Source organism: Rissa tridactyla, chromosome 1 (genome assembly GCF_028500815.1).
Source record: "Rissa tridactyla isolate bRisTri1 chromosome 1, bRisTri1.patW.cur.20221130, whole genome shotgun sequence".
Classification (NCBI taxonomy): domain Eukaryota; kingdom Metazoa; phylum Chordata; class Aves; order Charadriiformes; family Laridae; genus Rissa; species Rissa tridactyla.
In genome coordinates, this window is record NC_071466.1 from 130,532,309 (window position 1) to 130,595,904 (window position 63,596).

General features: G+C 48.5%; 1 protein-coding gene across 1 annotated transcript; it reads left to right on the top strand.

Annotated features, from left to right (window-relative positions):
* Positions 1-33,503: 33,503 nt before the first annotated feature.
* Positions 33,504-60,471, top strand: ATP1A1 (ATPase Na+/K+ transporting subunit alpha 1). Its single transcript, XM_054218313.1, has 23 exons — positions 33,504-33,752; positions 40,174-40,281; positions 41,416-41,475; positions 42,506-42,709; positions 43,068-43,181; positions 43,771-43,905; positions 44,101-44,218; positions 45,930-46,198; positions 47,240-47,438; positions 48,914-49,023; positions 50,449-50,583; positions 51,107-51,299; positions 51,800-51,975; positions 52,528-52,664; positions 54,536-54,686; positions 55,222-55,390; positions 56,002-56,156; positions 56,507-56,630; positions 57,413-57,558; positions 57,648-57,778; positions 58,363-58,464; positions 59,591-59,682; positions 60,130-60,471. Exons 1-23 carry the CDS (start codon positions 33,741-33,743, stop codon positions 60,156-60,158), a joined length of 3,069 nt encoding a protein of 1,022 aa, XP_054074288.1. The 5' UTR covers positions 33,504-33,740; the 3' UTR covers positions 60,159-60,471.
* The last annotated feature ends 3,125 nt before the right edge of the window (positions 60,472-63,596 follow it).

Here is a 63,596-nt window from a genome sequence, read left to right on the forward strand (position 1 = left end):
CGTAAAATTTGGAAATCAGACGGTTTGGCTGCGCTGCGTGTTCACTTGCTTTTTAGAGCATCTAACTCTTTGCTTGGACCTTTATGTCCAGAGAGAGCGAAGCACAAAGAGTTTCCCAGCCAAGCTTTGCGGTACCAAAAAAGGTGTGTGCTCCTGTTCCTTCTCTGCCTCCCGCCTGTTGTAGAGCCCTGGCCAAACACGGTTCGTGTTAAAAGTTTGTGACCCTTGCACAGTATTTTTTTGAGCCTTTCCAAGCCAAACCCCGAGACTTGTTTCCAAACAAAATCGAATTTTCCACTGGGGGCCGGATAATCGCAGTGCAGAGGAGGACACTAAAACCAGAGCTTGTGCCTCGGGATTGCGTATGTCTGTAGCATCCCTCATCCAGGAAAATCCCAAAAGCCTGACGAAGGGCGCATTGCCGGCCACCAGAGGCAAGCAGTCAAGTAACCCACTTGCCTTGAAGACTTGGTATTTGAGCAGCTGTTTTGGGAGGGAGGAGGGGGCTGCCCAGGGCAGCCAGGAGAGGAGAGCTGACCTGGGGAGGGGGCTCTGGTGTGGCCATGCAGCCACAATGGTGGGCACGAAGCATCGCCGGGCACCTTGTCCCGGCGCTGGAGAGCAAAGCCCCCTGCACCTCGGAGGAAATCTCTGCTGGTACCACCAGCAACTGCCCTCGGCGCTGTTGGCCCCCTCAGGGTGTGAGGGGAAGAGGGTCTGTGCGGAGGGGCAGGGAGCAGGGGGCATGTTTCTGTACCAGCCCCTGCCTGAGCCTGCGTCCCCGGCAGAAGGAGACTTCCCAGCCCCGGCAGACACACTGTCTCCTCTCTCTAATTGCAGCCTTGCGCAGGGCTCATGTGTCCCGGAGCGGGAGACAGCTCCTTCCCCTCCATCGCATTGTCTCTTCCCACAGCCCGGCTCCCGCGGGGCTCACAGCTTTTCCTCTCTGACTCCCAGCCCGGCTCTGTGTCGCCCCTCGCTTCTCAGCGTCGTCTCCTCACCTTTCCCCTTCCTCTTCATTCGGATTTTCCTTTATTTACCTCCTACCCTAGTGTCCTCCCTTACACCGCCTTTTGCATCAAAGTCTAAAAAGCAGTGGGGCTGCGTCAGGGAGAGGCAAAGGTGGGCTGCCCGCTCTGGAGGCTTTCCTCCATCGCCTTCACCATGTTGGCTGTGCTGCTGGGCCAACGAGGTCCCAACCGTGCCTGCCTGGTGGGGATGAGAGGCGCCTTGTGCGGCCCCAGAGCCCGGTCAGACAATAGCGGCACTGTGCTGGAGAAAGCAGCTCTGTCTGGCTGCCACCGCACTCCACATCCACCAAGCACGTGGGAGGGGAATGGCGTCCCTCTGCTCCCCTGCGCGCTGCTCACTGGGCAAAATCATGGAGAAGAGGGAGGGATCAAAGCCCATGACCAGCATCAACCCGCTCCTCCGTACGCTGCGAAGGTGCTTTGCAGGGGAGTAGGGGGGCTCTGCGTTTGCTGGGCACTGGCTGGGTCAGAGCTTGGACCTTGCTACAGGCTCCCCGGGGAACCTCGGGCAGGTTCCTTGTGCCACGCTGGTGCTTCATGATCCCTGCAAGATGTTGAGGCTGCCTGGGCCAGCTGCACAGCTGGGTCCCTGCAGCTCTGCACCCGAGGTACGGGCAAGGGAGCCCCAGCACAGAGCCATGCCTGTGTGCCACAGCCCTGGACTGTCACCGCACACAAGGCCATGAGATACACCAGCTTAGGGGTCTCTGAGGTAGCCCCATGCTGTGCAGGGCTGGGGGACCCACAGACTCTCCCTGTGTCCTTTGCCTGGGTGGCAGTGGAGGGGACAGCAGCACAGCCCCACTTCACGGGGGCCATCAGACAGACCTTCTCCAAATCCCGGCCGCGCTTCTGAGATGGTATAATGGGTAGCTTTCTTAGCCCTCTCCACATCCATTAGCACCTCACAAAGCAATGAGTTACCATAAAGGAGTGATTGCAGCCTCAAAATAACATTGCTGCCACTTGCAAAGCTGCAGTTGCACCCAGAGCCCCTGAAGAGGGCAGGAGGAGGGAGGCTCCTGCTGCAAGCCCAGGAGGAGAGCTGCCGGTGGAGACATGATGGCTGAGCTGGGTGGGCAGTAGGGGCTGGCTGCTTTGCTCCATGGCCTTTCAGCAGCTCTGGGGAGGGACAGAAATCAGGAGTGATGTGGGGGCTTCCCCCCACACGTAGGCATTCCCAGCTGCGTACCTCACCTGGAGAAAGAAAAGGCAGCTTTTTCCAGGCTTGCTGGTGCTTTGCCTGCCATCGTCACGCAGAAGAAATCACAACTTGCTTCCTTCTGAGCTGTCCCTAAGATGTAGTTTGTGCTGAGGCAGAGGCAACCCTGAAAGGAGACTTTCCCATCAGAGCTATAAACTCCCTTTGAACCTTGACTCAGAAAACACTCAGATTTCTTTTCTTTCCCCTAAGGTTCCGACCGTAAAAAACGTTTGCAGAGCTCACTGCTTCACAGCTCAGGGCTGTAACACAGTACAGACGTTTTAGACCCGCGAGGGTTGGTGCCACGCTTTGCTAAGCTGGGGCCCTTCCTAAGTGCTGGCCCTCTCCTTTGGGTTGGCCAGGGAAGCAGTGGGCTGCTCTGGTGGTGCCTGGGAGAAGATATGCTGCTTGGTTATTGTAGGGCAGCTCGAGATCCTGCAGATGGCTAACCTGTAGGTGCAGGTTTATTATTGCAGGCTTGCTCTCGAGCATCACTCTGTGCCCACTTGTTTAGTGCATGACGGTGATGGTCTGATGACGGCTGAATCACTGATGCTGATCTCCCACATCTTCCTCTTTTCTTCCCACCTCCTGAAGGCCACTGCGAGTGTCTTCTGGAGAAGGAGGAAACACAAGGGGCCCCGCAAGCCCACAGCAAGGAACAAAGGGTGTGTTTGGGTTTTCCTGCATGCCCCGACTTCTTCCATGCACATGTGTGCACATACATGCCAAGGGCACCATCCCTATTAAAAAGTCTCCTCTGCAAGCTTCCTTTTAGTTCTTAGAGAAAGAGAACATCTCCTGTGCTTCAATTCGTGCGCTGAACTGAAACTGGGTCTTCCTGCTTCTCCCCTGCGGGGACTAGAAGACCAGGCTGGGAGTTAGGGACCAGGAGGAAGGGTGAGTCCCGGGTGTCCTGTCCCATCCCCAGGGCTGTGATGGAGCCACCCCCTTGCCACAGCAGGCATGCAGGGAAGCTCTCTCACATGGGGCCAGCACGGCTCATACTGGGACATCCCGGAGCCAGTCCTTCCTACATCCTCATCAGACAGATCCAAGTCCAGTTGTCTTCCCGGCAGCAGAGCTAGGAAGGGCCTGAGCAACCGTCAGGCTGCAAGCCAGTCACTTTGTGACAATGTGATGCCTGCAAAGCCAGGTTCCTCAGCTCCAGCAAACCCTCCGTCTGGGACAAAAGCCCCAAAACAATGGCCCAGCTTCCCAGCGGCCAGAGTCCTGAAGGATGCCGCGTGCTGGGGCAGTCAAGCACGCAAGGATTAATGACAGCTAGAGGAAGCCGCTCTCCAGCCGCACCGCCGTGGGATTCAGCAATACAATAGCCAGAAGGAGTGCACGGGCTCCTCGGCGTTTTCTCAGAGCCTAGGTAAATAATCCCCTTCCACGGGAGCCGTATGGATTGCCATAAAGCTGAGTAGCAAAAGCAGTTCCCAGGCTTATGGGTAGTTATCATTGTTTCGCAGGCCACGTAATTATTATTTTGACTGTCAGGAACCCGAGAGAGAGCGGGAGACACAATATTTTCCCAATCAGCTCAGGGAGCGCAATTTAATTCCACTTAAAAGGAGCCAGCTGTGGAACAATAAGCACCCCTCGACCTTCGAGAGAGGAGAAGGGCCGGTGCCCGTGCCCAGTGCAGCCCCCACAGACCCCCTGCCCCCCGCGCCAGCGAGGACTCGGGGTTAATGGCACGTGAGGGAAAACCACATCTCCACATCTCATGAATTTGTCTCCGGGTCTGGGATGCCACAAAAATGCTTTGGAAATCACTGCAGGGCAGAGCGAAGTGAGGAAGGAGGGAGGGAGGAAGGAATGTGCTCAACCCGGCAGCTTCTGTGCAAGGGTAAGGAAGGAGCAGGGTGCAGGGCTTTCTGCAGCCACGGCCCAAATATTTTGCATGGCTCCCGCAGCAGAAAGCAGCTGATGGGCGTTTATTTGTGGGCGAGCTGGCAGCATGGGAAGCCAGGTGTCTCCTGGCAGCTATGTGGATCTGGCAGCTCGGGGCTTTGAGCAGGAAGAAGAGGAGGACAGGAATCCCCATGTGTAGAAGGTGCAGAACACTGGTTAGATCACGCTTCTTGGTTACCGGCAAATTAATTTGCATGGCTGGAGAAAAAATGATGCTGTGGGCAAAATCCTGCCTCTACAGGTCATAGCAATTCCCCTGGCAGCAGGGGTGGGACCAGCCTCGAGGAGATTCCAGCCAGTACTGTCCCACCGCACAGCGATGCACATGCTGGCGAGCCCGTGCAAAGAAAGCGGATACATGCCCTGCTGCTCACGTGTGCCAGAGCCGGCCTGCCGCAGCCAAACCCTGCCCTTGGGAGCAGCAGGGATCCGGCTGGTGGAGGAGCCAGCTCTGCAGCACGGCATGGCAAAGCATGGCACAGGACACTTGCCGGAGCAGTGAGGTTTGCAGGCTGCCCATCTGCCCCGCACCTTCCTCCTCTGCATCTGCTCACTCCCCACAGCTGGGGTAGCATCAAAAGAGGGAAGACACGATACAATTTGGGGAACACAGGGCTGACTTGACAACTTTGGACACCAAAAAGGCGATGCTTGAAACATTTGCAGGGTGAACGGCGTCTGTGCAGGTCTCCGGTCCGGTGGCTTTTCAGACTGGCTTGCCCCATTTACGGGCTGTGCCATCACCCGGTTGTCCAGATCTGTCCACGCTTCGTGGCAGAGATGGTTCTGGAAACCAACAGCCAGGAGGGAGACAGTCACTGGAGTGCATTCGTCCATCCCCTCTCTCCAGAGCTCCTCGGGGGGATGTGTGGGTGTTGGTCCCAGGGTTGGGAGCCTCCTGCCTGAATCTCCTTTCCAAAAGGCTTTCACCTCCCGGGTATTGTGTAACTGCTTTCCAGTGCCAGCACCAATTTTGGCTGCTCAGGTTACAGGAGGATTGCAAGAGCCATTTGAAATAAAGGAGCAGCATTTAAAGGGGCACGGCCACAGCCCCAGAGGGTCTGTCTGCTTGTAGCAGCACAGCTGCAAAATCTGCCGTGCTGGGCTGGCAGGGGAATCCACGTTCTTGGACAGTTAAAGCAAGACCAGGGAAGGCTGCTTTTAGCAGGTTTGAGGCGTGGGCAACCCAGACAGTAATTTGCCTGAGGTTACAGGCAGCAGCAAGGTGCAAACACGGCCTCCTCCCCGGCGTTAGGACCAGTGTGCTTTTGGCTGCAGCCGGGTTTCAAGGCAGTTCGTGGTTACTGATGTTCTCAGAGCCATGCTACGGAGGGAAGAAATGTTGGCTTGTCTGCTTCCAGGTCTGGGTAAAGGGTTCTCAAGCTTCAAGACTTGTCTTGCAAGCAGGCACACGATTGCTCTGAGGCTTGTGGAAGCTGCGATTCCCTCAGCCTCTGCAGCTCTGCCAGCGAAGGGGGAGCCAAGTTCAGGGGTCCGCCTTGTGCCCGTTGCCCAGGCAGTAACACTGCCAGCCAAATGGAGAAAAATAAATGCCTTTTCCCTGAATCCAGTTCTAGGGCAGATGGGTCGTCATGGGGCCCGTGGGTGAGATTCTGGCACAAAATGGGCAGTTGAAGTTGATGGACTGTTGGAGTGGAGCACAGATAACCCATGTGCTGTAGCTCTCCTGATGCATGGGGATGGAGGGGGGCAGGGGGGCAGGGAAGGGCAAAGCAGGTTGCCTGATGGACCTATCATGTCCCTGTGCCCCACACTGCATGTGTAGCCCTCATGAAGGTAGGGCACAGTCTAGGTGGTGGCAAAGCAACCCTCCCCCATGCGTGCTCCTTTGCAAGACTGGACCTGTCCGGACCAATCGCTCTTTGGCCACTTAGCTGAGCGAGCCATAAGCGTCACGTTGGACCAGTTGGCAAGGGCTGGGTTTCTTTTGGGGAGGTGGATGCTGATGACATTCGGCTTCTGCCAAGGATGGTTTGGAGGTAGGTGCCACAGGAGACGGGCACCTTCTATATGGTTTGATCTTTGAGCAATGGGCTTGTCGATGCTCCACAAAGATGCCCACCCCCTCAGAGCAGCCAGAAGCTGCTCCCAGTAACACAGACGACAATAAAATTCCTGTTGCCTTCAATTGCTGTCATATTTGAGCCATTGTATCTGTTGACAATACACTGTGGTGAGAGCTGAGACACTTCCAAAAATGTCTCTTCAGAGTCAGCTTGTGAGTGATATAATTCTTTGGTACCCTGTTGAGGCACCAGTGCAAACATCAGCTCAGCACCTGAGTGGCAGCAGCGGTGGGATGCTGGAGAGAAAGCGAGTCCAGGGGGGATGAAAGACAGAAGAGGGGGTGAGTGGAAGGATGGAGACTATAATCCAGACCTCTTGCTTTCTTCTCTCTGACAGTGCTCCCCTCCTGTAGTACTTACGGTGAGACAACCTGTTTACATTTTGTTTCTGTTCTGTTTCTCTCTTTGGGCTTGATAGAAAAAAAAAAAAGCGGCGGATGCAATGGAAAAATGAAGTGAGAACAGCAATGCTCCTAGGTCACCCTCTTTTTCCTTTCCACTACGCTTGCCAAGCACAACCCATTTTGGTCTCCGCTAACAATGCTCCGTGCTGCATTACAGCCTGCTCCAGCCCCATGGGGCATGAGCTGAAGCAGAAACTCCTGGCAGCCCCCGGGGGAAATGCAGCAGTGAGGAACTCACCATGAGGCTTTTACCCTAGATTCAAAGCCGTGGGGTGTCGCCGCCATGAGATATGTGTGTCAGGGTACTCTGCGAGGGTTGCAAATGGCCCAGGAAGACACCACGTCCAGCATCTGAGCGAAGGGCCAGCTCCATCTCTGAGTGCGTGAGAAAAGGCATGGAAGTTATGATGAGGCTGTTGATGAGCCCCGGGGGGTTTATAGACCAGTCTGTTGTTGTTAATCAAAAAGATATTTTTTTTTTCCCCTCTGCCTGTCCACAGTCCTCTCGACTCTGAACAGCTTGGGTTTTGGTCTGTCCTGAAGAAGAGCTTCAAAATACAAATTGCTTCCTAGGAGAGTAATCCAAGGTAGAGCCCAGGCAATATCACATTCAGATGTCTGATCCCTTGCACTCGGTTTTAAAGAGCTTAAATCTTAACTTTCTTCACCAAAGCGACCTTTGGCCTGTGGTCTGCAGACCCCTTGTTTCTGAAAGGTCCATGAAAGGTAATTAAGGAGAGCAAGCCTTTTGCTGCCAGTCTAAGTTCACTGTATGGGCCCTGTGTCTTTAAAGTGAGAAAATACTGTGAAGACCTACAATCAGAAAGATTCAAAGCCACCGGTCCAAGAAACTGGAGGCACTTACGGGAGAGACGGCTGTGCTGGCTGTGATGTATCTTTTTGTTCCTGAAGAAGTTTTGCCTGCTTTTAGAAAGCACTGCAGGACCTGGTTCCTCTCACAGTCGTCCCTTAAACATTGGCTGCAGAGTAAATGGAGGATGTTTTCCTTCCCTGAATATCTATTTCCTTCCTAAATAAACCATGGGTGAGTCTGTTGGGTTTTTTTTTTATGGAAGGAACACAAACCAGTAGGGATCTTACAAAGCTTTTATTAGCTGCATTTGGTCCCTGGGTACTATGAGGACTGGTGAAATCACTGAACACAACAGGAAAGGGCCTTGGGATCAGCTAACTCATTCTCCTCTCCAAGGCAGGCTTAACTAAACCTAGCCCATGCCTGACAGATGTTTTTTTGACATGCCTTTAACAGCCCTCCAGCCTACTCAGGAAGTGATTCACTCACCTTATTATTTAGAGATGGTTCATGGTATTGACCTGGATTTTCTCACTGCGTTTTAGGCACGTGAGTTTGACTTTTCCCCTGTGGGCAAAGAGAACGGGTTATTCCCTTCCCTTCTGCAGTGACCTTTCACATGTTTGAAGCCTATTAGTGTGGCTCCTCTCAGTCTCCCTGAAGATTGGATGAAAACACAAGCCATGCTTTCTAGACCTCCCATCGCAGTTTGGGGGGGGTGCGATGGGAAAGCAGCTGGGCAACCCTTTGTGCAATTCTGCCACCGTCCGTGATGGTGATGATACAGAGGGAGTGGATAAAACTAGGATAGGTCGAATGCCACCCCTGCTCTGTGCTCCCGGAGCTCAGCTGAGAGCAATTCACGTGCATCAGCACCAAGGCGCCTTTTCGCAAACCATCCAAAGGCCTGGAGCTGTGATTCTGCAAAACTCCCCTTGTCCTCATGAGTCACAGAATAAAAGAGCTGCTGGATTTGGACTCTGTTACCTGGCCTGTACCCTCTACTGATATGAACCCTGTGATCTCTTCTGCTCTGACTCTTACCTCTTACACCACTAAGCTTCCAGGAGGGCTTGGACTGAGACTCAAACACCCGCTCTGCGTGGGCAAGTTCAGACACAGGTTTTTGCAAGCAGGTCTTTGCTTCACCTGTGGACATTTTTCATCAGGATGGTCTGTCTCCAGCCCCATCTGTTGTTGTGGGCTCACACACACAGCTCATGGCTTGTTCTTGCCTCTTACTCCTTGGCCTGCTGAAGTCCCATCCTTGTTGCAAATACCATAGCCCTGAAGCAGCCAGGTACAGTGCTGCTTATCACAGAATCACACAGAATCACAGAATGGTTTGGGTTGGAAAGGACCTTAAAGATCATCTAGGTCCAACCCCCCTGCCATGGGCAGGGACACCTCCCACTAGACCAGGCTGCTCAAAGCCCCATCCAGCCTGGCCTTGAACACTTCCAGGGATGGGGCATCCACAGCTTCCCTGGGCAGCCTGTTCCAGTCCCTCACCACCCTGACAGTAAAGAATTTCTTCCTGATATCCAATCTCAATCTACCCTCTTTCAGTTTGAAGCCATTACCCCTTGTCCTATCGTTACACTCCCTGATAAAAAGTCCCTCCCCATCCTTCCTGTAGGCCCCCTTTAGCTACAGGATTATCATATTACAGGAAAATGGATCTTTTTCATCCACAGAGAACTAAAACTGCATTTAATTATTTTCTGAGTCAGCACCACTCTCGAAGCTAATGAAATGTTAGGATGTGGTCCATGGTTTCTGCAAGGCTGTGATATGGTAAACCTAGGTTGATCCCTTCTACATAGGTGAGGCCAAACTTTGTTTATGACAGGACATTGCTCCATATCTAACCTATTGCATGGACACACTTTCTATCTCTAGTGTTATTGTCTAGTCCTCCCACACTTAAGATGGTGTCATCCCCATCAATATTGCAGTGGGGTGCAATATAGTCTCGCTGTATTCAGCAAGACACAATCATGTTTGCAGGTAACATTTCAACAGCTCTCTTTAGCCAGGCTGAAGCACGGGGCATGTCCAAGGTGTTTGGCTGACTAAGTGCAGATTGGCACGCTGACAATCTTCATTGTGGCATGCTCACAGGACCTTACACTGTGGCCCTGTTCGCCAGAGGTTTCCCCTTAGCTGCAGTGCAGCATCACAGCATCCTTTCTGTGACCACACGGACATACCGAATGGCATGCCTTGCGCTGCTTCTGCAGCCGGGACTGTGGCCTGTGTCACCTACGCGTGCTTGTACTGGTATCATCCTCTTCACGCACTCAGAAAGAGAAGCTTCTGACCCACCAACAGTGTGGTAATGAAATGGTGGGTTTGGTCATACAGGTGGCCTGGGAAATGCCCAGCTATAGGGTTCCCTCTGCCAGGTGTTCCTTGCCTCTACCAGAAAAGATTTTGCTGGTGCAGCTAGATATGGCACCCATGCTAGCATGGAATGCTACTGTCTGGGAGATTCTGTCTGTAGAAGGCCCTGAAAAGCCACTGTGAGGCCCCTGCACTGGGGCTTTTGCTGGGATACAGTTGTCATTGCACAGTGGACCTTTTAAATTCCCCCCAGTACGTACTCGTACAAGCTTTCAAGGGCAAGTAAGTGCTTTTCATAACCAATGCGAACAATTGCACGCTGCAAATCAGGGTGCACTCTGTGTTGGCGGTTGGGTGCCCCCTCACAATGTCAGTTTTTGGTTGGTCGCTGACACATGTGGGGACCACACCATGTCCTCAGCAAACGGCAGAGCAGTGCCTCTCTGTGCTCTGTCCTGAACAGCTTTGCCTCCATCGCCAGAGCAGCTGTTTCACTGGCCCTGGAGCTTTGGTCAACCTCACAGGTCCTTGCTCATGTTGCATGGAAAAGAAACATCCTTGAAACCAGAAATGATGACATATTACTTCTATTGAGGGCACAACTGGGAGTCCCTGCCCTGAGATGAGAGTTTTCCAGTGGAGATCTGTGCGAGATCTGTGCAAACAGACATGCTCTGTGCAAACTCCCGTACCGGTCTGCTTTCCACTTGGGATCTGAACAAGTCACACCTCTACTGCGGAAATGCAGTTGCAAATGCGAACTCTCCTCATGCATGCAGACCAAACACTGCCTGTCTTTTTGGGTTCCCAGCTCCAAATAATTGCTTTTAAAGTTTCTGGCAAAAGTTATTGTGAATCCATATTCTAAAAGGGCAGAATTTCCTTGTTCCAGAAAAGGCAGAAAAGCTTTGATGACAACCTATCCTTTAGCATGCTGCTTTTGTTCAGAGGGTTTCTTGCTCTGAAAGCCAGGTCTGATGCTTGCTTAGCTGCTCTGAGCAGTGTGAAAATACCGTATTATGTGGTCATGAGAAAACCATGATGGGGCTTGTCCACTTGGGAAATTTTACTGACATAATTTCTTTGACTGTATGAATTATGCTGGCATAGCTAAACAGATGATAGATATGACCACATATTATATGTCATTCCTTAGCTAACAATACCGTGCAAAGAACATGTTGTGGGCAATACCCTGTTTTGATGTCTCTGGCCTGTGTAGACAGCGGCTTCCTCAGACTGCAATCAATTCCCAAGATTGCACAAAGGTTGTGGACTGCCTCCAAGCTTCCAGTTGGGGACCACTGCTGTGTATAAGGGTATAGTAATAACTAAACTATATAATTACTTCTGATCACATTGACATCAGGGACTTTAGGACCAGGCCTTTGCTACATCTGCTATCAGTTAAGGATGCATGATCTTTTGCTTACTGAGCTTGTCAGCAAGTCTCTGCTGTCTTGTACGTGGAGGAGTTAAAATAAACGACAACTGGTAGGTAGCGTAAAGCCCTGCCTGTGTTGCTGCGCAATATAGCAGTGAGCTGCCTTGAGAAGGAGTTTCTTAAGAGAGTGGCCAGTCAAGAGAGTTTTGCATCTAGCAGCCTGCAATCAGCCTCACCAAGCACCCGCATGAAGAAAGGAGAAGGGTTTTGTGGTGTGAAGGGCAGCAGAGGCAGATCCCAAAGCAACCGAGTCCTGCAAAGTCCAAGCAGGGCTCAGACCCACGCAGTGAACTGTTTGACAGCAAAGCCTAACAACTCTTCGCGTCTTGCCCTGTCCTCCCTGCCCACGGACGCCTCGCCAGCTTCACCAGCTGATGGGAGAAGTGGGTTCCCAGTAAAGAGAACCCAGATAGCCCTCTTCCACACTGCTCTGTCCCAGGTCACTCAGCCTGACCAGCTCCATCTGGACACCGTCAGCTCCAGAGATGGGCAAGACACAAACACAACTAAAGTAGAAATGTAAGACATCTTTTTTTTTGGCTGAAGGGAACAAGTAGACTCTGGTCTTTTATGTGCCCTTATGCGAGAGTGCTGATTAGGAAAGGGCAAAGCGGGGAGGCTGAGCGTGTAACTGAGATCCGTGTTATGCTAACGAGGAGCTTTGCTACACACGGTGCCATTTGTTATGCCGCTGTTTGGCCAGGATCCTGCTGCTCAGCCGGTCACGCAACAACCTCTTGCTCTCATTAATGCCAGATTAGGTTCCTGCCGCCGCTCTCCCGCTGCTTTTAATCATGTGGCCACCGACCAAGGACTGCTGGGGAAAACCCTACCCCTTAGGTCGGGTGTCAGCTGATCCTAACTAAACCACGGAGCTCTTGGTATGGGGGGCCATAAAGGAAAACAGCTGAAATGGGGACAATTCACAAGGGAAAAAGAATGAAGGTCAGAAGGTTAAAAGTAGAAGAACAGGGAGCCAGGAGGGGACACAGAGAAGAACCCCACCATTCATGCCCACCTCTCCCTGCGGGTATCCAAAGTGTGGGGAGAGAAATAGTCACTGCGATCCCCCCTCTTCATCCTCCTCCTCCTGAAGCTGCATATGATCAGCCTGACCAAGGCCAAGAGGAGGCTGCCAAGGTCTTGTGACATGGTGGGAGATGGTGTGAGTAGAAAGGTGTGGAGAAAACCACCTAGCCCCTGGGGGAGCTGGGAGAGGGGCCAGGCCATGCCAAGTGCATGTGTGCCACCGTCTCTCTCATGCCGCAGAAGGGATTTGTGTCTGGGGACCCCATAAACCATGCTATTACTATGCCTGTGACTGCTGCTTCTGTGGGGTGTGGAGTTGGCTCATGGAGCAAGCAGTCCTGCTGGTGTCCTTCCACATCTTCTGAGGGCAAGGGCTGACTCCATTTAGGGACTGGGAAAAGGAAGCAAGTGGAGTCCAACCACTTGTAGTCCACAGAGGCTCTGATTTTGGTGACACCTGCCAGGACTGTCCTCTGGAGCACTAGGGTCTCTCGGTTATCTGCACACAAGAGGTGAAGGATACACAGTGGGGAGTTGCCAAGGACATCCCTCTCTGCCCCTTGGTGGTTGCAGGAGACCTGGTTGCTCTGAGGTGTTTGCTCTGGGCTGGAAAGGAATCAGTGGCAGAGGCAGACCCAGACAGAGCATGGAGCTGGCGTCCCTGGGGATGGCACAGAGCACAGGCGAAGGGACTCACGTGGCCAGCACTCTTGGCCCCACTAATGTGGGCAGGGGAGGCTGTCATGTAGGTGACCAGACAGTCTCCATCTGCACCAGGTCTTCTGGGTGAGGAGGAACGCTCTTCAGCATGTGCCATGAGAAACACCTACAAGACCCACTCTCAGCATGAGCCCCCTCGCCTCACTGGGCAGTGATACAAGGGTCCCTGCGATTCAGAAGGCAAAGCCAGTCCAGAGGCACTTGCTGTACGAGGGTACCGCTGTAGCACTTCTACCGTGGTGGTATTTTTAGGGTCAATGACACTTGTGTTCCCAGGTGCACAGACACAAGGTCAGTCTTGCCCTGGTACTCCTTCCTATTCCCTGGCCCCAGGCAATTCCCCACGCAGGCCCTCTGAATTTCTCACCAGCCTCCTAAGTGTCCCTAACAGTCCCCACTGTCTGCACACGGGGCCTCAGGAGGGACGCAGGCCACCTGAACAAAAGGATGGTGTGGTGGGTTGACCTTGGCTGGCTGCCAGACACCCACCCAGCCGCTCTCTCACTACCCCTGCCTCAACAGGACGGAGGGAGGAAATAAGGTGAAAAAATCCCCTTGTGGTCAAGATAGTGGCAGTTTAACAAGAAAAGTAAAAGCTGCACACAGAAACAAAGCAAAAAGAGGAATTCATTCACTACTTCCCATCGACAGGCACATGTCCAGCCACGTCCTGGGAAGCAGGATCTCAGTACGCATATTGGTTGCTTGGGAAGACAAACACCATAACCACGAACACCCTCCTTCCTCCTTTTCCTGAACTTTTATTGCTGAGCAAGATATATGGTATAGTCATACAGAATACCCCTTTGGTCAGTTTGGGTCACCTGTCCCAGCTGTCCTCTTCCAACTTCTTGTCCACCCCCAGCCTACTTACTTGTGGGGTGCAGGGAGGAGACAAAGCCTCGACACTGTGCAAGCATCATTCAGCAGTAGCCAAAACACTGGTGTGTTGTCAACGCTGTTTTAGTGACAAATGCAAAGCACGGCACCATAGGGTCTGCTGTGAAGAAAGTTAGCTTCCTAACTCCATCCCAGACAGACCCAGTACAGATAGTAGGCATGTCTTGTCTCTTTTGTACGCGTACTTGTAATTGCCCACCTTTTTTTTTTGCACATTCTTGCCATCTCACTTGGACCTGGGTCTGACTCCCTAGTGATACCCATTTCTTAAATTCCATCATATCAGTTCTATCGTGGATACAATGAGCTGTTCTCTGATGTCCTCAACAACCTCACGAGTGCTCCCGCTCAGAGGCGTCCATCTCTTCACCCATGCTACCACGAACACCTGCAAATGAGCCATTACACACATTTGTACTCATACACACCCATTTATTCCTACCATAAATACAGCTCGAACATGATTTGAACCTCTGCACTGGCAAGCTACTTAGCAACCAGAACTCTTAATATAAACTAGACTGACTGCACTGGTGAGCAGCACTTACAATAAAAATCACGTTAGTTTCCCTTATGGCTTCCCATCCAGACAATGTGGCAGCCTGGGAGTCATGTTAGGTCAAGAGATGTAAAAGTCTGAACTAGCTGCGGCTGCCTGGAACAGCTCTGGAAGAATCTTTGTCTTTTTTCAGTTTTGATCCTGCTTTAATAGGCAAGAGTAACTGGTTTAAGGCAGCACGCAGAGTCCCTGGGAAACCACTGCTAGAGCAGACGCTTGGCTTTGTCCTGTGCCTGAGCACCTCATGCAGAATGGGGACTTTGTGTTTGCGTTTAGAAGATAACTAATTCATGTTGGAGGTTCATGAATATTCAGCTTGTGCTTATGTTGAGGAGAAAAGTCCCTAAAACAAAGAGGCAAATTCTTTTACCCTTCATTTTGGGGGAATGCGGTTCTCAGCCTATGGGCTGCGAGTAGCCTGCGGTCCCTGTCTGTCACAGTAGGATCCATTAATGACCCGTGTTTTTCCAAGCCTGAGCATGCATTGCTTGTGAAAAAGGGATGCAGTCAGTGAGGGCTTGGAGTTAATGTTTCCGGATGAAGGAGAGTTTGGAGGTGAGTCCAGGAGCATAAGGAGCCAGGCTGAAGTCAGTCTATCTAGCTGTTGTACCCTCACTGGTTTTGTCCCCTTTCTGTGGCTGTACCTGTCCTGGCAAGCTGTAGCAGAGTAGTCTCACAGCAGCGTGGACATGGCTTTTTCTGCACGGCCACTGTAGCTATTCCTCCTTGCAGTGAAAAACAACTTTGTCTTCACCAAAGAGGTTTGTCAGTAACATGCTAGTCCCAAAGCTGTATATGGCCTCCCCCCCTACATTTCTTGCACAGCACACGTTTTAAAGCTTAGACAGACTGTCAAGGTATTGATGCTAACAAACTGCTACTAAATAATGATTGTGCCTTGTTTGTCTATGTTCAATGACCCTGCAAGTGCTGTGAACTCAGAATTCTTTCCCAGGCAATATGCAGCTGATGAGCAGGAGTTTGCTACGCCACAGCGACCTGGGTACATATCCAGGCTCTTGTATACATACTTCTCCATACACAGAAGTTGTCGACGTTGTTTGCAGGAATTCCCAAGTGAAATAAGGTTTCCTGGTAAAAGTGCTCTTTTGCAGCATAACTCTACCTACACTTGGGTTCTTACTGTTCTGACAAAGTGCTGTCTTCCCTCCTCTTCCCAGCCCCCTTCCAAAATGATTACACTGGTAACACTTTTAAATACAGCCTTGTTTTCCTTGTCTTCTCCCTCACAGGAACTCTCCAGGCTCCTGTAACTGTTCAGTGTTGTCCTACCAAAGCAGTAGAACAAGTTGGGTGACGACTGTGTGACTGATTGCCACCCCGCAGCAGGGAAGGCAAACAGTCGGGGCTGGAGCTGGGTGAAGTGGGCACTGCTTGCGCGTTACTTTCGTGGAGCCAAATGAAAGCGGTGTTACTTTTGTGGAGCCGAATGAAAGCGGTGTTACTTTTGTGGATCTCTGGTCTGGCCCCAAAACTCTTCTCCAGTGGTGGCAGGTGAAGGTGTCAACGGTGCTACCTCCTGGGTGTGCAAGGCACCTGCCCGGAGATGCGTGTGCTGGGAAGGAGGCTCTATGTGACCTCTTGTCTCTGCAATATTTTCCCACTTGCCAGGAAACGTGTGCAATGCCAGCTCCCATCACTAGACACTCCTCCATACTCGCACCCATTGCCTTTCTTTTGCAAGGGTGTCTGTGTGCTCCTTTCTCCCCTTCCCTCTTTTACCCCAGGATCTCCACTTTCTCCTTCTGCTTAGCTCCAGCTTTTCCATCCCACCCCATGCTGCAGCCCACCATTCCCCCTGCCTTCCTCCAACCTTGTCTTCCCCCTCCACCACCATTCCTCTTTTTGTTTTCCAAGGAGAGGGGTCACTCAGGCTATCCACCTGCTGACCAAGGAGGAGGAACAGGGATGAAGGAGAGACGTGGTCGATTCCATGGGCAGCAGGACCTGGTGCAGCATAACCGCATGCTGCTTTTGCCCTGAGCAGTGATGGAGAGGGCTGTCACACCGCTATTGTGTTGGCATGGCAAAGGTGGGAGGCAGAAGGCAGGGGATGGAGGGGAAGGGACTTGAAACATCAGCTGCCCCTTTGTTTTTTCACCTCCTCCAGTTTATCTAGTGCCCTGTGGAATTTATGATCCTCCCCCCTGCAAAGGGCTTTTGTATTTCAAGTCACATAAGTGCCTTCCAGCCGGGTGATAGACCCCACATCGTTTGGCCAGCTACTCTGCCTTTTAACAACCTCGAAAGGCTTAACAAGCAATAACAAACTTTCTCCCAGCAACAGATTTGGGAAGACTGATTATCTCTCTTTTACAAGTGGGGACACAGTGTCAATCCAGTCCAAGTCTCTGTGGCGGAGCAGAGTGATGGATACGGCCCATGATTTCTCATACATTACTCTGAGGCTGCTAACGATTCCTTGTCCTTTCTCCCTCTCCATTTTCAGCTGGATATTTGCCCGGCTTAGGGAGACTAAGGACATTAACTCTTGCCACTTGAAGAGGCAGAGAACAGGTAAAGCAGAGGAGAATGGGAGCGAGTCCAGCAGGAGTCAGGTGGAAAAATCCCATCTCAGCAGCAGGAGTTGTCATCTAGGTATTGCTTTTCAGGTAACCCAGGTGAAGGACCTTAGGAGTGTCAACCTTATCTGTTTCTCATGTCATTGCTATACTGTGTTGTGAAGGGGACAAGAGGCTTGGTTTGAGAGGATGTAGCCCCTGCAACCTGTAATTGGAAAACCACACCTTTCAGAGCAGTTCTGCTAGCACTAGTTTTGACAAACAGAGCAGCCCCTCAGTGAAGTCCCAACACCAGCAAGCACGAGGGGCAGCCCCCCACCCCACCATGCTGTGTCAGATCACTGACCGGGGTCCACCTTCCCCTCCCCAGGCAAGGTCACGCATGGGGTGGGCCCCAGCAGCACCAGGGCAGCCCTGGCAGCAGACTCTTCCCAAGCACCATGCCTTTTTCTGATTAACAGGACACACCTGAGAGCCATTGGGAATTAGAGATCGGCCCTAGCACTGGGAGCATGTCTCCTGCCAGCCCTGTAGCATGGTGGGAGAGGCAAATGAATGTGAGAGATGTGGATTTTAAACCCTTTGTACAGTGTTTGAAGCATCCCCAGCTCCAGAGGAGGGACGTGAGCCCTGAGCACCTGGGGATGTGGCAGGCTGACCAGAAGCCCTCTGAGGACATGGGTAGGTGCTGATACAGCCACCTGCATGCTGGGTGAAGCACCACGTGCCCCAGCTCCTGAGGCAGGTGCAGGGCTGCAAGTGTTGCTGGTGGCTCTGTGCCCCTTGCCAGCTGAGCTGGGAGCTGGAAGGACACACAGACCTCAGGAGAGCACAGCTTCTGGAAGGTATGGCTGGGCATTACCAGCCCGGCCTGCTTTGCCTGGGGACCTGGGGTGGCTTTGCTGCACTGGTACAAAATGCAGCTGCACCAGAGCACAGGGCATCACCCCGCAACCCACCCTTTCCCTATGTACACAGCAGCCTGAGGGCCTGTCAATCCACCCCTCCTCTCTGTCTAGGCAGGTACAGTGCCTTCAGGCTGCAGGAGGTAGCTGTGAGACTGTTAACTCCTTCCTCCCCTTCCCAAAAGGGAAATGCACAGATGCAGTCGTGACGGGCAGAGCTCCCGTGCAGCCAAGACCTGGGCTGTTGGCTTGAGAGGGGTGCCCTGCTCTGTGTACCACTCCAGATGTGCCACTCTTCCCCCTGGATGTTGAGTTTCAGAGGTCAAGCTGATACCTGTGACATTCAGCTCTCTCGCCATCGCTTTCCTACACGTGCTTTCTCAGATTCTCAGTGCCTGAGACAGGGACACATAAGCTGCCAGCTTATTGGGTTTGCATCTATTTTTATTTTTATATTAATAAAATGTGAAAGGCCTGTTCTTCAATAATCTCTGATACTGCTGTACTGACATCTTCTCAGTGGGATTTGCAACAGGATAGTTGGTGGGCTACACGTTTCTTGGATCGATTTCAGCTTGCCTTCCTCGTGGCTCTGCCGTGGCTTCTCTGGTTACCACATGTAGGGGTGCATGAAACCCCAGATCAGTAACACACACCGTGCCCTCTGCTGCCCGCGCTTGTGGGACAGTGAGAAGGAAAGCCACCTGCAAAGGCTCCTCCACCTCTGCCACCACAGAGGGGTCATGTAAGCCTTGGTGCAAAGAGCTGCAACTCAATCCATGGGCACGGCCTTTTTGGTAAATCAAGCCAAGTGTCCCAGGTTTCTAATTCTCCTGCATTATTAATGTTTTGCTCAGGAATTAATGTGGGTCGGGCTCTGTTTATGGGCCCATGTGCTCATTTCAAGTGTAAGCTTATCCAGAGTTTGGAGATGCTAAAGGCATGCTAAATCCTGCTAAAGGCAGGATTTTGGTTCAGTCTTTTAAAAAAAGACCATATGAAGTTATGACCCAGGAACATGTATCCTCCACAAATGGATGGGACCCACGTTTCAGTTCTGTTTCTATTTCCATGCCAGGGAAATTGTTCACTTAGGGCCATGGGGAATTTTATATTGCGGTCAGAATCCAGACTAAGTTTGCATTACATCGGGTTAAAGACTCAGAGAGGTGAGCAAAAACTTTAAAAGAAAGCAGCAAGCTCAGAAAAGACGACCTCTGAGGAACATGTGATGGTGGTGTGTTTTTCTCCAGACATAACACCTGGTGAGAGACAAAAAAACACTGCCCTTTCATAAAAGTTGTGATGCATTATTCTCCATGTCCACAGAGGCAAGGGCAGGCATGGCTTGATTTACAATAAGGATGATTTATGGTAGGCATTGGGGAAATATTTTCAAGTTTTTGAGGGTCACTAGTCCTCCAATAAGTACCCACAGCTGCTTCTGCTCAGCTACCACCCATCAGTTCTTAAAAGTGTCCGCAGTTCGGGCAGGGTGGGGTAGGTATCCTTGATCCTGTCTCAGAGCAACGGGTGGGTTAGATCAGCATGAGCTAATCGGTGAGGCAATTGGGTACAGCCCACAGCCTTCCTTGGAAGAAGACTTTTGGGATATGCATTCAATCAGCACCCCTTTCATTCAGCTGTGTGGGGCTGGTTGATGAGAGCCAGAGATGTCCCCACTGTACCACTGTAGGAGAAAGTATGGGGGCACCTTGTGTACAAGCACATGGCCCAGTAAGGAACTACAGTTTTCCATTTATGTTGTACCTGGAGGTTCCTAGGCTCCGCGGCAAATCCTCACCAATTAGTATATCGTGCCTTAGACTTAAGTATGGCTAGAAGCAGGGCAATGCCTGTGCAGTGAAGCTTACAGCTTGATCTTCTTCATGGTTCAGCTCTAAACCCTACCTTTTAGATCAAATCTTTCTTTCTCTTTCAGCTTTAAGGTAAAAATGTAGTCTCACAGTCAGAGTGGTGTAAAGGTCTAGTAAGAGTGAGTAACATCTCAGCTACACAGTGCTAAGTGCAGAATTAAGTGCAGTGCTTTGATTACCTTTTTTATTACACTACAATCTTCCTTCAAGGCATTCCCTTTTATAATGGCAATGACCCAGTTCATACACATTAACTTGGGTGGACTGACAGCAAGGAGCTTGGCTTTCCTGCCCCAACCACATCAAACAAACAAAAAAAATCCTGCATCAACAGAGGCACAAGGACTACTTGCCAGCAGGAACCAGGGGTGTAACCTGCATCCACTTGCACGGTTGTTTTCCACCTCAGCCTTCTCTGACCATTACATTTGCTAATGGCCTTGCATCTGCAAGAGACCTTTTCGCAGCCACTGTTCCTGCGTAGAGGAAATGAGGCTCCACATGGCACAACAGGAGAGTGGAAACTAAAAAAGTTAACAGCCCAAGGTGGAACATCAGATATGCCCAGGGCCCTCTGCAGTCCTGAAGACCTTCAGGTGAAGAAGAGGAACTGACATCTTTGTACTGCCCTCCAGCTTGCCACAGCTGCCTCATGGCACCCTGCCTGGAGTCCTCATCTCTGATCACACACCAGTGCTTGTTGTGCTGTGATTATTTCTCACCATCTTAGAAGCTGATTTCAGGATTGCTTGATGGCCTCGGATCATGAAGGTGCCCGTGTTTTGCTCCAGGGGACTCAGGAAGTGGTGCCAGAATCTAGCCAGCTCCCAATACACTGCTACCTGTGTTGGCAACACAGACAAAAAGTATTTCCAAAACTGAAATGCAGAGCAGACTCCCTCTTTGGAAGAGCAGTAAACAAATTTCCCCTCCTCTTTTATGGAAACAACCCTTTCTTTTTTCTGTTCTATTTTTTTCCTCCTACTTCTCAGGGGGTTGTGCCCTTTTATCACCCTGTCTGTTCCCTGTTGCCTGGGAGAGGCAGAAAACCCAACATGACAGACCCATCTTTCTGAGGGTGGAAGCTCTCACAAAAGCCTCAGCATATTCATGAAACACAATACTTCAGAGAATCACCCACTACACTCATGCTAAAACCATTTCTTGAAAGATTGCATGAGACAGTTTGTTGCGCAATTCTCAGAACATCAAACAACCCCCATATTTATAGTATATACACTTACAACAATAAACCTCCCTTTTGAACTGCATTGGCCAATACAGATTTAAAAGACTCTTTTCCTATTAATCAACATCTCAATTTGTTGTTTAAGCATTCAGTGCTTTGGCTTGAGAGGAGCTGGTCTCATGACTTCCCGTAGGACTAGTTGATTAGGTTTGCAAAACCGTCTGTTTCCTGCGCTGTGGTTCTCCAGGAGAAGACGGTACCACTCCAGTTTAGTAATGTCAGCTTCTTGCTCAATACACTTAGCTTGCATCAGGAAGCCTGTGTTTTGAGTTTGGAGGTATACCTGGGAAACGTTGCCCCAAAAATGAAGGAAGAGGGAAAGGATATTTCCTCAAGCTGTTAAGAAAGATTTGAAAATATCTATAAAATTTGACAGGCCCTTTCTGAAATAGTTCCAGCCTGTAAAGGCCAGCAGCAGAGCATCAACCAGTTGCAAGTGGTCCCCTCCGTGCCCACCACAGCTCCTTTGGTCAGTCAGCTGAAATAACGTATTTCTGCCAGTGCCTGGGGCACTAAGTCAGGCCCCAGAAGACACATACTTCTCTTAGCTCCAAGCTGGTGGCCTTGGCCAAGGCCAGCTGTACCTTGCCCAGATGAAGTCCCCTGTGATGGCCAAGAGAGCCAGGCTAACTCAGGTGGCAGGTCCTGGCCAGGCGGGGCACCTGAGCCACCCTGGTCCTGCCAGATCGGCAGCACCTTAAGCCCAGATGAGAGCCACAGCAGCTGATCAGCTCGGGGTGCACTGAGCCAGGAGGGCAGCCCTCTGTCCCACTCCCCGGTCCTGCTGGCCAGCATGGTGGGTTTGGCTTCCCCGTCACCCAGCTTCTTCCAGCTCCAGACCCCCTGTTATTTCAGCTAGAGAACAGCCGACCCCCTCCACTTCTTCCCCAGTCTTTTCCATCTCTCCATTGCAGGTGACTTCCTCAGGGCAAGGAAATAGTTTCTTTTACGTGTTGGTACAGTACTTAGGGAATGATTTGCATGCTTCAATGGGAGGTGCGTGCCCTTGCCTGGAGATGCAGGAAAAGAGGATTGCATGGGCGTGACGTGCATTAGCTCTTCAGAACATACCTCGGGGAGGCCGCCTGGTGAGTTTGGCAATGCCCTTGGAGAGGCTTGTGCGCACACTGGGAGGGTAATAAGCTGCTAAGAATGAAGACAAGGCTGGTGGTGTTTGTTCCTGCCGTCTTCCCACTCATCGGGGCGTAAATAACAGAGAGGAAGCTCCCACTGTTTATGTAGCAACCGAAAGCAAGGCACAGCTTTCTCACCTGCCCATTGGGGTAGACTGGAGATGACTCAGGCTGTTTTCCTCACTGGCTCTTTGCAATATATATATATATATGTTTGTGCATCTTTACTTCAGCGAGGTCTTATTCTTGACATTACCAGGTGTAAGTGTTCCAGAAGAGCTATCCCAGCAAACATTCCTTGTGGGAGTACTGCTTTTGCTGTCACAAGAGAGCTCCATTGGTTTAGCTGATTTCGATAAGTGAAACAAAAATGACTATATATTAGCAAAAAGACTTATAAGTGGATTCAACAGCATTTGCACTAAGGTTTTTGCCATTATGGAAATTTCAACTCTGCTGCCAAAAAAAGGGTGGGGGAGGAAAAAAGATGTTCCTTAACAATATTGCTATTCTGGCACAAAAAAAAGACCTTTACAGACCTGCCTTAAAATTAATTTTCCTGGGTATTGACTCACCTCATGATTAGCCTCTCCCCGCTAAACACTTTCAATGTAACTAGAGACCAGGCTTGAAACAAGCTAGCACATCCAGCAGTGCTCCGGAACACTAATGCATAGGAACAAGATCTGAACTCTGACACTGAGCCCTCAAACCAAAATAAAATCCTCAGGATCTTCAGAATTGGGAAAATTCAGCTTTGGAAATGCTGGGTCTGGTGTTTTTTTTGCTTTGATCTGCAACAGAGAAATCTGCTGGATTTCAGCATTAGATCAGAACATCTTGAGGCCTAAGGGCGGATCTCAATTATACAGCTCAGGTCTATCACTAACCACAATGGGCTTTCTGCATTGTTTCTTGAGGACATGCCCATGCAGACAATAGCTATGTGCTGGCAAGCCAAGGTCTAAACCTATCTAAACAGTATATAATCATTAAAAAAACCCCACACTGGGGGATAGGGAGCTGGGCTGCTGTACTGCATGTACTTGGCAAATACCTGTGCACTGTAATGTCATTGGAGGAGCAAAGCCTGCTCTCCTGGGACATGCTATTCCTACTGTCTCCACTGTAATTGCCTCTTGGAGTGCTAGATGTTAACGCTATGGCCCCAGGGAACACTGCTTTTTCAGCAGCCTGTGGGAAAGAACAAAGAGAGCGACAGGAGAGCGCCGGGAGCAAAGCACCTCGCTCTTCATCGGGAAAAACCCAAGCCACAAGTCAGCAGATTTACCACAATTTCAAGCACTGCTAAAATTTCATTACAGTCCTGATACAAGTATGTGTTGCATGAAAGTAAAGCTGCATTTGCCCCAGAACAGCCAAAACACTGGAAAGAACCATTAGTATCCTGGTGAAGAGCTAGTACCCACCTAAGCAGAGGCTGTGCTCTCAGGTTAACTTGGAAGTGGGATCCCAGCAGAATATGGGCAGCTCTTACCTCTGCTGTGAAATTTCCAAGAAGCTCAGGCAAGACAAATTTTGGTGCAATTCACTGCCCCTAACTTTAGTTTATTCAAAAGCTTAGGTCTTTGAGCAGGGCCAAAGGCAGTGGAGAAACATGGGGACTTCCACAGTGACTCAACTCGCCTTTGGTTTGGTGGTGGATGTCAGTAGAACAAATTGGTCTTCCGAGAGGTGCTCTCTAGTGAGTATGGAAACAACACAAATCCCACCCTTGCCCCTCTCTGCTGTGTTTCTTTCTCCCTCCTGTACAATGTAGATAATGGCACGATGAGGCTCTTATTGTGGGACTACACTTGGAGATACGGTTTGCCAGCTGGGAGAATCCACAAGTGGCTAACGCAAGTGCATCAAAGGGGCTATCAGAGCACAAGCGAGCTCTCAGAAGGGTGTACCACGCGCACCTCTTGGTACTCATGGCAAATGGACATGGACGGCATCCTCCCCTTAGCAGGCATTGCCTTGGGCAGCCAAGGGAATTGATGCATTATAAATCCATGTGACCTTCCCCACCAATAACTTGTTCCCACAAGCATGGTCTGCGCTGCTCTCGGCTGCCAGCTGGTACTTCAGACTTTTGCTAATTTGATTAAACTCAGGACCACATTTTCTTAATCTGGGTGTAATCCCTCAGACAGCTGATCACAGCCTCTGGCCCATGTGCAACTTTTTTATCTTAGACAGCCAGAGGGGCTGCTCAAGAGTGTGACGGCTGCATGATAGTCTGCCTGGTACAGCAGGGTGGAGGCGGGCGGCCCCCATCGGGTGGAAAGGACCTGCCATCCTGTTCCCCTCAGCAGCATGGAGGGACTGCCGACGTGCCTTGCTGGTACAGGGGAGTGCCTGGGGCAGCCCAGAAGTTATAACTCAGAAGCACATATGGACAGATAACTCAGAGCAGCCTTTTGGCCACCACAGAGCAGGCTGTAAATGCCCTCAGCCTGTAGAAGCCCAGGGTAAGAGAAGGTGGAGGAAGAAATGGAGCAGCACCATCCCCAGAGCTTCTCCTTGGTGGCTGGCTCTGCCCTGCCAACAAGGACCGCGTGACTTGCATGCCTGGAGGAGACAACACGGGTCCTTCCCTGGTTTGAGTCTGAGCCACCACTGCTCTGCACTAACTTTCGGAAAGAGGATGAGCTCCCTGCTGCTGTGGTCTGACTGTGGCTATGCTCAGCATACAGTCTCGCAGGGGTGCGAGGCTGGCAGTGTCCAGGTGCGTTCCTGTGGGTATATTGTACGTCTGTGCCCACTCAGACCCTTTCTTTGCAACGCATGCTGAATCTGATTAAAGTACGAGAGCCTCCCTGTCCTCTGGTCTTTACACAGAGTAAGCAGCAATATAGATAACACTTGATAGGACTTCACTCTAATTTTCCCAGGTCTAACAAACTTCATCCACTGTAAAGGTGAAACTGCTTGTTTATGCAGGTTCTTTCTGAAGCTGTAGGGGAACTACATCTCATCCTGCCCATTGCAGCAAGCAGATATCCCCAGTTTATTTAAAAAATCAAGAAAACATATATGCATATATTAGTGTGAAACGCTGCTCGAAAAATCTCTGGGCTAGCACTCGTCCTTGGGGATACCAGAAACCCCAAGTAACGCCAGTGAAGGAGAGGGAGTTCAGCTGTGCTCTTGTGACAAAGGACAGAATGGATTTCTCAGCATTTGCCTTTAAAGAGATGCTATACCTCTCACCATGCAAAGGAACCCGTCTCGAGATCTCAATTACTGGTAGTCAAGGCTGGGTTTTAGGCTCTCATTTGGGTTCTGAACACATAGACACAAAACTTTTAAAAAATTACATTTTTGTGAAAGCCAGCAACCTTGTCGACTATGCCTGTTATCTGAGTTGTCTCTCTTCTCTCATCAGTCCTCTTCTTGTAATTAATTTCCTTACTTTTCCATTAGGTAATATTAGAGAGTGTTGATAAGCAGCTCTTTTCTTTTGCCCCAGAACAGTGATCAATGTGAACAGGTAGGTTTAAAAATCCTTGAAGATGTTCTGCAAACAGAACTTGTTACTGAATCAAAATTGTGTTGCAGATAAGGAGGACTCATGAACTTAAAGCAAAAATCTATAGCTGGTCAACGCTTTGCTTGCTTATGCCTATTTGAGTTGCTCTGGGCGGTAAACACTCTGGGAATACAACGCATCCTTGGGCTATAGCCCATCTGCATCGAACAATTTTGCTGCTGAATGTGCATTTCTTGCTAAGGGTAACTGCTCATCTCAAGGCTATAATGATACTGATGCACTCACGCCATGAACTGCAACCCACTGTTCTGGCAGTCCTCTTATTTCCCCGCCGCAAGAGCTGGAATGAATTGTATTTGTTGGTGAAGCTTATTTTTGCTGGCTTTCCGTCTCAGGCAGCGGAGGATTTTATGGAGCTATCCTGTCTGTTTCAAAACCTTTTTTTAATCACCCTTTTTCCCAGCAGTTGCATTGTCCTGAAATAGCCCCGTATATAAACACCAATCATGCGTATGTGCTTCAGCTTTCCCAGGGTACAAAACTCCCTCTACAAACACGGTTTAGGAGAACTACTGTGAACCTGCACCTTCTGGCCACCAGGCTGGCTGGCTGCAGCTGGTACAGATGACATCCTTGCTCTTTCCTAGACTTCTTTCGCATTGCAACTAAGATGATAAGCAATTTCTCTGCATGTAAACTCCAGGAGTCAGGAGTACTTCTGAGCATCAGGGATTTGCATCATACTCAGTCCCAAATCCAGACTGGAGTGAGACTGGGGTGTTTCCAAGCCCCTTCCCCAGTGCTGTCACTTCAGCAGGACCCCAGGGGCATCTTACTTGAGGCCCTACTTCCATGCCTCAGGGAGATGTGCATTTCCTTACTATTTGCAGGTAGGCAGGATGCTTTTCTGAACAGGTGTGAAGCATTTGGGCATTACAAGCTATGAGACCCATATAGGAACTCTACTTGATTACCAGCAAATCTGGGGGGTCCTGGCTCCACGCTGTGGTGGCAATGACAGTTTATGGCAATGCTGCCTTGTGCTGGCACTGCTGTTTGTGTGGACCTGATGTGAGAGCAGATCCCCAAATAAAAGTCTCCAAGGAAAAAAAAAAAGGGGGATGCTGCCTGTATGTTTGTTTCAAGGGGGATCAGTTCTCCAACCTGTTTCACAGTGCTTGTCCACAGCACTTGGGCCAAAACAGCTGCTGGGAGAGATGGGGAGTACCAGGGCAGTGGGAGGAAGGGACAGGGAATTATGGCAATGAGGCAAAGCTTTTGCCCTCCTAGTGCTGATACATGTTTTGGGACATCTAGGCATAGCCCCAGACTCCTGAATAATGAGATTACACTCTTTCATAGTGAGACATCCTTCAAATGTACCTGGGGGATATGCCTTTTTTCACTTTGGTTTCCTCTTTACCTCTCACTGCTTTTTAGACAAGTACATAAAGGAACTACTAAAATGTCCCCTCTGTAGTGCTTGCCTGATCACAATACCTGGTTTTGTAGCTTTTTGCAAAAATCTTCATGGGGGCTGGATTATCCCAAAAGTGAACCTGAACAATGACTGACTCCAATACCTTCAGTCTCTTCTCTATAGTCCTGAGGCTGTATAGAAGAATTTCCCTGGTTCAGGGCGAAAAAAAAAAACAACCAAGAAATCAGTACCACTTCCAACCAACAACTATCTCCTTCCCAAAGCGCAAACACTCCCATGCCAGTTTGATCACCACCAGTTGAAAAATGCGTCTGGTGGAAGACCCAGAGTGAGAATCTGGGCGTTGAGAGCAGGGTCCTAATCCATAACCTATTACTGTGCACAGCACTTGCCAAGAGAGCCCACACAGTGAGGTAAGGTTGCACCATGCTCTCTCCTCTAATGAGAAGCAAGTCCCTGATTCAGCAAAGCACTTAAGTGTTTTGATGAACCAGGGCCAGATTGAACATCTTGTGCAGAACTCAGTTGTCTAGCGAACAATATCAAATATTTTATTGATGGATGCAGACTTAAATGAAAATTAAAGACGTGGCTATTTAAGGCTGTAGGTGCCCAAACTCATATTGTTCATTTTTTATTGTATTAAAGTAATCATTTGTACGGGAACAGAAGCAGCCACCTCCAAAAAATCCATCTTTGTCATGCTGGGAAGAATATTCTCAGTCCTCTCCCAGCGCCCTGTCCGTTTGATGGCTTATGTAGCTTGCCTAGAAACTCAGCACATTTGCACTATTTCAGATCAACAAGTTTCAGGCATATCTTCTCTTTTCCTACCAGGAACGCCCAGCCTTGGTACTTCTATTTGTTGCATAAGGTATGGGGAAGTGAGGCATGGCCTCCTGTAGGCCAGATCAGATATTAGAAGGTATGATCAACATGGTGGAGCACCACTAGACAGGTCTCCAGCCACCACCCTTACTTGGCCATCAGTCAACAGGCAGGGCGCTGAGCTCTGTGCTGACCTTGGCCTCTGAGGCTGCAGCCAGCAAAGGTCCCCATCAGCCTGCTCTCCTCTCCCTAACACCTCTTCCATCCTGCTAAAAAGGGCTCTCGAACTCAGAGAACGGTAATCTTGGAAAAATGAAGCACTACAGCAGGTGAAGAGAAATCTGGGTCTATTGAAGCTCGCTTCCTCTCATTCAATGTGCAGCGTTTCACTTGAAATGCTGAGTGCAGCAGCGCCTTGTAGCTGAAGGCTGCACCACAGTGCATGCAGGCAGGTGGAGAGAGCAGAGGTTGGACTTTGGCACATCCTGGCTTCGGGGTGTTTCTCTTTGAAAACGTATTTTTCTGACACAAAATGTTAATGCAAAGTTATCAATACCTTTGATTTGACCATATGTTTGAAAACATACCTGTAGCATAGTAAAATGTCACACAGAGCTCTTTCTCATACAGCAACACATAGGTTATTCTCTCTCCTTCTCCACCCTAGAGCAACAATCTTCAATTCCCTTTCCCTTATCAATAATACACCCATTTTCCCTCTCAGCTAGGTAAAAAAACAGTGGAGGTATGGATTAAAAAAAAAAAACTGACACTTTTTCACCAGCTTGTATATATACTTAGATGCAATTACCTCGCTGCCACAGGATATAGGCAGGTGCAAATGGGAGGAAAAGGAAAAGAAAAAAGAGTACATGCAGACATTTATGGCTCAACTTTGTGCTCTTTTAAATAAATTCCCATACAGCCACCAACGCTCAAACAATTTGCAGAGAAGGTGTTAAGTTACATGGCACTCGGTTTATCTGCTCAGGCATGGCAAAGTGCACACACAGATATAAACTGTGGTTCCAGGGAGTCTAGGGATTTCAAAGCTGCTTTATCTCCCAGATAACTCACTGGCATAGAAGGGTGAATTAAAAATGGCTTCGGTAACTAAAAATGGAACGTTAGATTATGATTATGGCCTTTAAAAAAGAAGTGTCACTTAAATGCATGTTACAGCTTTGTCCAGAGCAAGAGTTCAACATTTTTCCTGAAGACATGCAAATCCTTGAATAGTATATTTCAGCCTATTGGTGGTGGCTTTGCATTTCATGCTCTCACAGCATTACCCCCCCCCGCCATTAGTCTTTGGGGATTTGTGAACCAGTGGTGAAAACCCGTCTCCCAGCAGTCAGACAGGAACCACGCTCTCCTAAATCCCACACGTTGATCTGATTCACTACGTGGCTCTAGCAAGCCTCCACCTCCTCTCTGATAAAACACAAAAAATCCACAGGTTTTTTTTTTTTTAAGTTCTTGGGCTAAGGCAGTTTGAGCTGACTATTGAGAAAGGCCGAGCAGCCAAAGTTCCCACCTACAGAAGTGCCAAGTGCCCAGGAATTTTGTACAGGCGTAACACCGAAGCACTTGAAATGACGGGAATGCTGCGTATTTCTGCCCTTCGCCTCTGCAACGCCAGCGCTCTGAAGGAAGGTAATGCCATTTATGTGCAGTGGCAAAGGCTGCAGCCCTAATTTTCACAGTACCTTTGAGGACTCCTTGTCATGTTTTTGCAACAGTATTTGAATGACTGACTTGAAAGGCTTCAGAAAAATGCAAAATACTGTCAACAATGCAAAACGTTCGTATCCCTCAGCCAGGGGGAGGGAAAAAGTGCAGGAAGAAGCTTAGCCAAGCCTGACCGGGTGTAGTGGATCTTGATCTTTGCTCACCCCATGGTTAGATATTGTTTCCACCCCCCATTTAACGGACTCACAGCCTTATCTCTTAAAGTGATTTCATTAAAGGCAAGGGACAAGCCAGCAGGGGGTGTGAGATCTGTAATTACAGCTGGAAGGTCGATAGAAATACAGTTACAGACAATCCCCTTGTCTTCTTTGGGTCCCCTCTTCAAGGAATTAATTACCCTTCAAAAAGCATGAACCCCTTTTGACCGCCTTTCTGAACCACACTGGTGGAGCACATCTCGCTTTATCTGCGCTGCTGCCGCTTCTGTTGCCTCCTTTAGTCTGCTGGAGGTAACCCCATCCTCTGGAGACTCTTGAGATAAGGTACAAGTGGATGATGGAAAATAGCTTCTTATTTGGGCCCAGCTCCGTTCTTTGTTTTGCTGAGTAAGTGGGAGCCTCTGCTGTGTGGGAGCCTCTGTACTCTCCACAGGCAAACTGCCCCGATGTGTTTAATTGCCACTAATTGCCACTGAAGAAGCAGCTGTGGTTTTGAAGGTGAAGGCCAAAGCGTGGCTCTTGTTGCAACACATGCAAAACGCTGGTGAACACAGATGTCACAGAAAGAAAAACGAGGTGGGAGACGACATTCTTTCCTGTTCTGGGTAGTATCCACTGCTGGGATCCTAGTTTTCCCAGCAAATGCTGCCCTAGGCTGTGGCAGTTGCAAAGCAATAAAGAAGACTTTCTTCTCTGTGTTGAGCTACACACAGCCTGTCACTGGAAGCAGGAATATGTCTGAGCAGAAGCTGTTGTATCTCGCAGCAAGAGCAAAGGGCTTTCAGACCCTTGGACTCTTAACTAGAACCTGCTAAAGCTTTTCTGCATGCCTGCCTTCCCTCTCTGTGACTCAGTTTTCCCACCCCTAAAGTGGCCATAATAAAAAACCCTGCCGTAAAACACTCTCAGCTTCTTGAAGTGAAAAACGCTGCAGAAGGGCCATGTGATGTCCACAGTAGCACTCACATAACGCCCTGCACTGCTTACTTAAGACCACCCTTCTCCTTTCATCGTGATATCCCATGCTACCACCTACCCCTGGAATTCAACTGCTGTTCAGCAGCCCGCAACCGCATCGCAAACAGTGAGCAGTCCGAAGGGAAATGTGAGGTATTGCTGCAAATCTGCAAAATAATCATTCACGATTACTCCCAGAACAGGGACACACAAGCCAAAGGGCAGGAATTTTCAGGTATTAAAACTTGATTTGGATCTGACCCACTGGCAGGAGTGAAGTTCCCTGTATGTTATCTCCGCTTCTCTCAGTTGCCCTGCCAAGGTATCAAAAAGAGCTTGTAATTGCTTGTAGATACTGAAAACGAAGCCCTCCTGATATTTCTTGAGCTAATCTCCCTGGTACCTATTACAGTAGGAGAACACAAGTACTCTACCCTCCCTGCCTGTTTTGACATAATAAAATTTCCTTTGACCCGCGTGGATTTGCTCTCTGTTTAAATCACTGCCAGTGACAGAACTGAGATGCATTTTTCTCCTGAAAGGGACACTGGGTCTGAGTGTGTGAGCTGGGTCTGCGAGCACCACAGCTGCAAGCTACAGTCTTAGGTCGTGAAGAAATGGCAAAGTGTCAGCTATCCCAAGGCAAAAGATGGATCAAATTGATAGTGTGCCAAATCAACTACACTGGTTAAGTGGCACTTCAAGGGGAAATGTGGCTCAGAAGTTGTCTGGAGGTCTTCTTTTAGTGTCCTATCGACGGTGCTCTGCTGCCACATTCAAAGAAACCTAAGGTTGGTACAGCGGATTGCTCTTAAGGAGTGAAATGCTGTTAAGGAGTGAAAATGAAATGAATAAGTGATTTCAGGCTCTGAAATTTCCACCCAGTTGCTAATGCCTACCCCCTTCTCCCCACCCACTGGCAAGAGCCAGGCCTTTCATGGGAAGTCTTAAAAGAAAACCTCAAGGATTGAGTAATGAGAGCAAAATGAGAGTGCTGCCTCAGGGTCAAGACAGTGCTGCTTGGAAGGGAGACGGCTGCCCAGGTGCCGTGTATTTTCTAGGTAAACTGAAAGTTCAGTCTCCAAGTCTGTCAACACAGCGCCAGACCAATAAAGACCATCAGAAGCATAAAATGGAGCTTATGCAGAAGACTAAGAAAGTGGGTCCGAAATGCTGGCCTGCTGTCTGAAATTGCATCTGATCTCACTGCTGGTTTTTACTTAACAGTTCACTATGTTCAGTCCCAGTGGCACCTCAATACTGAGCAAGTCAAGTGCTTTTTAAGTCCGGCTGGAATTGCAAAGACAAAGCATTCTGCACGTCCACAGGAGCCAGATCCATCCAAAGCTCTAAAAGCAGGTCTAGGGCACAAAGGACCACGCTCCACCAACAGTGTGATGCCTCCAGCTCCCTTGAAAAGGCTGTGATTGTTGTTGTGGCATCCCTTCCCCTTACATACACGAGTCTGTGACAGTTTGATAAGCAAGGTCTTTTGCAGGATGTTTAAGGCCTGAATTCAGTTCTCTCCTTCTCCTGAGGGGAGTTTTGACCCCTGCTCACCAGGATAAGTGTGTTCTTGTGGAGCAAGAACATTCCTAATACCCCTATAGCTAATTCATGGGCCCTCGGTAAGTGAAGCCTCCTGTGGGGAAGAGGCTATTGAAACACTTTCTCATGTCCAAGCTCATGCAGGGTCCAGGAGGTTCTTCTAAGCCGTCAAGAATGAAAAAGAGCAGGAGCCGACTTTATTTGCCAGCGCATCTAGACAGAAGTAAAAAGCAAAGTGATCAAACACAGAGTCACAACTTCTGCGTCCATCCTTCCCAGACATTGAAGCGTAAGGGAAGGATGATGGTCCCCTAGCCAGGCTCCCCGAGCAGCAGAGGGCAGAGAAAGACACCAAGCCCTTAATCACCGAGTGTAGCGACCACCTCGCTTTAAAGCAGTTTCTGGCAAGTATAAGCACACCTCCCAGCATACGGAGCGAGCTTTAGACTCGGAAGGCCTGAAGCACTGTGGGCGCCATGCCACCCACTGATGTCCCTCACAGCCCACCCATGTCCCCCTCAGAGCCCACCATCATCCCTCACAGCCCAATGTCCCCCTCACAGCCCACCAACGTCCCTCACAACCCACCAATGTCCCTCACAGCCCACCTATGCACCCCCCCACCCCCCCCAGTGGCACAGGCTCAGGTTTGGCTGTAAAGGGCCCTCCGCGGGTTTTGGGGAGGTGGGGGGGGGCAGTGCCGACAAAACCCGCGGGAAACCCACGGGGCACCCCGGGACTTCAGGCGGCTACGACGGCAGGGCTGTCTCCCCCCTCAGGGGGGCAGCGGAGGGAAAGCGCGGCCCGGCCCGCCATGGCGGCGGCGCTGCCACCCGGCCCGGCGCGGCGCCCCCCGGCGGCCTTACCCCGGGGAAGAGCGGGCGGAGCTTTGCCCGTCGCCGAAGGAGCCCCCGCGCCCCGAGCCGCCTCTCCCCACCCCGACCAGGCGCGGCACGGCTGGGGCAGCCGAGGTGAGCCCCACGGTGCACCCGGGGGGGGGGGGGGGGGGGCGGACCCGCGGGCACCGCTACCGCCCACCGCCACCCCCAACCCCCCCGTGCCCCGGTCCCGTTCCGTCCCGTCCCCGCCGGCCCGCCGCCGGGGGAGGGGCGGGGCGGCGGGGCGGGGCGGAGCGGTGGGGGCTCTTTATGCGGCGGGAAGCCGGCGGTTCTGCGAGCTGCGGGCGGCTGCGGCGGCAGAGAGGAGCGACCCGGACGGGGGCAGAGGCGGGGGGGCGGAGGAAGAAGAAAAGGAGGAGGAAGGAGAAGGCAAGCGGCAGCCGGGGTGCTGCCATTGTTCCGCACCTGCCGCCGGCCGGGACACGTGGCGCCGCTTGATCCCCGCTCCTCGCCCCCCGCCGCCTGACACCGCACGCAGCCGCCCGGCACCATGGGCAAGGGGGTGAGCGCCGGGGCGGAGCGCATGGGCTCGGGGTGATGTCGTGCGGCCGGGAGTGGGAAATTCAAGCAGCCGGTTACCCCGCTTTCTCCCCTCCGCTGGGGCGGGCGGGGCTCCGCTTTGTCTTGTGCCGGGCTGGGGCGGCCACGTCGTGTGTGAGGGGGCTGAGGCGGGTAACGGCCGTTGGAGGGCGGCGCCGGTGCCGCCTGCCCCCGAGCAACGTGCCCCGGCCGCCGCTGGGAGGGGAAGTAACGGGCTGAGGCGGCGGTGGGGCGGGCGGGAGACGGGCCACGGGCGGAGCGAGGCGCCGGCCGCCTCCCCACGCGTGGCCGGGCCGCCGACATGGCCGCGGCGGGACGGGGCGGGACGGGACGGCCTGTGCCGGTGAGGCCGGGCGGGGATGGCGGCCCAAACTTTCCCCCTTCTTTGAGGCCGGGTCCCCCCCTCGAAAAGCGCCCTCCTCCGGGGCCGTGTGGGGCCCGCAGCCCCCGGGGCTGTTGTTATCTGATGCCCTTTTGGAGCTGAGCTGCGGAGCGCCGCTGCTCCCCCGTCTCCTAAGAGTACTTTAGACTTGAGACACGAGGGCCCGGGGGGAGGTTAGAAGGGGGGGTTGTTAGGATTATTAAGGCTTATTAAGGGCTAATTTGCCTGTTGGTAGCAGTGAGGGCGCGGTGGGGGTTGGTGGCAGGAGGGAGGTGATCGCCCCGACTCCATCTTCTTAATTGGGGTGATAAAAGCCTCCATCGTTGCTTTGCCCTGTACCGGCGTTGTTTCTACCTCAGAGTCCGCCAGGAGGAAAGGTCCTTAATTCAGGTCCTGTCTCTCAACTAAAGAAAAGTGTCTGTGAACGCTCTGGAAAACAAGAGCGAGGACTTCTTTAAAGTTGGGTGTTGCAGTCAAACATGTAGAACAGAAACACCTCTTGAGTTGCTCCAGTTTTATTTTATCTTGAAAAAGTAAAGGCCAGTTTCTTGGTTTTGTTGCTTGGATGTTTGCTTCCCCCCCCCCCTTCAAGTACTTTCTTGTGTATCTTACATAGTTGGAGGTGTGTAGATTTTTGTTTACAATTCTTCTATGCTCGTTCCTGGAAAATTCCCAAATTTCTCTGCTTCTTGAGGAGAGCACAGGTCCTTGAGACGCAGAGGTGGTAGCGTTGTCCCTGCCTACAGGTGTTCTGTGCTTCCCCAGCCAGCGCTGTTCAAACACTGACTTGACTTTGCATTGTCCTCATCCCTGCGGTACAGCGGTGGCAATGTTGACATAACTGCAGGAATAGTCGGGGAGCTGCAAGAACATGGCAGAACCGACAGTTAACTTGGAAAAGGGGGTTGAGGAGTGCGTGGGGTGGGTTTTGGGGATTTATTTTTTTTTTTTTGGTTGGGGTTTTTATTTCCTCGGTAAAGTCCTTTTGATGTGTGGCAGCCCAGCGTGATGTTTTGCAGCCTGGTGGGCAACGAGCAGCGTGCACAATAAGAGGTCATCTAAGAGCTAAGACCATCTAAGCTGCCTTCTGGATGCTTTAAATCATCAAAGAAACCTTGGAGGTGTGTGTATGTGTGACTGCAGTGCTTCAGGGGCTGCCTTGGCTGGACTAATGGGAGGTGAAAACACTTTTTAATATAGAAGGCTGTTAGCTGTCTCGCTTCTATTTCAGATTTCATAGGTTGCCAGGATAATAAAGCAATTGGCTTGAAACTGAAGCGCCGACACAAGGGATAACTTAACAGTGTACAGCTGCCTCAGGCTTTCTGGTAGCAAGTCATAAGATTTGTTTGTTTAGTGGTGAGAATACGTGCAGGTTATTGGAGTCCCCCTGAAAAATGGGGATGTGAGATAGCAAGGCTGTAAAAAAAGGTGGTGTGTGGTTGCAACACTGAACACCATGTGCCTGCCTGGAGTTAGGGTGCCCGAAAAGGAAACCTCTTTCCCATAGGAGCATGGGATGGAAGAGAAAGTAGGAGCGTAAGTGTGAGAGAACAAGTTCCTTGTCTCTGCAGCTGTGAGGAGAAGCTGAATGTCTGTTTTACTTTAAATGGTAACAGGACAAGGGGAGGGCTGTGAGCTGCCTGGGTATGTTGTTCAGCCCAAAAAGCAGACTATCCAAGGGGGTGTGCATAGTGGAGGAAAGCACACGCGATTTCATTTCTGTTCAGAGCTGTCTGCAGAAAGCAGCGTGTATCACTCCGTCTCCCTTGCTGCGCTGGCATACTGCACAGTTGCTAGTGCGTGCTTTGAGTTGCTTCTGGAGGTCAGGGCTAATGCCTGAACCCCAGTTAAGGGCTTTTTCCTGCCAGAAACTAGGAAGGCTTATTGCATAATGGACCAATTGAGGGGAAATTTTATGCAAATCAAAGCAATCCTTATCTGGTGCGATTAAGAAATCTTAATATATTACTCTTTTCCTTCCCTCATCTCTTTCATTCACACTTCTTATTACTATGGCTAGAGGATATTCCATTTGTCAAAGAAAACCCTGGGCCTAGTCAATGCACGTTTTCATGAAGTGGAGTGACAGGATGAAGGGTCTCTGGCAAGTGGCCTGTACCTGTGGTTTGCAATCCCACAGCCCAGAGGGATCCTGACCTGCTGAAAACTGCAGAAGGTCATGCTTCAGCCAGGTCATTTCAAGTGGTAGCTGAAGTTACCAGACCAGCTCCTCTAGGGGAGAGTTGTCCCAAGTCCACTGATCTTCATGTGTTTGACAACTATTAGAGACTTCTGGATTGATGGTAAAGGTGCACTAATGTTCCAGGCAAAGAGGTGTGGGAGATGACACTCTGTAGTTGGCACAGCACTGAAAACACAGGAAGGGCTGCTCAGCTGTGCAGCAGTAGTGTTTGGAAAGCTACCTTTGCACTTAGGTCTTAAAGCAGCTCCATGAGAAGTAGAGATGTTTGTCCTAATATCCAGAGTAGAGACTTAAGGTGTATGCGTGGTCATGTTTTGACCCTGATGATGAAAACCCTTGCAAAGTTGAGGTCCCTTCTCATGGCAGGAGAGCTTGTCCTTCCGTAATTTGGGAAACAGTGGTCTGATCACTAGCTGTTGAGTAAAAACTGCTCTGTACTGTCCTAGATGCTGAGTCTGTTCAATTGATGCAATTGATTAGACTTTCAATTAAAGATATGAGATTGAACACAGCTCTTAGGAGGGAGTAAGAAGGGTCCAGGGAAGGCATTTGCATCCTTTGCTTAAGATTACGTAGGGTTATGGAGTGGTGTTTCCAGTCCAATAGGCATAGTCCTTATGACTCATCTGGTTAATATATTTACTGAAGACTGTCTCATGAGGCAGCAGGACAGTAACTTTTCTGTTTTCTCTGCACAGTTGATTATAATGACATAAGTACTAGAACAGACCAGGCCTCCAGAGGCTGCGTAATTTATTTTGGCTCTTACTTGGTATTTCTTGTTGGATTAGGTGATGTTAGAATAGGGTACTTCTGAACTTGTCTGCTGATTTGCACCCCTCCTGTTTCCTGGTCAATCATGGCTTGTGTTGAGAACATCAGCCATGAATGGCTCAATTAGTCCAGGGCGGAAAAGCATAAGCTGTATCTGAAAGACAATAGGGTTTTCTGGGGGCTGTATAAATCTTCTTACACTGGTGTGTACAAATGTTGTGCTTAAGCCAATGGAAAAAAAATATCTTGCATGGAAAAAAATAAAGGCTCTGTTGTGTTTTTTTTTTTCCTGTGGCAGTTTTGATGAGTCAGAGTTCCTAGGCAAAGTCAAGTAACAGGGGTGACATTTCTGATGAGGCAGACCTTCCTTTGTGTTTAGGCCATGTGATTAATTCTCGATAAGATGTGAATCTGGAGTACTATAGGCCGCCTTATCATGGTACAGCAGGAAAAGGAGGGGAGAGCAGGGAAATCACAGCGCTGAGGGGTAGGATGAACCCCTTGTCCCCTGGCAGCCCAGCCAGCATGAGCCTTTGTTGAACAGATTGGGATCATCTGTCCAGAAGAGAGGCAATGGCCTTGAAGATACAGAACAGGGGCGGGACTTTGATCTGTGTCGCAAGTTCAGATTTGAGTGATGGAGCAGGAAGTTCACTGTGCATAGAATCATCCTATAGCAAGAGCTGAAACCAGTGCTGCTGACTTACCTGTTCTGTAAGGGTGGGATGTGGTACTAAAGCAACAGAGGTGAAGGTATTGTGCTTTCCTGTTTTTTTTAAGCTGAGAAATTGAGCTCCTCACTTGGGTGCTTAAAGAAACGAGTAACTCTATCCACTTTTTGTCCTGACTGCAGCTGATCGCTGGGGGTTTTGTTCAGGTTTGGGTTTTTTTTTAAGCAAATCATGCTTGAACAAGGGCATTGAGCCTTTTCATGTTTGACCACTTATAGGTCATCTCTACAGCTGAAAGAGCTAAACACTCTTATATTCTTGGGCTGTTCGCCACTGCCCCTGATGAGCTGAGTAACTGTACTTCTCATGGAAGTTTCCAACAACCAGGAGGATTTTAGATCACCTGCAAGAGCTTGCCAGGCTTTTTGGGAGGGAAGGGGTGAAGCTGAAAGCGGTGGACTGCTAGTCAAGGCACCAGCTCCTTCACCTTCACTAGAAATCATTTCTCATCTCAAGTGGTAATCAGGAAGCATGTGTTTTGTGCAGGATGGTGTTTAGACTTGTCTGCTAGAGCTCTAGCAGAAATCAGAGTTGTTATCTTTGAGACTGAAGGAGAGAGATGCTTCATGGTGAGTTTTTGTGAATTGCCCTGTGGCAAATTCTTGTGATGCTGGAATGTGAGGACTGTGCTGGTTTAAGTTCTGTGGCTTTCGCTTTCTTAAGGAGTGAAATAGGAGTTTAGGTGCAGGGAAGAGAATGTCAGGAATGCTGATAGTCTGTAGTTCCCTGTCCAGGGAGAGGAGGCAAACAGCTCGTCTCTGCTCCACTTATTAAAAACTGTTCCTGTTGCACAGCCCTGTAGCTGCATGCAAGGATATGGGGGACGCAAAGCCTGCCTTTACTGGACAGGGCAAGGCTGGGCTTCTGTGTGTGTGAAATGTATGACTATGGCTGCAGAGTCGTGTGCACAGAGCTTTCTCAGAACAATAAAAATCCTTGTCTAGATGTGGCTGATGGCTTCTCTTCTAAAAGTCATGATTTTTCTCCCTTGCCCCCTGCCCATGTAGTTTCACTTTTGGTTTTCGTTTCTACTTCTTTTGGAGTAAATAATAAAAATTTCCTGTGCTTGCTGCTCAACAGGAAAGTTTTTGGATCCTAGCAGTAAGTAGTTTCTGTGTCCAGATCGCTCTCAGAAGTCCAGTTTGCAATTTGAGGTACTCGTGCAAAGATCAGGCAAGGCAACGCCATTGAAACCTTTTCTTAATCTCATTAACAGTTTGACTCTGGTGCCACTAGCTGCTGTTTCATCTCAAAATACCTCTAGGGGATCTTACTGAGTGAAAATCTCATTGCATAAAACTTGGCAGGGATGTAATAGGTCCCACGCAGAAGGGAAGGCAGGGAAAAGCTGCTATTGGAGGCTTGTGAGAGTCTGGAAATGTTTGGAGTACTTAATGGAGGAACTGTACTGGTGCCTGGTTTTGGTACCATACAGGGTGTCCTAACTTGTTGCAGTACACGATTATTTCTGCCTGTAACTCTAATGTACTTTTTTTCTGTCTTTCAAGTGATGTTTATATGTGGTACACCATGATTTCTTTGTCCATAGATGCTTGTTTACCCCATCATGGCAAGATCTAAATCTCGACATGATTTCATGTAGTATTAACCATAATGAAAGTGAATGAAAATCCATCTGAATAAAGAGGCTTTAAGCAAATCATCTGCTCTGTGAAGTGTAAGCGGGACTGAGCACAGATCCAATCTGCAAAAGTCTACTACTGCTTTGTATACCGTTCTTGCTGGTCAAACTGCCATAAATTGAAAGCAGATTTCTGTTGCATAACCAGCCAGCTAGAGTGCCAAACTGAGAATGAAAGTGTTGGAGCTTATCCCCCAGATTCAACCAGTTAGAGATACCACTTCTTATTTATCTTCAGTTGATAGGCTGCTCCTTGCCAGAGGATGTGGAAGACTGAGAGGGGGGAGGAGGAGTTAATGCCTTGAAGGGAGCATAAGTATGCACTCAGGAATTGGTTTCTTCTGCTCTTTGTCACTTTTCAACTTCAGCTACGGCTCACACATCAAGACTGATTGAATAGCATGTAGCTTGCTTTCCTCCTAGCTAGGCTTGCACAATGTCTGTCTCTAATCTGTGTATCAGGGATGCTGCTGAGCAGACTTGTCTGCTCACTAGCTCATTAATATTTTTTTAATTTATTGAAGTGGTATAACTTTAATAAACCATAATCGTTTTGTCTGCTTGGCAGGCTCATGTGCATAGTTCATGTCTACTGCTGTAGAAGTTGACTGTAAGGTGTTTATTACAGTACTGTGTCTTCTCTTGCAGGCTGGAAGAGACAAGTATGAGCCCACTGCTACATCAGAGCATGGCGCAAAGAAGAAAAAGGGGAAGAAGGAGAGGGACATGGATGAGCTTAAAAAGGAAGTCTCAATGGTAAGAGTGTAGGGATGGAAAAAGCAGTTTTAAGACTATTGACTGCCCCCAAAGCCCTGTGCTTCGTATGATGAAAAGAGCTGGTGTGCTGGCAGCACAGTGTGACTGAAGGCACTGATCTCCCTTCTGGTCCCCTCTGTTTCCAAGTCAGACATGCTGCAAGTGTTTCAGCATCAAGATGATCATGCAGCAACCCTGAAAACATTACTTCTCAAAAGGCCCTTGATGCAGAACCCAAGTCTCTGCTTGCTTGTGTTACATGTAGCACAGCGTAGCTGTTATTTCCTCACCCAGGCAAGCACTGTCTGGATAGCAGCATTGCAGGCTTTATTGTGCTGTCATGCGAGACTGGTGTTTTCATTGCAGTTGAGTCTGTACGGCTCCTTTTACTGCTAGCCTCTTCTCAGACTGACCTCAGTATTATTATTCCTTCTAATCATGTTTGAGGCTGTGGGGAGTGCCTCCCAGCCCCATCTGTGAATGTTGGATGATGCTATACATCTGTCTGTGCACACCACCCGTCTTAGATCTGATCTCCTTGATGTTGATACATGTTTTGTTTCTGTGCTTTCGTGGTTTTGGCCCTCTCTGTTAGGGAGAGGGGATGCTAAAGCTTGCTCCAAGATGAGATTTTGTGTTCAGTAGCAATGCTAACTTAAAGTATCTGCTCCCTCCCCTCTTTGGGGGAAGAAACACTGCTTAAGCTGGCAGCATTACTTAAAAATGTGTGAAATTACAGGATTAATCTGTACTTTCCTACGTTCCTTCCCAACTCCTTTCCCCTTCTCCCTCACCACCACCTTCCCGTTCTTCCCCCCAGAAAGCCAACCAAGGCTTCACAGAATCTGCCGGGAGCGTAAAGACTGCACTGAGACGTAGTCAGAGTTTGTTTAAAAAGCTGTCCTGTCGTACCCAGATAATCACAAGAATGCTAAAGATGAGACCACTTTGAATTGCGGAATGAGGTTGAGATTCTCTTCACAAAGATCATGAGCTAGAGTCTTGCTATCTAACCAAACTGTTAGATAGGAAACTGGGGTGGGTGGGTGGGGGGTATGTGTGGAATTGCTGAGCTCTTGCTGATCTGCCTGCAGGGACTGATCTCTTCCCCCCTAACAATTTCTTGCCTTTCAGGATGACCATAAGCTGAGCCTTGATGAACTTCATCGCAAATATGGAACAGACTTGAGTCGGGTAGGTAGACTTTGTTTTCCCTCCCTCCTTGCCATGATCTAAAAGGGAACAGTCTTGGCTCACAGCACTTCACAGAGGGAGATCTGGGTGGTCTGGTTTTTTTCTTTTTTGTTTAATCTGCCCTCATGCAGTTAAGTTTCCCAGGCTTTGGGAGAATTGTTGAGCGCACAAATACTTTTCTTCGTCCTCCCCCTGTACAGCCTGGCTGCAATACTTTAGTGACTTAGTTTCTAACAAAGTCACTGTTATCTGCCTCTGAACTGTTCCAAGGTCAAGTTGATTCTTGGATTTATTTTTTTTCCCCCTGAGGAGCTTTTAATAAAGGCAAATGTTTGTTATATTGCAGATGTAGTCTAGTGAGATAGCACATGCCTAGAGACTTAATGGTGGCTGGTAGCAGTTAAAATTTTACCCTTTTATAGTAAGAGGTGTGCAAATGTCCTAGCTAGCCTCAAAGTCCAGTGCAGAAGCACTGCAGTAGTTTTGCACCTTTGCTCTTGTTTGTTTTGCTTCATGCATTTTTTTTTTTTGCATGACTGCATACAGAAGCAAGTCTGCTCTTACTCTATAACAGCAGAGATTTGCATATTTCTGTCAAAGACCTAGGTTTCTGAAAGCTGAACTTCCTGAAAGGCCAATCCAAAGTGTTGTCATCTTTATGGTCCTGAACTTTCACTTGTTCCATAATTTGATAGATTACACTGATGGATTGCACTGGGCTGTTTCTTGGAGCTCAAAGTCTGCTGTAGCCTTCTTGTTGTGCCCTTCTTCAGTGTTTGTAGCCCCATGGCCTGCAGGCTCCTCAAGGAGCATCCAGCATCCTGTGTCTCCTCTTCTGGCATTCAGCTGTCACATCCTGCACTTGTGTTGCAGAGCCCTGGCGGCAGTGGAGATCTCCAATATCTGTTGGCATCTCCCTATTGCTGTGGTGGGATTCTGCCTGCCTTTTTGAGCAGAAGATGAGCAAATTCAGAGCCACCTTCCCCAGTCAGTCTTGCCACAGTGTCTATAAAAGGAACCTCTTTTCTAGGGTTTGACTACTGCACGTGCAGCTGAGATTTTGGCTCGTGATGGCCCAAATTCCCTCACACCCCCACCCACCACTCCTGAATGGGTCAAGTTCTGTCGGCAGCTCTTTGGAGGATTCTCGCTCCTGTTGTGGATTGGTGCTATTCTATGTTTTCTGGCTTATGGCATACAAAGTGTCATGGAGGAGGAGCCCAACAATGATAATGTAAGTAAAAAATGTCTGTTTTACCTCAGAGGCAGGCTGAGCAGCCTGTTTGGCTCAAAGCAAATTAACTTCCTCTAAGCATTCAGCTCAAAAGCTTTTCCCATAAGCACGGGAAATTCAGTGGGTGAGCTTAACACATCTTGGAGTGCTTCCACATAATGAAATGAACAGCCAACTTCCTTCATGTTGTGTTAACAACACTAGCTTGTGGACAGCCTTTGTGTACAAAATGTATAGAGTCTGCAAGTACCTCCATGCTTTGTTAATGGGGCACTTAAATTTCAAGCAATTTATCTGGACAAAACTGGAAATCTTTCAGGCAGATCATCCTCTGACTCACTTTCTCTGCTCCTTGTAGCTGTACCTGGGTGTTGTGTTGGCAGCTGTGGTTATCATTACTGGCTGTTTCTCTTATTACCAAGAAGCAAAAAGTTCCAAGATCATGGAGTCCTTCAAGAACATGGTGCCTCAGGTAGGGAATACCTTATTTCCTTGAGATCTGCCAAGCTGTAGCTTGCTCAAGGTTATTAACTGTTTTAAACATGGGCGTCAATTGTAAAAGGCCTGGCTGTGAATGGTATCTATTGGTGTTTAGCAGACAAGATGTCCCTTGTGCCAAGCTGTTAGCATGGGTTACTAGCTCTTAATGTTGAGGGATATATGAGACTCCTTCTTTATACTCTAAGTAACTATGCTAATAGTGCAGGGCACTTCCTGTCGCCCTGTGAGTTCCACCAATTTGCTAATGCTCATAGGACACTTTCTTGATAGTCTAGGAAGTTCAGTAACTGGTGTGATAAGTACTAAAACTCACATTCCTTCATGGTCAGGGTCTGTATCATACCTAACAATCTTACTGCTACCTTGGCAACAAGGAACTTTAATATCAAGAAAACATAAATTACTGTTTTTCTTAAATAACATATGTATTGGAGATAAACATCTTGGTACAAGTAGAGATGTTGTAGAACCATAGCACAACTATTTTAAGATATTCAGATCTCTTAAACCTGTTCTTAAGAGTTGTTTTTGACACAGGCTGTTTCTTTTCTGTTTTTCAGCAAGCTCTCGTAGTCAGAAATGGTGAGAAGATGAGCATAAATGCTGAAGGAGTTGTAGTTGGAGATCTAGTGGAGGTGAAAGGAGGAGACAGAATTCCAGCTGACCTTCGGATCATATCTGCACATGGTTGCAAGGTACAAGAGTGATGGGCTGCCTGAAAACTTCATTATGAAGGATAATGAATTCGTCTGGTTTCAAAGAATGTCTTCTGTTGAATGGGTGGTGGAGTGGAGGAGGAGGGTGTGCAGGGGTTGCCTGGTATTTTTTCTGCTTTCATTGCTGAAGGTATCTGCCTCCTTGTGTATGACAAAGTACTCTCTTCCATGTAGGTGGATAACTCCTCACTTACTGGTGAATCAGAGCCTCAAACCAGGTCTCCAGACTTCTCCAATGAGAACCCACTGGAGACCAGGAACATTGCCTTCTTTTCCACTAACTGTGTGGAAGGTATGGGACTCCCCTACTTCCCAAAATTATTAACAATGCTAGGGATTGAACTGCATGGGTAAGCAACAGAAGTGCTGTGTGAGTTCAGTGTATTAGTTGGTAACCTACTCCTACCATGCAAGAGCAGGCTGGAATTTCCCAGCAAAGGCTTTGCCCATTCCAACTGCAATAGTGTATGATGCGCAAAGAAGACTCTGCAGCACTAACTGTGGACAGGCTGTACAAGATCATGTCCAGGCAGGTTTTGAATATCTCCAGAAAGGAGACTCCACAACCTCTCTGGGCAGCCTGTTCCAGTGCTCTGCCAACCTCAAAGTAAAGACGTTTTTCCTCATGTTGAGGTGGAACTTCCTGTGTTCCAGTTTGTGCCCATTGCCCCTTGTGTTGTCGTTGGGCACCACTCAAAAGAGTCTGGCCCCATCCTCTTGACACCTACCCTTTAGATACTTGTACGCATTCTTCTCTTCTCCATGCTAAACAGATGCAGGTCTCTCACTCTTTCCTTATAAGAGAGGTGCTCCATTCCCTTGATCATCTTCATAGCCCTCTGCTGGACTCTCTCCAGTAGTTCCTTGTCTTCCTTGAACTAGGGAGCCCAGAACTGGACACAGTACTCCAGATGTGGCCTCACTAGGGCAGAGTAGAGGGAGAGGATAGCCTCCCTCAACTGACTGGCCATGCTACTTTTAATGCACCCCAGGAGACCACTGGCCACCTTGGCCACAAGGGCATGTTGCTGGCTCATGGTCAACTTGGTGTCAACCATGACTCCCAGGTCCTTAGCAGAGCTGTTTTCCAGCAGGTGAGCCCCTAACCTGCACTGGTGAATGAGGTTATTTATCCCTAGGTGCAGGGCACTACTCTTGCCCTTGTTGAACTTCATTAGGTTTCTCTCTGCCCAACTCTCCAGCCTGTCCAGGTCTTGCTGAATGGCGGCACAACCTTCTGGTGTGTCACCACTCCTCCCAGTATTGTATCGTCACCAAAGGCCTGAGGGTACACTCTGTGTACAGCAGCATTAAAGTGCAGATAAATAATGTGAACTGAGATGGTTAAGCAGAGCTATAAGAAATAATATAGCTGCTTCAGAAAGCAGGAATTTCAAATATCTGGCAGAACTTCTGTTGCCGCTCAGAGTATGGTGGTAGGTACTCTTTGTGCTGAAGCCCAGAGCATCTTTTCCATACCCACAGGGTTTGTAACTGTTCAGTGATGGTGGAGAATTTTGCCTGACTCCTATTGTGTCTTCTGCTGACAGATTCTGAGCAGCAAACTGCCCCATGTTCGTTCTTCCCCCAAAAAATCCCAACCCTGCAGTACTGAGGGATATTCTTGGTCTTTCTCAAGAGCCTTGGGGGAGAGAAATGGACCTCCCCTGAAAGGAGGGAAAAGGACACTGTCTACTGCGTAAAGATGGCTTCCTCTAATTCCCTATGCAATTGGCACTTGATTCTCTGGGGTAGAAGGGAGAGAACATACAGGTTGGCCAGTCACACAGGAATCGTGTACAGCACGTATCTCCATTTATTTCTTATGCTGCTAGAAAGTAAAAAAAAAAAAAAAATTGTGATGGGAGACCTTGCCATGGGAATGCCTACCTGCATTGTATTGGGCAAAGCGTGCTAAACTCTAGCACAATCCGATCAAACTCGTTTAGTGTGTTTAGGGAAGGGTTTTTGTTCTCTAAAACGTGTGTCTCTCTCTCTTCTAGGTACTGCCCGTGGCATTGTCATTAGCACTGGGGATCGCACTGTGATGGGCCGTATTGCCAGTCTGGCTTCTGGACTGGAAGGGGGGAAAACTCCAATTGCCATGGAGATCGAGCACTTTATCCACCTCATCACTGGAGTGGCTGTTTTCCTGGGTGTCACCTTCTTCATTCTCTCACTCATCCTTGAGTACACATGGCTGGAGGCTGTAATCTTCCTCATTGGGATCATTGTTGCCAATGTCCCAGAGGGGTTGCTTGCAACAGTCACGGTGAGTAAAGTTGGAAAAAAAGATTGAAGGAGTTACATATATGGTTCTTAAGGAAGTGGAGTGCTTCATGTTCAGGGTGCAGAGGTGTTAAAGTAATGGAAGGTACTCTGTGTGGTGAGTGTGTAGGGATAGATTTTTATAAATTCAGTGTAGTCAGACTAGTTGTCCAAATCGATGTCAAGTTATGCAGCTGTTCTTCTAATGAAGATGGGTTCCTAAGCTAGATCTGCTCAGAGGCTTGGCAGTGTAGAAGTGAAATGAGCAAGACTAGGAGTTCTGGAGTTGTCTTGCCTTTTTTTTGTGGCAAAAAGTGGCCTTCATGTCAAAACTGTTAAGGATTTCTACATCCCCCTGCACACCAACCCTTCCAGCCCTGTGGGGCTGGCAGAGCATCCAGCAAGCTTCATTCTAGTCTCAGCTCTTGATCTGGCACCTGGCAGAGGTTCTTATGAGTTTGGTTTCCCAAGGAGGTGGTGGGAGTATCTGGGTGTGCTCAGCTGTGTAGAAGGTGGTGGTGGACAGGGCTAGAACTGTCCATGCAGCCTTAAGAAGCAGAACAGCAACTGAGCCAGGGAATGAACAGTTGGGAGCTGGAAGCAGATAACAGCCTCTGGCAAGAAAGGGTAGCTGGGGCTTGTCACTTCCTACACCAGTAAGTTGCAGCCGTATCACCAAAACTATTTGCGGCCTTTTCATGTGTGGCCTGCCTCCACCTATTTTGAGAGTTTCTATGATTAGCGAGCTGCAACTTTAACTAAAATGTTAAGCCGGGGCATGTTATTCCCTTCCTAATGCACTGCGAATCAGGAGAATGAAGCCTTGTTGAGTCCTTTTCTGGAGGTTTTGTGATGAGGAAAATGTCATTTAAAGCTAGCAGCTGGGCCTAAACGTAGCTGTTCATTTTGCACTGACAGGGTGAGCATGGAGTTAGGGAATCGCTGCAGGGCATGGAAGCTGGCTGTCATTCCACGCCCACAATAAGTTGGGTAGCAATGTATTAGTACACAAGTGCATCTAACCTGTCATCATCTGTGTCTCCAGGTATGTCTGACACTAACAGCCAAACGTATGGCGCGTAAGAACTGTTTGGTGAAGAACCTGGAAGCTGTGGAAACCCTGGGCTCCACATCCACTATCTGTTCTGACAAAACAGGCACTCTGACACAGAATCGCATGACGGTTGCACACATGTGGTTTGACAATCAGATTCATGAGGCTGATACTACAGAGAACCAGAGTGGTAAGACCATCTTTTGTGCTTGAGGCATCTCATTAAAACATGGCTTTTTCTGAGGCTTCCTGTGCTTCTAAGAACCCATGTTTCTAGCTCTCCAGTCCAGTTCACTGTTCAAGGACATGTAACATATGATCTACAATGAGTATTAAAAGACTTGGGGTGACCGATAGAAAGCTTTTCACTGTAGTACAGTTCTGTTTAATCCATAAACTCCATATAGGCTGCTTTTGCCCAGGATGGCTCCGTCAGAATTTGAGCCTCTTTAATGTTCAGCCCCTTACATCTGTCCCATATGTAGAAATATTTGCTGTTCTGTACTTCAGAGTACATGATTATTTTTGCCAAAATGTGATGAAATTGGCCCATCTTAAGCCTGCTGAAAGTGTGGACAGCAGAGGTGTTGACCCTGATAATAAATTCCTTGAGACTAAACACAGACGGAAATTTCCCATATTGAACTAGATGGCTGCCCTTGAACAGGGGGTTTCCCAGAACATCCTAGGTGTGTTTGCAGAGTGGTAGCAATGAAGGAAGTGACTGGCAGGAAGTTTCTTCTAGATGTTGATAAGAATCTGAAATCTCAGGAGTGCTGTGCAACTGAGAGAGAGGTACTTCTCTCCAGAACTGTTTAGTACTACCAAATTCAGGAGTTCATGAGCTGTCATCTACCTTGTGAAATGTTGTTCTTGCAACATGTTATTAGCATAAACTTTTCTCAGTGGTGCTGCTACACCCTGCTCCCTGTCCCCAGCCACTCCAAAACATTGTGCTTGTCTGAACCACTTTAAAAAGCTGCTTTGCTGTTCTTGGTCTCTAACACTAGTGCAAAGTAACAAGCTATAAATAAAGTGTTACTTGGAACCAGTTGGTTTTGGCCTGGCAATGGTTGGCTTGGCTGCAGTAGAAGTAAACCCAGAAGATTTTTCTTCACAGAAAATACATTAACTTATCAGTTAACTGTCTGTTCAATTCATCTCCCCTGAAGCTAGCTTAAGAGCCAGCATGGGAGAAGCAGTATCTCTTTTTTGTTTGAGTATTGTTCCTTTGGGAGCTATTTCATCCAGTTCCTGGGTGATAGATAAAGTGAAACAACCTGGAAATGGAACCCAGCGTCCCTTCCTCAAGCCTCTCTGAAGGAATGTTATCTGTCTGGAATTCCTTGGCTTTGTCAGCCTTGCCGCTGCTGCTGCTGTTTGCAGCTGTTATTGGAATCTTGAAAGCAGAGGTGTTTTTTTGCATTGTTGCGATTTCACCCTTGGGTCTTAAAATAATCAGTTGCTCATCAAGTATCTGGGAAGGCAGGAGGAGTAAAAGAGGTATAGTGTGCTAACAGGCTCTAAGTTTTTCCTATTTCTGAGGTAACGGCTTCTTGCTGTTAAGCCTGTGTGATTTTTGGGCTTATGTGATTCTACTTTGTGTGTGTGGGGGGTGTGTGCATGGCGTGGGGAGACTTTTTGACATTGTTCCTCTGCTTTCAGGTGCTTCCTTTGACAAGAGCTCAGCTACTTGGACTGCTTTGTCCAGAGTTGCAGGTCTCTGCAACCGTGCTGTGTTTCAGGCCAATCAGGAAAATGTACCAATTCTTAAGGTGAGTTCCTAAAAGAAGCATTTGTCCAGTTTGCCTTCACTGTTCTCCCATAATGGTAGTGAGATTACATCCCATAACTGCAAAGCAGAGGTATCTGACACTCTTAATCTTCTCTACACTAGTCTAGCACTGTTATAGATGTGCTATGGGCAGAGGAGATGGGACTTGGGAAGATACATTTCCCACAGCAGATTCCTTGCCATCCACTAGCATCTACAGTCTGTCTAGGAGGTCAGATACTTCAGACAGGGCTAAGAAAGATCAGAAAGCTTTCCTAGGCATTTCCCAATGTCTGGCTGTTCCAAGAATCACTATCTCTGGCATTTGTCCACTTAAAAGCTACAAGCGCCCGGTTCTGGGAGCTGGGAGAAGTAGACACCAGAGCCGGGGGAGCAGCAGTTGTGGGAGACTGTTTGTCTTTAGCCAGTCTGTTCTCACTGGCCGGTCTTAGCTTTTTAAGCCTTTGCTGGTTTAGCGCTGGTGCAAATGCTGGCATAACATGAATTCAGATTCCTGCTTCTGAACTGTGACCTAGCCAAGGGCTGAAACTAACTGTACAGTGCTTATAATCTGTCAAATATTAGTCATGTTGCTTAGTAAACTTCTTCCCAAGGGTGTTCTGATGCTGTGGTAATAGAGATAATAGAACAAACTATTTTTTCCCTAGCACTCCTCTGACTATAGCTTCAGGTCATGTTTTTTAGAACTAAGATAAAGAGCTGGAGTTCTTCCCATTTAAGGATGACTTGGGAGGAATGAGTTTTTTAAAGTCTTTAGATACCAAAAAGCAGTACAAAAACGAAAAAAAAAAAATTTCTTCAGGGACACAGAGACCAGAAGGACAAGAAATACTTGGTTTAAATTGCAGCAGAGGAAACTCAAGTAGGATATTGAGCACACACAGATCTCCAGGGCTGAGAACCCCCATCTACAATTTACCAGTGCTAACCTTACAGGGGAGGAGGGACAGACAGATTAAATCTTCTCTGCCAGAGGCTTGATAAGTTGATCTTATATTGGGGTGGGAGAGCACATACAAGTGTTTCTGTGTGCATGTCACTTGTCGTCTTCTCACATTTGCTGCTTTTGATGGCAAGCAACTTACAGCAGTTCTCAAAGTTTACCCTTCAGCCTCTCTTTCTCTGATGGCACCTGGTTATCTGACTTTCTCTGCCCTTTAAAAGGGCTTCTTGACTTTGGCAGCAGAAGTCTGCTGCTCTCTCAGGCTAGGAGGCCTGACATTCTGAAATGCAGTATTTGTCAGTACTAGATAATAGAATTAATTATTCTTTGCTCTTATATCGTGTTATGTAGAAGCTGGGAGACTGGTCTGAGATGAATACACTTGGGTTTTTTTTTTGAATGTCTGATACTCTGTGGTGAGTCTACTGGGATGTATGCTTTGATAGTTGTCTCTTTCCTCAGAGAGCAGTGGCAGGAGACGCCTCTGAGTCTGCACTTCTGAAATGCATTGAATTGTGCTGTGGTTCTGTCAAGGAGATGAGAGATAGATATCCCAAAGTGGTGGAAATACCATTTAACTCTACTAACAAGTATCAGGTAAGCACATGCCTGCTTGAGGGGGAGTTGCTGTGTGAAGCACTTATGTAAATTTGCACACAGTGCGCCTCAAAACTTGTTTTGGTACCAAAATCTTGCCCAGCCATTACTTTCTCGTAGACTGCACAAGGCTATAAATTTAAGTTAATGGACCATACTTAGTTAAACTGTGCAAGAGCTTCTGGAGTTGCCTTGACACTAAGGTGTCAGCTGCTGAGAAAAGACCAGACACACTTCTTGCCTGTGCAGCAGCGGTGCACAGAGAATGGAAGAACTCAAATCTGGGAAATGACCTCAGCAAGTCAAACTTGGATGCAAAAAAAAAAAAAAGGCTATATGTTAATGTTAAGGAATATGTAGTAATTCCTTAGTTTGTGAACCTCTTTAAAGTGCAGTTAAATGAAAACTAGAACCAAATATCGCAAATTGTCCTGAGCTACTGTAGTCACAAAACAGAGTGATGGTGTTACTCATGACCCTCACAGTACATGTCTATAAAATGGTTTCGTTTCTTCCACCCTAGCTGTCTATCCACAAAAATGCAAATACATCAGAATCCCGTTACTTGCTGGTGATGAAGGGAGCTCCAGAGAGGATCTTGGATCGCTGCAGCACCATTCTTATTCATGGCAAAGAGCAACCACTGGATGAGGAAATGAAAGATGCTTTTCAGAATGCTTACCTTGAGTTGGGAGGCCTTGGGGAGAGAGTGTTAGGTAAGGAAAAGCAGCCTTAATAAATTGGAAAAGATTTGTCCCTCATGCTCCCGTGCAGAGTTCCCACAGATTAAGTGTAGGGTTGTACACAGTTCCTGCAATGTAACTGTAGTGTTGAGTCAAGGTCACTTCAGCAATTCATGTAGGAACAGTCCTGCCTTTAGCCTTTAATCTAAAAAGCGACCTGCAGGGTCTTACTTTGCCCAGCAGCTGGGTTGCCTAGATCAAAATGAAGCAAAGCATCTGGGACCTTTAGTCTCCATGGGGCCACATGGTATTAGATTTGCTCCACTGCATGTGAACCAAGCTGCGTCTGGGCACCTAGCAACAGCTACTGGTTATCAGAATCTGAGCGTGACTCCTGCCTCAATAGCCCTGGCTAAACCTCTGACGCTGTCCTGTTATTCTTGTGTGGCTGTTTGCAGAAGCAATAAGTGTTTGTGCGCTCTCTGCCTCCTGATGTGTTGGAACAGAGTAAACACGGGTTTGATGTGTTACAGGATTCTGTCACTTGGCTCTGCCTGATGATCAGTTCCCTGAAGGCTTCCAGTTCGATACAGACGAGGTGAACTTCCCTGTAGACAAGCTCTGCTTTGTAGGACTGATGTCTATGATTGACCCTCCTCGTGCTGCTGTGCCAGATGCTGTTGGCAAATGCAGAAGCGCTGGGATCAAGGTACTTTATTCCTGGGTTCAAAATCACGTCGCTCTATACCTGTGGCTATAAAGGGCTTCCCTCACTCTGTGTGTTTGCTGTAATGTGAGTGAAGAGAAGTATTGATCAGGATTTAATTAGTACCGCTTCAGGCTTCACTTCTTACTTAAATACAAAAGTTTCTATGTTAATGGCCTGAAAAATGAGTTGGACTCCAAACTGCTAGGGCACTGGCAGGCACTGATGGTATGGTGTGCCTGAGCATGTGATTTGTCTCAGGTGTGTTCTGCATGTCCCACAGTACTGACTGAGGTGAAAGAGCGAAGCACAGGTTGGAAACGGAACTGGATCTGTTGACTCAGGATTAACAGTTTTCTTTGTCTTCCATCCACCTCAATCCCTTGCATACTGGTAACAGGTTACTACTGCCTGTACCTCAGGCTTGCTCTGTGCCAGGGCTGGCTGTTAGAACAAAAGCCACGTGGCCTTTTCAGCCTCAAGGGACCCTGCCTCTTGGGCAGTGTTGCTCTGCAGTACAGGCAAGGCTTTCACAGTAGTCTGCTTGCATTTCAGGTTATCATGGTTACTGGAGACCATCCAATCACAGCCAAAGCCATTGCCAAGGGTGTCGGCATCATCTCTGAGGGCAATGAAACAGTAGAAGATATTGCTGCTCGACTCAACATTCCCGTCAGCCAGGTCAACCCTAGGTACTGACTGGTGGGGAAGGCCGAAACTGTTCAAAGAATTAAGCATTTGTCTCTCTCCTTGCCTCGGATAATCTTTCAGCATCTCTCTAGACATGAAAAGCTTGGCATTTGCTTAGCTCACCATGTTGTGGCTCCTCAATGGGTATCATGAGTTATGTGAGGAATGCACAAGTCTTTCTTGAATGTGCATGGGAAGTAGTTAGAAGTAAGCCCTATACAGAAAACCTGGGCAGTTTCTTCTGTCCTTTCTCTGCCCCATAGCTGTGTGTCCTGATGGTCTGTCCCCAAGGTGGGGGAAAGAAACAGATGGCTGGGTGGAGTCTCTTTGGGGGGCAACTTTTTCCTCCTGAGCTAAGCATTTGCCCCACCTGGTTCATGTCGCTGCACAAGCACCATGTACTGCCCACTGTAGGGGGCAGGTAAAAGTATCTGAAGTGACACGGGGGAGGGAGGTGGATGTCTGCGGGCTTTTTTGAGCAATGCTGCTGCAGAGCCTGAAAACCATGTACTCCTGCAATTCCAGATCTTTAAATAGAGGCTAGGTCTAGTTTTGTCCCTAAACATATACTTAGTCAAGTTTGTTTAGTTAGGTAACTTACAGGTTCGTGGGGAAAACTCTAGTAAAAAGAAAATGCCTAGTTTGTTAGTCACAATCCAGGTTGAATGGGCTACCAAAAGTAAACTTTGTATAACTGTTTTATACTGTTTACAGAAAAGAACTGAAATGCCATCTATAAACTTGATCGCGCAAAGCCCAGTTCTGCCCCTCTTGCTTTCAGACTCTGTTCTGGGTCTGATTGCAGATGGGCAAAGTGAGCAGGACTTGGGCTGGGCGAAGCAGTTGACACTAGTCATTGTCTAGAGGCAGAATAAATGTGAAAATGTAATTCCTTCCTCTTAGGGGTTAATGTTTGCCTTTAGCCTAGTACAGAACTGAGGCATCCTCAGAAAATGTGCTTTGGCATACATGGGCTGTTTGCAGAATGGCTGGGCTGTCTGCATTGCTTAGCTTGACCCAGCCTGTGTTTGGGCTGGAGGGTAGCCATGTAGCTTATGAACTGTGAATAGAGACACCCTGTGGAATGAATTGTATGGGGGAAGACAAGTATTGTGGCTGAATTATTCTCTTTTTCTTTTTTTAATTTTTTTTTTTGAGGGTAACTTCACAGCCTAGCAGTGCAGGCTGGGGATCACTGGGCTGTGTGACTGAGCAGGTCAGCAGCTGGCTGTAAGGGTGGGGAAGGAATTGCCCTGTCTAAACTGGGTGATGTCTTGAGCTGCGTGGATAGTCTCCTAGACCTATAAGGGATGGTATGCTGGCTTACAGAGGTGGTATTTTCCTGTAGCGTGCAGGGTACCAAAGCAGCCTAAATATAACGTTGCATGCTTTTGTTGCTGAAGAGTGTAAAAGTCTGAACTGACATTGCGTGAGCTCTCTGAAGAGCCACGTGTAGATCATCAGTCTGTTGCAAAAAGATTGCCTGTGTAAGACCACAGCGTCTCTTGTCATGTTGGAAGCTAACTTGCCTGAGCCAGGGGTTCCTTTCGTGCAGAGGCCAGGAGCTGTGGAAACAACTAGCTTTTGCCTTGATGCATTTTTAAAAAGCCATAGAAAGCATTAGTCTGCTCATGGGGCTCTTTGTCTGTTGCTTAGTGCTGTCTTGTTGTCTCTTTCCTTGTGTTTCCCATCTATGTTTAAACTTGGAGCATCAAACTTGTATACAGAGGCAGCCTGGATTAGTATTTAGTCACAGCAGGAGTTGGTCTTTGCCTAGAGCACTGAAGAGCCACAGCTTTATGGAGAAAATACAACTAATGGGAAACTTACTTTAACTTGTGAAGTAAAACACTTTATTGTCTCTTGATTGCAGGGATGCCAAAGCTTGTGTTGTTCATGGCTCAGATTTGAAGGACATGACTAGTGAGCAGCTGGATGACATCCTGATGCATCATACTGAAATTGTCTTTGCCAGGACATCTCCTCAGCAGAAGCTTATAATTGTGGAAGGCTGTCAGCGACAGGTAAAGAGATGGAGTCAAAGGGCTTCATATTGAAGAAGGCCCCAGACATATATAAAACTACCGATCAGTGCTACCTTCCGAAGTGGTAGGGCTTGGTCTTCTCAGTGCCCTCAGGTAAAGGGAGAGACTAGATCTGTCCGCCAGCAGCCTTCAGCTGCTGATGTCGGACTGCTCTACAATACCTAAATATAAGGGTCTTGCAGGAAAACATCTTCAGTTTGTGCTGAAGCTTTCTTCTAATCCTAGGATGTGTTAACATGCTTAATTCCTAAATGGTCTGGAGATCCTTGTGAGAGGAGGATTCAACATGTTTATATATTGTCTAACATCTATTTTGGAGAGAGCAGTGTGGTTCTCTGATAAGCCTGATGAGAATGGGGAAAGGGGTGAGGGGAGGACAAGGGGAAACTGAGGTCTCTTTACAGCAAAGTGAAATAGCTTCTTATGCTTCATGTCCTGAAAGACAGGAGAAAACTTTTCTGCCCAAAACATCTTAAGATTATTTCAGTCTTTCTGTTGTTCCCTTTGTGACTAGGGTGCCATTGTAGCAGTGACAGGTGACGGTGTGAATGATTCCCCAGCCCTGAAGAAGGCCGACATTGGTGTTGCTATGGGTATTGCTGGCTCAGACGTCTCCAAGCAGGCAGCCGACATGATTCTGCTGGATGATAACTTTGCCTCCATTGTCACTGGCGTTGAAGAAGGTGAGTTTGTAACTTGTACACAGTGGTGGTGAAGTGGCATGCTTCAGCAGTGTTACTTACTGATTCCCTCTGAAATAAAGGTGTCTGGAGGGTTGTTCCTCACTTGAGCATGTCTCCTTGAAAAGTGTTTTCAAGGAGGGTGGCACTTTCCTCCTCCCTTAAAGTCTCTTTCCATGGGACCAGCATGATCCTTTGGGCTGGAAGCAGTAGGAAGCAGATGAGTAACAAAAGCTACTTTGTCTTTTTGCCTAACACTGACCCTACAGTCATCTTTGCCAGCTGAGTCTGACACAGTTTCCTCCCTGATGGAGCAATAGCTCTCAAACAAAAGCAGAACAGGGGGTACCCTAGGGGCTCTTGATCCTCAGAAGCCAGAGCTTAGTATCCTGCTGCTGTATGCAGTGAACCCTGATTGCTGTGACCAAAAATAGACTTTGTATAGGTGATGCTGTGCACAGAACACGCTGTCTCACCCTTACATGCAAAAGAACTCTTAAATTTGTTGCACGAGCATTTTCCTTTTCAGTGTTACCACTGAAGCTGCCTATGAGCTACTTGGCTGCCTTTTGCTGATAAGTGAGAGTTATGTTGTTCTTTCCCTCTTGCCCCAGGGCGTCTGATCTTTGATAACCTAAAGAAGTCTATTGCTTACACCTTGACCAGTAACATTCCTGAAATCACGCCGTTCCTGATCTTCATCATTGCGAACATACCCCTTCCACTGGGAACAGTCACCATCCTCTGCATTGACTTGGGAACTGACATGGTGAATGTCCTTTTTTTTTTTTTGTTGTTGTTTCCAGAAGAAATGTGGGTATTGTTAGGTACCCTAGAGAGAGGACAGGTGGAAGGAAAATGCTTAAATATAGTTTTCTCTATAGTGTTCTGATTTAAAATAAGTGACCATTTGATACTCCCTGTCTTGTGGCTCTCTTGAGTCTGAGGACCCTTCAATTCCATGCAAGGACAAACTGTGGATGGGATAATGTTCTTCCTGAATACTACAGCTAGAGCTTTTAGGCAGTGCTGTGCCTCAGGCTGAAAACATGGGGCAGGGAAGGCTGTATACAGTGGAAAATTGAAACAGTTCTAACAGTGGTCCTACCACCTCCAAAGGTCCCTGCTATCTCCCTGGCATATGAGCAAGCAGAGAGTGACATCATGAAGAGGCAGCCCAGAAATCCCAAAACAGACAAGCTGGTGAATGAACGGCTGATCAGCATGGCCTATGGGCAGATTGGTAAGCTGGTCTGTTTTCTGTGGCACTGGTTTGAACTTGGTGGTGGCAGGGGTTATATGCCATCCTGAATCACTGACTGTTCTGCTTATTTTGGTGGGGTTGAGGTTTGGTATGTCTGAACCAGAACATCAGGCTGTTAAGAATTTGCCATGGTTCTGCCCCATGGCATATAGCGGTGGCTTGTGCAGCTTGATCCATTGAATCGCTTTCACAGTAATTTTTTTTAATTGCATAGTGCTGTAAAGGAACTGGCCGACAACCAGCTCTCCTCTGGTTCAGACTTGTTCAGCAAGAACATAGATCCCATTGTTAGTTTAATTAGAAGAAAGGATTCTCTCCAGCATGTCCCTAAACACACAGTATTAGGAGCCTTGATTAAAGGCAGCTACAGAGATGTGCCCAGTTCACAGGACGGGAGCTCATGCTTAATTGCAGCAGACCTTGGGAACCTTCTTGACTGTATTTTGCAAGGATTGGGGGTGGGCAAGGCTTAATGGGAATACAAAGGGAGTTTTATCTTGTGTCCTTGAGTACCATGCCATTGCAGCATAGGGTGGAACAGAAGTAATTCTGTACAAAGTTGGGAGCAGAAGCTGCTCAGCAAAAGGGTTGCAGCTGAGTTTGATGTTAGTGTGAACTATTTCTATAGCTGCTGCTTGGGAGACTGAGCCCCACAAGGGGTAATTTTTTTTAGGTGGTTGGGTTCTCCTGAAACTACTCTCAGTCGTAATTGCTCTTCACAGTACCGTTGTCACTTTTATTGTCTTTTCTTACCTGTTTAGGTATGATCCAGGCCCTTGGAGGTTTCTTCACCTATTTTGTAATCATGGCAGAGAATGGGTTCTGGCCTTCTGGCTTGCTAGGGATCAGAGTTCAGTGGGATGACCGGTGGGTTAATGATGTGGAAGACAGCTATGGGCAGCAATGGGTAAGTTTTGAGGCACAGCTGAACTGAATGAACGCTGAACAAACAGCAGCATATCTGAACGAACGCTCTCTGCTTTGTCTGTTTCCTAGACCTACGAACAGAGGAAAATAGTGGAGTTCACTTGCCATACAGCCTTCTTTGTCAGCATTGTGGTTGTGCAGTGGGCAGACTTGATCATTTGTAAGACCCGAAGAAACTCTGTCTTCCAGCAGGGAATGAAGTAAGTCAGGCTGTCCATGGAGGATTTAGAATTGGACTCTACACATTTTCCAACATATGGCTTTCTAGTTCTTCGTCCCAGCAGTGTCTGGGCATCTTGGCTTAAATCTTGAACAGTCTAGTGCCTTGATAGTGGATAAAAGAGGGACTGGGTGCCCTCTTGTAGTACCTACTACAGTTGTCGGGCTGAGACAGAGTGAAATGCTGACTTCCGCTGCCATTGTGCGTGGGAGCTAGCCCACCTCAAAGGACAGTGACACATTCCAGCACACAGTCTTGTGCAGCAGCAGAGCAGCTGATGTCTTGGGAGATCTGGTGGTATGAACCCCAGGCTCCTTCTGAATTTGTGATGAAGGCAATTGCCGGTTGACTTAGTTGTGAACTGGATTATCTTTGTCTAGAGACATAAAAGACTGTTGTGACAACTCTGCCATCCTCTCAGATGGCCTGGTAGTCCGCACCTGATGGACTTCTGGGCTAGACCAGAATATCTGTTTCCATTGACTACCATGTGGCAACTAGCTGTTTTCTAGGATGTCATCCGTGAAGGTACTCTGTCCCTGACTGCTTTCCTGTTTCTTCTAGGAACAAGATCTTAATATTTGGTCTCTTTGAGGAGACTGCTCTGGCTGCCTTCCTTTCCTACTGCCCGGGGATGGATGTTGCTCTAAGGATGTACCCTCTCAAGTAAGTTGCATTATGCTTTTTATACAGCAGGCTGTACCACAGAACAATAGTGCTTGGGTGGGGAGATGGATAAAAGTAGTTGTGGGCTTGTGGAGCATGAAACCTCTAGTCTTAACTTAAAAGAGCTCAGGCTAGAGGGGGCAAGTGATCCTTTGTTGTAGCGTGGCACACTGCGGGTTTGCTTTGCTTTACTGTTAGTAGGAATGCTTATATGGAGCCTACAGTTCAGTGCTGTACTAAAAAATCAGCTACACAACTTCAGTTGTACCAGTGTACTGTAGTGCAGTTGCTCCTGTACTTGCCTGGGGTATTTTTATGGATAGGGGACTGCACCTCCAAAGAAAGCCAGTTGAACTGCTCTGAAACATAGATCAGATGACTTGTCTTTGCTAAAGACATCTTGTGCCTTTTTTTACCTTTCAAAAGACGTTATTACTTGTGCTATTTCTATGGAAGATGCTACGTAGATGCAGATGACCAGTTGGTTGGTGCATGGTAACTTTCCTAACAGTTGGGAGGGTGCCAGCATCTTAAGCATTGCCCAATAGCATTGCAACACTTCATGGCAGGGTTTACTCTCAGGCTTTGAACAATCCTCTGGCTTAAGTGCTATAAAACTTCTCATGGCAAAAAAAAAAAAAAATACATCTTGTGTTTCATTCAGAAGTGTTGTCTGGAATTCGGCGCTGAAGTGTGTTTCCTAACAAGAAGGCTAGCATCTGCCCAGTGCCTGCAGCAGCTAGATGTTAGCATGCGTAAATCACGAGGGAAACCCAACGCAGTTCAAGTGAGCAAGGCTGTGGGCACAAAGGTTATGTGTACTTAGAGGAAATATTGCTAGATTGATAGGTGGGGAGGTGCTGTAACAGAGATGAACAAAGGTGCTATGGCACACCTCACGTTGGAATTAATATCCAAAAGTGGATTAACCTACTGCAGCAGAAAAATTGGTGGTAATTCTTGGCTTGGAGGATTCTCAGCTGAACCACAGCCTTGAGGGAGCTGGCACACTGGTAAGCTGGGACATGACAGCCTTCCTGCACTCTTCTGTGCCATCAAGTCAGAGCTCTGCTAGGCAAAGAGCGTTGCCGCTGCCTGTGTTCTCACTGTCTCCTCTCCCTAACAGGCCGACCTGGTGGTTCTGTGCTTTCCCATACTCCCTCCTCATATTCCTGTATGATGAAGTCAGAAAGCTCATTATCAGACGCAACCCTGGTGGTAAGAATATGTTGCTTATCTATGTGTTTTCTTCCCCACCTCTTCATGCTGCTGAGCTCGGTAGAAGTTCTGACAATGCCCCGGGACCCCCAGTGCCGAGCGCTATGCAGGGCTGTATTTTGCTGTGTTTTCCCTTCTTCAACATTAACAGTGCTGTTAGTCCAAATTAAGGACTGTCCCTCTCCCTGCATTCTCCCACAGTATATGAAAGTACCAATACGCTGAAGTAGATGGAAAAGATGGATTAATGCTTGGGTTGTTCTAGAAAGCTGGAACAGGGCCTGAAAGCTGCAGCACATCAAAAATTTGGCAAGATTTTTCCATTGTGACGGGTCGCTTACTAGTTCAGATGTTACAGTGCAAGTTTTCAGAGCCTAAAATGAGCTCTAGTGAACCTTATACTTGGTCTGTCTTAACACTAACTCTTTCTCCCTCTTTTTCCTTTAGGTTGGGTGGAAAAAGAGACCTACTACTAAAAAGCGCCTGTAAAACATTCCACGCACAGCCCATGCCACCTCTCCACCATCTCCCCTGTGTGCGTACTTCATCTTTGCAAGCGCAGAACCGTGCCTGGGCAGGAGTAAGCTGAAACTGAAGGAAACGTGAAGAAACATGGACTGGAGGAGAAAGCAAGGGGAAGGTTGGGGTGGGGGGAAAGTCCGACCATCAGTCCATGGGGATGAGAGTTTGAGTAGTTTTATGTGCCTTTTTGTTTTTGTAAAAGGAAACTGAAGATTTTATATGTGGATTTTTACAAATAAAGATGGATTATAAGAGGATGCCCCCACATGGTCTTAGATGGATGTTTTTCTCAAGGCAAAACCTGGTTCAAGGCAGCCTCTCCTCCCTGCTTAAGGTGTGGTGATGACAGCAGGGGTTAGCCCCTGGCTTCCCATTTTTGTAGCAGGGAAGGGGAGCCGCTTGACCCGGAGATAACAGCATATGTAGTTCTTAAAAGCTCTGGTGCATCACACTCTCTAGCTCAGTGCCTAATGTGGCAAACTGCTTGCAAGCTCAGGAAGCTTGCTGGCCTCTAACTATGCATCTTGGCTACTTTCTGCAAAGGTAGCACCGAGTGGAGAGAAGAGCTGGTTGCTGGATGTCTGCTCTGGCCTCATTTAAGAGGCTGTGACTTGCTTGCTGGGTTCAGGATGAGAACAGGCTTCCACTAAATGACGCTTGGATCCAAGCATCCTTGTTCTCAAAATTCTGAGGCTGATTTTCCTGCTTGCTTTGCCAAGCAAGGGGTAGAGTTTCCTAGTGTCCTCTTTGCATGCACACACCTGTTCCAGCATGGCACTTGCCCTGTACTGACAGTGGCTTGTGCCTGCTGTGAGTGAGAGCAGAGGCTCGTCATGGGTACAGGGTCCCACATCTTCTACTCTTGAGGAAGGCATCACTGTTTTCTGGACTCCAAGTTGTCTCTGTGGGCTGAAGTTGGTTGTGCTGCTTCCCTCTCAGTATGTAGCCATTTTCCATATGTTTTGATTTACTGTTTAATGCCTGCATGGCTCACTTCTGAGAACTCAGTGGGGGAGATGGCCTTCTGCATGTGGACAGTCACCATGGAGTCCTAACTTTGTATTCTTAGTGCTATTGTGCTAAAGCTACCTGGAGATGCTTCAAGCCCTTGGTCCTATTCCTGAACTGCTGGTCTGTGCCCCTCTTAGACATGTCTACCTCTGCAAAGGATCCCTCTAAAACACAGCATGGAAAGTTAAAACTACATGTTGTCATCTCTCCTTCCTTGTTCCTTTTTATTTTAAAGGCATGTCACTTCTCTCATCTACTGAACAACATAAACAGCAAAGGGAGCGCTAGGGAGGGAAAAAAGGGGAGACTGAGTGTGGCAACTGCTTTAAAATGTCTTGGATGCTCTAATGTTGAACCCCCAGCTGGACATCATTAAAAAAATAATAATTACGTCTTCCAGTTGTTGGAGTCTGCCCATGCTAACAGCTGAGTTGATGCAAGTGGGCTTGAGGTGATCCCAGCTGTGAAGGGAAGATGAGTAGTTGCACTAAGGGAGGAAGGAAGAAGGTGGGATGGTTTTTACTGGATCTGATGATGATGGAGCAGTGATGCAGAAATCACACTTGTTCCACCCAGGCATGACACTTGCTTGAACTTTTTGATTAGTGCCTGGAACTTCCTTAGAATGGCATTGTAAAATCAGTGTTGCTTGTCTGATGCAGGCACACAAAAAAACCAAAAACACTTGTTCTTCCCCCTGGCATTTCACCTTTAAATAGCCTTAGCCTCTCACTAGAATAAAAGATGGAGGTGAGGAGGGACCCCTAAAGGTCCAGCTTCCTTCTCAAAATGCAGCCACTGTTAAAATGTGGTCGGGTTGGTGATGGCCTTGTTGAATGGAGATCTGAGTATTCGCAGGGAGGATGGGGGTCCCACACCTTTGAGCACCTGTGCCGGAGCTGAACCTGTGCCCTGCAAGCTCGCATGGTTCCTTGCTAGGCTGTCCTTGTGCTGTAGTGAAGGTGAGGTTCCTTTGCAGCCACGTCCTGCAGGAGCGCATCTCGGCTACACTTGCTGCCCTGGAGTAACATCTCGCACCAGTTCAGGAGCGTCTCTTGCATTTTGTGTGGTCACTCACCAGTCTAGTTGCCATCTCCCAAGAGAAAACTGTTCTGAAGCCAAGCCCAGAGCAAGCATAGGCTAACGTTAAAGGAAAGCTTCACCTCACTGAGACTCTTTAACGTGGTTGCCTGGATAAGGGCGGGACTGAGGGAGCTGGGACTGAGGCAAACGGGGCTCTGATGCTTGGGGAAGGGAGCAGGTAACCAAGGGGTAATAGAGAAGGCGGCAGAAGATGTTTTATGTTGGCCCTAGATGTTTGTCAATATTTACAAGCTAAGCAATATGTAGTAATTAGAGACTAAAATTATTAAAGTTCACTGAACACGGAGTATAAGGTTTGGCCTAAAACAGTTACAGGATTTTATAATGAGTGACCCACATACCACTTTGGAGAGCTGGTCATGGAAGGTCATGAAACTGTGTGAACAAGGCCAGGCAAAGCTCTTCCTTCCCGTCATGGTGCAGAAGTGAAATGACTATTTCAGCTTAAGTTCATTTCAGCAGTTTTCCCAGCGCTGAGATTGCCCCTGTAACCGTATTTGCTCTGTTCCACTCGTGTTTATAGAGTTAGCATCAACTACATGGGACTGCGTAGCTCAACTGATGAGCTGCATAGCTCAACTGATGTTGAGGCTACTGTGGATGGGTCATTGAATCGTTATGGTTGGAAAAGGTCATCAAGTCCAACCATTAACCTAGCACTGCCAAGTTACTACTAAACCATGTCCCTCAGCACTACGTCTACAGGTCTTTTAAACACCTCCAGGGATGGTGACTCTACCGCTTCCCTGGGCAGCCTGTTCCAATGCTTGACAACCCTTTTGGTGAAGGAGTTTTTCCCAATAACCAGTCTAAACCTCCTCTGGTGCAACTTGAGGCCATTTCCTCTTGTCCTATCGCCTGTTACTTGGGAAAAGAGACCGATCCCCACCTCACTGCAACCTTGCCTCAGAGGGATAAGTCTGGCCCAGAGCCAGTCCCAGCCAGAGCAGCAGGCATGGACCATCAGCTCGACTTATGATCATGAAGGTGATGAGCCCCAGCTGTGCCACAAGGTACTGGGCACAGCCTGGAGAACACCTGGGCATTGTGCTTGCATTTGGCTTGAAATCCCGATGTGGAGAGCAAGAGCAGCCCATCAGCAAAGGTGTGCAGGGTCCTTTGGCCCTTTATGCTTGCAGGGGTGGCGGCACGGTGCTGTGGCTACACCATCCCCACCGCTTGGCCCATGGTCATGGTTGAACCAAGCCGCTCTCCGTCTCCACCCCTGCTGCTGGACTTGGAGCACCAGAGGACAACATGCCACACGGCCGCCCTGC

Bases quoted from the DNA above. Each gene is read 5' to 3' on its own strand.
- ATP1A1 (XM_054218313.1), top strand. The intron at 44,219-45,929 runs GTATGGGACTCC...TCTCTCTTCTAG, and splicing joins TTCCACTAACTGTGTGGAAG to GTACTGCCCGTGGCATTGTC. The intron at 46,199-47,239 runs GTGAGTAAAGTT...CTGTGTCTCCAG, and splicing joins GGTTGCTTGCAACAGTCACG to GTATGTCTGACACTAACAGC.